The sequence below is a fragment of the Scyliorhinus canicula genome, unplaced genomic scaffold, assembly GCF_902713615.1.
Source record: "Scyliorhinus canicula unplaced genomic scaffold, sScyCan1.1, whole genome shotgun sequence".
NCBI classification, from domain to species: domain Eukaryota; kingdom Metazoa; phylum Chordata; class Chondrichthyes; order Carcharhiniformes; family Scyliorhinidae; genus Scyliorhinus; species Scyliorhinus canicula.
The window spans coordinates 75,709-147,797 of record NW_024055479.1 but is presented as its reverse complement, the minus strand read 5'-3'; the positions used below and the strand labels follow the sequence as shown (position 1 = coordinate 147,797).

The following is a 72,089-nucleotide window of genomic DNA, read 5'->3' as shown; positions in this document are numbered from 1 at the left end:
CATTTCATTTTTTTTTCATTTTCTCTGACCCCATGAGTTCTTTATAAATGTCCGAAACCCTTCTTCTCCCACCGATACTCTGGAAACTACCCTGTCCTGTATCCCTTTGGGTGGTAGGAGCGGGAAAGTTGAGACCTGTCTGCGTATTCCTGTGCCTTTCGGTACCTAAACTCATTCTCTCCCGTCAATTCAAATTTTTCCTCCAACTCCCTCAGGCTGGGAAAACTCTCCTGTATAAACAGATCTCCCATCCTCTCGTTCCCTGCTCTTTGCCATCTCCAAAACCATCCATCCAGCCTCCCTGGGGCAAACCGATGATTATTGCAGATTGGAGACCAGATGGATGCTCCCTCTGCTTCCACATGCTTCCTCCATTGCCCCCAGACTCTCAGGGCCGCCACCACCACAGGGCTGGTGGAGTGCCGTGCAGGCGGGAAGGGCAGAGGCGAAAGTCAGCATTAATTGTCCATTCTGAAAAGGCGCTCGTGAATCATCTTTATGAAAACTCGCACATCGGTTGGTTTTAATTGGGTTTGCCTTTCTATTGCAGCTTCGATTAAATTAAATGGCTTGCTCAGAAATTTCACAGTCACATGTAGGACAGACCGGTTAAAGAAAGAATATCAGGGCCGCACGGTAGAATGGTGGTTAGCATAAATGCTTCACAGCTCCAGGGTCCCAGGTTCGATTCCCGGCTGGGTCACTGTCTGTGCGGAGTCTGCACGTCCTCCCCGTGTGTGCGTGGGTTTCCTCCGGGTGCTTCGGTTTCCTCCCACAGTCCAAAGATGTGCGGGTTAGGTGGATTGGTCATGCTAAATTGCCCGTAGTGTCCAAAAAAAAAGTAAGGTTAAGGGGGGGGTGTTGTTGGGTTACGGGTATAGGGTGGGTTTGAGTGGGGTGATCATTGCTCGGCACAACATCGAGGGCCGAAGGGCCTTTCTGTGCTGTACTGTTCTATGTTCTATGTTCTATCTTGTCTCCCGAAGGGTGTTAATGAACCAGATGGGCGGTGACTAAATTTCGGTCGTTTTTAGATTGTCATTAATGATGCAAACAATAGACCTATACACGGACGACAGGATCGCAACACTGGCCGAGCTGACAGAGAAATTTCGGCTAGCTGGGGGGAACGAGCTGCGGTACCTCCAGCTCACAAACTTCCTACGAAAGGAGACAAGGACGTACCCACAACCGCCATGACAGACACTACTGGAAGACCTACTGGACGCAAGTATCCGAGAGAAAGGGAACTGTAGCGACTTGTATGACCGACTGGTAGAAAGGGACAACACCGTACTGGGCGCAACAAGAGGAAATGGGAGGACGACCTGGGATTGGAGATAGGGTAGGGACTCTGGAGCGAAGCACTACATAGGGTCAACTCGACCTCCACGTGCGCAAGGCTCAGCCTGACGCAACTAAAAGTGGTACATAGAGCCCACTTAACAAGAAACCGTATGAGCAGGTTCTTCCCGGAGGTGGAGGACAGATGCGAACGGTGCCAAAGAGGCCCGGCCAACCACGCCCACATGTTCTGGTCTTACCCCAGACTTGTGGAGCACTGGACAGCCTTCTTCGAGGCTATGTCCAAAGTGGTGGGGGTGAGGGTGGAGCCATGCCCAATAGTGGTGGTCTTCGGGGTTTCAGACCAGCCAGATCTATTCCTGGGGAGGAGGACGGACGCCCTTGCCTTTGCCTCCCTGATCGCCCGCCGTAGAATCCTGTTTGGCTGGCGGTCAGCAGCACCGCCCAGAGCTGCAGACTGGCTGTCCGACCTCTCGGAATCTCTCCAAATGGAGAAAATCAAATTCGCCATCCGAGGGTCAGACGACGGCTTCCACAGAACGTGGGAGCCATTCATGCAATTGTTCCGGGACCTGTTTGTGGCCAACGAACAAGAGGAAGAATAGTCGGGTGGCCAAGAATCAGGGGGAAAATGGATGGGAATCGGGGGAAGGTTGCCCGGGGGGGGGGGGGGGGCTACGGGTTCGTTATGGGGGTTTGATGGCTAGCTAAGGCCCAAAACCAAACTGTAAATAAATGCCTATAAACATGTGCCTCGGCCATATTGGGGAATGTAAAATATGAAATGAAAATCGCTTATTGTCACGAGTAGGCTTCAATGAAGTTACTGTGAAAAGCCCCTAGTCGCCACATTCCGGCGCCTGTCCGGGGAGGCTGGTACGGGAATCGAACCGTGCTGCTGGCCTGCTTGGTCTGCTTTAAAAGCCAGCGATTTAGCCTGGTGAGCTAAACCAGCCGGCTAAAGGGGAGCGGCCACAGCTATTATTACGAAGATGCTTACCTGTAAATATATATGTTAATTTTTCCGTGTTCTTTTTCTTTTTTTTCTCTCTCTAACAATTTGTAATTTGTTCAATATAAAACATGAAGACTGAATAAAAAACATTTTTTAAAAAATGATACAAACAATTTTATTTCCGATTTATTAAATTAGTGAATTGAAATGCCCCAAGTTGCCGTTGTGTAATTTGAATTTCTCTCTCCAGAGCCTTGATTCAGGCCTCTGGATTGCTAACCTAGTAATTATATGACTGCACTACCCGTTTTTATTAATTTAGGGGATGTGGGTGTCTCTGGCTGGGCCAGCATTAATTGCCCATCCCTATTTGCCATCCACTAGGTGTTGGTGAGTTACCTTCTTGAACCGCTGAAGTCCCTGAGGTGCAGTTACACCAACAATGCTGTTGGGGAAGAGGTTCGAGGATTTTGATCCAGGAATAGTGAAGAAACAGCGATGTATCCGAAACGAGCCTCTTATGGACTGCTGGATTTATGGACTGATCTGATCTAGAACATAGAACATAGAACAGTACAGCACAGAACAGGCCCTTCGGCCCTCGATGTTGTGCCGAGCAATGATCACCCTACTCACGCCCACGTATCCACCCTTTACCACTAACCCAACAACCCCCATTGACCTTATTTATTCGGACACTAAGGGCAATTTAGCCTGGCCAATCCACCTAACCTGTACTGAGGAGTACTGCACTCCAGTATGCTTCATCCAATGCCTGTGACTATGTATTTACATTGTGTATTTTATGCTTTCCATATTATGTATTTTCTTTTCATGTACGGAATGATCTGTCAGCACTGTACGCGGGACAATACTTTCCACTGTATCTCGGTAAACGTGGCAATCAACTAATCCAATCCAATGTTTCCAAGTTGAGATGGTGAGTGACATAGAGGAGAAACTCCAGATGGAGGGGTTCCCACGTCTCTGCTTCTGTTGTCCTTCTAGGTGGCAGTAGTCCTGGGTTTGGAAGGTGCTGCCTAAGAAACCATGGTAATTTCCAAAAATGCAGCTGGTAAATGGTACGCATGGCTTCCACTGTTCGTCGGTGGTGGATGGATTGAATATTTGTGCAAGGGCTTAAAATCGAGTGGATTGCTTTTTCCTGGATGGTGTCGAGCTTTTGGAGTGTTTTTGGACCTTCACTCATCCAGGAAAGTGGAGAGCATTGAATTGCACTCCTGATTTGTGCCTTGTAGATTGTGGACAGATTTTCGGGCGACAGGAAGTGAGTTCCTCTCCATCAGATTCCTAGCCTTGGACTTGCTCTGGTAGCCACAGTTTCTCATCAATGGTAGCCCCAGGGTATTGATTACGGGGGTGGCACCGATGGTAATGCCATTGAACGTCAAGGCCGATGGTTAGATCCTCTGTTGTATGAGATGGTCATTGCCTGTCACTTGTGTGGAGTGAGGTTTCCCACTTGTCAGCCCAAACCTGAGTATTGTCTGCATTTTCTGCTTCATTATCTGAGGAGTCACGAATGGTGCTGAATACTGTGATCATCCCCACTTCTGATCTTATGCTGGGAGGGAGGTCATTGATGAAATAGTGGAAGATTGTCTAGAACACTGCCCTGAGGAACTGCTGCAATAATGTTCAGGAGCTGGGATAAGTGATCTCCAGCAACCACAACCATCTTCCTTTGTGCCAGGTATAACTCCAACCAGAGGAGATTATTTTCCCCTGATTCAGATTGACCCCAGTTTTGCCAGCACTCCTTGATGCCATAATCGGTTAAATGCTGCCTTGATGTCAAGGGCAGTCACTTTCACCTTACCTCTGACATTCAGTTATTTTGCCCGTGTTTTAACAAAGGCTGTAATGAGGTCAGGAGCTGCGTGATCGTGGCGAAACTCAAACTGTGCCTCCATGAGCAGGTTATTGCTGAGCAAGTGCCGTTTGATAGCACTGTGGATGAGTCCTTCCATCGTTTTGCTGATGATGGAGAGTACACCGATAGGGCAGTAATTAGTTGGGTGGATTTGTCCTGTTTCTTGTATACAGGACACAACTGGGCAGTATTCCACATTGCCGGGTAGATGCCAGTGTTATAGCTGGGCTGGAGCACGTTAGCTGGGGCTGCGGCAAGTTCTGGAGCACAAGTCCTCAGTACTATTGCTGGAATATTGTCAGGGCCCATAGCCTTTGCAGTCAGTATCCAGTGCCTTCAGCCGTTTCTTGATATAATGTGGAGTGAGTTGTATTGGCTGAAGACTGGCATTTGTGATGCTGGGGAGCTCCGGATGAGACCGAGATGGATCATCCACACGGCACTTCTGGCTGAAGATTGCTGTGAATTCTTTGATCTTGTCTTTTGCACAGATGTGCTGGACTCGTCCACCATTGGGATTGGGGATATTTGTGGAGCCTCCTCCGCCAGTGAGTTGTTTAATTGTCCACCACCATTCACTGCTGAATTGTGACAAGACTCTCGGGGTTAGAGTTGATCCGTTGGTTCTCGAATTGCTTAGCCCTGTCTATTAATTATTCCTTATGCTGTTTGACACATAATTAGCCCTGTATTGTAGTAATTTTAGGTATGCCTGGTGTTGCTCCTGGCATGCTAGCCTGCACACTACTGAACCTGCGTTGATCCCCTGGCTTCAGTTTCAAAATCCTAGGGGTGCACATCACCAAAAATCTGTCCTTGTCCACTCACGTCAACGCTATCACCAAGAAATCACAACAGCGCCTATACTTCCTCAGGAAACTAAGGAAATTCGGCATGTCCACATTAACCCTTACCAACTTTTACAGATGCACTATAGAAAGCATCCTATCGGACTGCATCACAGCCTGGTATGGCAACTGCACGGCCCAGGAACGCAAGGAACTTCAGAGGGTCGTGAAATACCGCCCAGTCCATCACACAAACCTGCCTCCCATCCATGGACTCCATCTACACCTACCGCTGCCGGGGGAAAGCGGGCAGCATAATCAAGGATCCCTCCCACCCGGCTTACTCCATTTTCCAACTTCTTCCATCGGGCAGGAGAAACAGAAGTCTGAGAACACGCACAAACAGACTCAAAAACAGCTTCTTCCCCACTGTCACCAGACTCCTAAATGACCCTCTTATTAACTGACCTCATTAACACTACACACCGTATGCTTCATCCGATGCCAATGCGTATGTAGTTACATTGTATATCTTGTGTTGCCCTATTATGTATTTTCTTGTATTTTCTTGAATTTTGTTTAATTCCCTTTTCTTCCATGTACTGAATGATCTGTTGAGCTGCTTGCAGAAAAATACTTTTCACTGTACCTCGGTACACGTGACAATAAACAAATCCAATCAAATCCAATCCAATCGTGGTAATGGTAGAGTGGGAATATGCCGTACCATGAGGTTTCAGATTGTGGTTGAATACAAATCTGCTGCTGCTGATGGTCCACAGCACCTCATGGAGGCCCAGTCTTGAATTGCTAGATCTGTTTGAAGTCCATCCCACTTAGCACAGTGGTAATGCCACACACCACAAAGTCGGGTCTTAGACAAGGACTGTGCGGTGGTCACTTCTACCGATACTGTCATGGACAGATGCATCTCCAGCAGGCATATTGTTGAGGATGAGATCTTTGCAATTGCACAATTGATTCTATGTTGTTTTCTTCGTTAGTTCTGCAAAACCTTTGCATATATCTGCTTACAATGTAATATGTCCCTTTCCCTACCATTGCAGCAACCTGCCTATGTTCCTTTGAAATTCTACACTGCGATCATGACAGGCTGCATTACAAATTCTGTATCATCTGAACATTTAGAATATGCGCCCTGCACACCAAGGTCTTGACTGGAATACATATGAAATGAAATTCGCTTATTGTCACGAGTAGGCTTCAATGAAGTTACTGTGAAAAGCCCCTAGTCGCCACATTCCGGCGCCTGTCCGGGGAGGCTGGTACGGGAATCAAACCGTGCTGCTGGCCTGCTTGGTCTGCTTTAAAAGCCAGCGATTTAGCTGAGAGAGCTAAACCAGCCCCTGCTAGAGAGCTAAACCAGCCCCTGCTTGGGAAAGAATGAAACACTTGCTGCTCTTCGGAAAGTTTCACACTAACTTGACAAGTGCACTATAGAAAGCATCCTCTCTGGCTGCATCACAGTCTGGTATGGCAACTGCTCGGCCCAAGACCGCAAGAAACTTTAGAGAGTCGTGAACACAGCCCAGTCCATCACACGAACCCACATCCCATCCATTGACTCCATCTATACCTCCTACTGCCTTGGGAAAGTCGGCAGTATAATCAAAGACCCCTCCCACATGACTTACTCACTCTTCCAATTTCTTCCATCAGGCAGGAGATACAAAAGAGAACACGCACAAACAGATTCAAAAACAGCTTGGTTCCGCTGTTACCAGACTCCTGAACGTCCCTCTTACGGACTGACCTGATTAATACTACACTCCTCTATGCTTCACCAGATGCCAGTGTCTGCATTTACATTGCGTACCTTGTGTTGCCCTTTTAGGTATTTTCCTTTCATGTACAAATGTTCTGTTTGAACTGCACGCAGACAAATACTTTTCACTGTACACATTACAAAAACAAACAACTCCAATCCACGATATCCGTTTCCACGTCATTAATCCTGTGACCTTCACTCTGCTCCCCCATCCACCCCTCCGAAAGGTCTTAAAGTTACCGTGGGTGTGATTGAGTGAAGCGATAACTTAAAAATAAAACATAATCTAGACTGCGTCAGGTTCCAGGGTATTATAATTGGCAAAACTTTCAGAATCTTATCCATTATCGGCGAGGGCATGGTTTAGTGCAGAAATAACTGACACGTGGGAGGGACGGGTTTAGTTTTTTATTTCGTGCAGTAATAACAGGTACAGAATTTAGTGTCAAAAAACATGGAAATGAATACGAGCAATCAGGGACCCGATAAATATGAAATGATTCACGTCGGCACGGTAGCACAGTGGTTCGCATTGTTGCGTCACTGTGCAAGGTCCCAGGTTCGATTCCCGACTTGGGTCACTGTCTGTGTGGAGTCTGCACATTCTCCTCGTGTCTGTGTGGGTTTCCTCTGGGTGCTCTTTTCTCCCACAGTCCCTAAAGACATACTTGTTAGGTGCATTGGACATTTTGAATTCTCCCTCAGTGTACCCCAACGCCGGGGTTTGGCGACTAAGAGATATTCACAGTAACTTCATTGCAGTGTTAATGAAAATATACTTGTGACACTAATAAAGATTAGTATTATTATTATGTAAACAAAAGCATTATCTTACCTTGCCAATAAGTAAGATATGGTCTAATGCAATATAAGCGGACACGTTGGTAGAAACGGGGCATTGAGAAAAAACACGGTCACCGTGGAACACTAGAGAGAGAGACATGATGCATAGAGAACAGCGGCAAATCGTCCAATGAAATAATTCCTAAGTCAAGAGTCAGTATAATAGAAATTGAGACGTTCTCTACTGTCAAAGAATCAGAAGCAAGGCCAAGTCTTAATTAAAAAAATTGAAAATATTCCAGTGCACAAAAAACTAAGTCAGAGATTTGTGTCAAAGCTACAGAGTTAATTTGCGAACAACTGAGATAGAAGTAGAGTGATATAAACAGTTGAATGGTGTAATGTAATATACAGGACATAATCTAGTGTAATGAAGCAGCGGTGGGATTTCATGTAATGTGATCAGAGATAGAGTCTAATGCACCAGTAACTGGGCAGGGCCTCAAAAATGATAAATGCTGAGGAGCTAGTGCACTATTACGTACTGCAGGACCAAGACACACCTGCAAGACACACCTACAAAGATTTGCGTTCTGACACAGAATCAACAGGAAGAGAATAAGAACATTAGAACTAGGAGCAGGAGTAGGCCATCTGGCCCCTCGAGCCTGCTACACCATTCAATGAGATCATGGCTGATTTTTTGTGGACTCAGCTCCACTTTCCGGCCCGAACACCATAACCCTTAATCGCGTTATTCTTCAAAAGCTATCTATCTTTATCTTTAAAATATTCAATGAAGGAGCCTCAACTGCTTCACTGGGCAAGGAATTCCATAGGTTCACAACCCTTTGGGTGAAGAAGTTCCCCCTAAACTCAGTCCTAAATCTACTTCCCCTTATTTGGAGGCTATGCCCCCTAGTTCTGCTTTCACCCACCAGCGGAAACAACCTGTCCGCATCTATCCTATCTATTCCCTTAATAATTTTATATGTTACTATAAGACCCTACCTCATCCTTCTAAATTCCAACGAGTACAGTCCCAGTCTACTCAACCTCTCCTCGTAATCCAATCCCTTCAGCTCTGGGATTAAACTAGTGAATCTCCTCTTCACATCGTTCAGTGCCAGTATGTCCTTTCTCAAGTAAGGAGACCAACACTGAACACAATACTCCAGGTGTGGCCTCACTAACACCTTATACAATTGCAGCATAACCTCCCTAGTCTTAAACTCCATCCCTCCAGCAATGAAGGATAAAATTCAATTTGCCTTCTTAATCACCTGTTGCACCTGTAAACCAGCTTTCTGTGATTCATGCACTAGCACACCCAGGTCTCTCTGCACAGCAGCATGCTTTAATATTTTATCGTTTAAATAATAATCCCGTTTGCTGTTATTCCTACCAAAATGGATAACCTCACATTTGTCAACATTGTATTCCATCTGCCAGACCCGAGCCCATTCACTTAACCTACCCAAATCCCTCTGCAGACTTCCAGTATCCTCTGCCCTTTTCGCTTTACCACTAATCTTAGTGTCATCTGCAAACCTGGACACATTGCCCTTGGTCCCCAACTCCAAATCATCTATGCAAATTGTGAACAATTGTGGGCCCAACACGGAACCCTGAGGGACACCACTAGCTACTGATTGCCAACCAGAGAAACACCCATTAATCCCCACTCATTGCTTTCTATTAATTAACCAATCCTCTATCCATCCTACTACTTTACCCTTAATGCCATGCATATTTATCTTATGCAGCAACCTTTTGTGTGGCACCTTGTCAAGGGCTTTCTTGAAATCCAGATATACCACATCCATTGGCTCCCCGTTATCTACTGCACTGGTAATGTCCTCAAAAAATTCCACTAAATTAGTTAGGCACGACCTGCCCTTTATGCACCCATGCTGCGGCTGTCCAATGGGACAATTTCTATCCAGATGCCTCGCTATTTCTTCCTTGATGATCGATTCCAGCATCTTCCCTACTACCGAAGTTAACCTCACTGGCCTATAATTTCCCGCTCTCTGCCTACCTCCTTTTTTAAACAGTGGTGTCACGTTTGCTAATTTCCAATCCACCAGGACCACCCCAGAGTCTAGTGAATTTTGGTAAATCATCACTAGTGCATCTGCAATTTCCCTAGCCATCTCTTTTAGCACTCTGGGATGCATTCCATCAGGGCCAGGAGACTTGTCTACCTTTAGCCCCATTATCTTGCCCATCACTACCTCCTTAGTGATAACAATCCTCTCAAGGTCCTCACCTGTCATAGCCTCATTTCTATCAGTCACTGGCATGTTATTTGTGTCTTCCACTGTGAAGACCGACCCAAAAAACCTGTTCAGCTACTCAGCCATTTCCCCATCTCCCATTATTAAAATAGGAATCGACTCTCATATCATTCTAGACACAGCCGGGTCCACTAATAAAGCAATCAGCCTTGTGTGTAATAACTGAAACATACTTAACGGCATTAAAATCTAAGACCTGGCCTAGCTGATGTCAATTGGAGTCATAACTGATCCGGGTTCGTCCCCAATGCAAACAATGACAATCGGAGTAATTACAGAAAAGGCATACCAAAATTTACAGAGAGGCGTGTCCTCACGAAAAAAATAAGGTGACAGATGCTAGTGCAAATACACCAGAGAAGTGGCCCAATGTAATGCGAACTGATACGCGATCTAGTACAGTCATAATTGAACCAGGGCCTACTGTAATTAAAACCTGATCAAGTGAAATATGAAAATACACATTGTAAAGTTTAGCATTTACTGGCACAGAATCAATAGGAGTTAAAGCAATGACATGACGGCATGGGAGGTAAAAACGTGTTCAAACGACTTATGAAATGAGAAAAAAGCTCTGTGTAATACCAACATTGTTAGCAATACTTTCCCCAAAGTACTGGAGTGACCTGTGTTCAACAAAATTGGCTTTCCTCTCATTCAAATGTCTATAAAACCATTGTCGCTAATTGCTGAGGGACATCTTCTGCTGCAGGCCCCGGACTTCATCTAAAATCATTCATCAGTCTAAAGATTAAAGTCTAAGACTAAACATGTCAAAACTGCTGCCACACAGCACAAGGGACCTGGGTTCGATTCCGGGCTTGGATGAATGTCTGTGTGGAAGTTTGTACTTTCTCCTTCTGTCGCTTGGGTTTCCTCTGGGTGCTCAAGTTTCTTTCCAGAGTCCAAAGATGTGTAGGTTAGATGGATTTGCCGTGCTAAAATTGCCCCTTAGTATTCAGAGCTGTGCAGATTAGGTAGGGTTACGAGGTTTGGGTGGAGGAGTAGGTATAGGTGGTGTGCTCTTTCAGAAATTCGGTGCAGACTCGATGGATCGAATGGCCATTTTCTGCACTGAAGGGTTTCTATGGTTCTATAGATGCGAGGTCGTGCCATTGTGGTATTGTCGCTGGTCCAGAGAACCAGGTTAATGGTTTGGAGACTTAGGCTCGAATTCTACTGCAACAAATGGTGAAATGTGAATTGAATAAAAATCTGGAATTAAAAGCCTAATGATGACCAACCATGAAAACATTGTCGCTTAACATTCAAAAACGTTTGGTTCATTCATCTATTAAGGGAAGAAAATCTGTCGTCCTTCACTGGTACCGGCACGTGACACCAAAGCCTCAATAATATGCAGATGGACAATGAATACTGGCCCAAGAATTTTTAAATATCCACATAAATCGTGATAATTTGTAAATGAGAAGGTAGAAAGCTATTTAAGAAGAAACTGGCCGTGCATAAGGACAGAAAAGCATCTCCGGCATTCAAGTGGACGAGCAGATTCTTCTAAGTTGCTTGTGCCCCTCTTATGCCGAGTGAAAATTGTTGGAAGCAGCGCATGTAAATAGATCAAATTTTACAGAGATTATCAGTGCAACACAGAAACATGTTCGTGAGGAGACCGACGTTTCCCTTTTACATGTAGTTTCATTATGAAAACACCTTCCTGCAAGAATCAGAGGCGTGGTCGTCTCCAGTATAAACAGAGACAGAGTGCAGTGTAATATAAACAGAGACACGCATTGTGTAATATCAACAGGGATATTGCGGTTCTCTGTTCCCGCTACCATCGCAACCACGCCTGCGGGTTTTCCAGGCAGTGTGGTGTGACTTTGATGGGCAATTCCATTGATAAGCGGCAGGAAGATAGAATCTCACCACAGCCACAGAGAAACATGCGGCGGGGGGATTGGAGAATCCAGCCCACGGTCTGACGTTAAATGGACATGGCTGTGGTGGTTGGAGTTCAATCATCTCAGCTCCAGGATATCACTGGAGGAGGTCCTCAGAGTAGTGTCCCAGGCCCAACCTTCTTCAGCTGCATCATCAAGGATCTCCCTTCCATCATAAGGTCAGAAGTGGGGACGTTTGCGGAAGACTGCACAATGTTCAACATCATTCACGACTCTTCCGATAATGAAGCAGTCCATGTCCAAAATACAGAAAGCCCTGGACATTATTCAGGCTTGGGCTGACAGCATCATCTAGCATAGGACCTAGTGTAGTATGAAACGTTTGTTATATTGCAATATTACGCAGTATAGGCATGGCCATGCCCTGAATCTGTTTACAATTAAGTGTTTATAAAAATTAATTTACGGGATGTGGGCATCGCTGGTTAAGCCAGCATTTATTGCCCGTCCCTAGTTGCCCATCAGAAGGTGGTGGTGATTTGCCTTCCTAAACCGCTGCAGCCCCTGAGCTGTAGGCACACCCACTGTGCTGTTAGGGTAGAAAGTCGAGGATTTGCGCCAGTGCACAGTGAATTAATGACGATATATTTCCAACTCAGGATGGTGAATGACTTGGAGAGGATCCCTAGGTGGTGGAGTTCACAGATATCTGCTTCTCCTGTCCTCTCGATGGTAGTGGTCGTAGTTTTGGGCGGTGCTGTCTAAGGAACCATCGCACGTCCATGCAGTGCACCTTGTAGATAGCACACACCGCCACCACTGTTCGTTGGTGGTGGACGGTTTGAATGTTTGTGGAAGGGTGAGGAAAATCAAGCACACTGCTTTGGCCTGGATGGTCGAGATTCTTGATTGTTGTTGGAGCTGCTTCCGCCAGGCAAGTGGAGAGTATTCCATTACACACCTGATTTGTGCCTTGTAGATGGTGGACAGGTTTCGGGGGGCCCGGCGGCGTTACTCGCTGTAAGATTCCTCACCATTTACCTGTCCTCATAGCCAAAGGCCGAATGGCCTCCTCCTTCTTCTATTTTCTATGTATTAATATGGCCAGTCCAGTTCAGTTCCTGATCAATAGCAATCCCCAGGATATTGTTTGTGTGGAATTTAGCGATGGTAATACCATTGAATGTAAAGAAGTGATGGTTAGATTTATATTCCTGGTCATGTGTACCTAAGTACAGTGAAAAGTATTGTTCTGCCCATCGAACAGGCAGATCATTCAATGGATGCAAAATGATAAATGCACAATGTAAATACATGAACATAGACATCGGGGAAAGCAAAATGAACGTGGAGCTACAACAGCAGAGATCCACTCTTGTAGGAGATGGTCATTACCTGGCACTTGTGTGGCGCAAATGTAACTTGCCTCTTGTCAGCCCACGCCTGGATATTATCCAGGTCTTACTGCATTTGGACATGGACTGATTCATTATCTAAGGAGTCGTGAATGGTGCTGAACATTATTCATCATTCACAAACATCCCCACTTCTGACTTGATGATGGAAGCGAGAGCATTGTTGAGTCAACTGAAGATGGTTGGGCCTAGGACACGACCCCGAGGTACTCCTGCAGTGATGTTCTGGAACTGAGATGATTTACCTCCAACCACCACAACCATCTTCTTTTGTTGCAGGCATGACTACAACCAGCGGAGAGTTTCCCCCCTGATTCCTATTGCCATATTCGGTCAAATGCTGCTTTGATATCAAGGACAGTCACTCTGACCTCACCTCTGGCATTCAACTCTTTTGTCCATGGTTGAACCATAGCTTCAATGAGGTTAGGAGCTGAGGGACACTGGAATTCATACTGAGCGTCCGTGAGCCGGTTATTGCTGAGTAAGTGAAACTAAGGAAATTCGGCAACTCAGGAAACTAAGAAAATTCGGCATGTCCGCATTGGCTCTTACCAACTTTTATAGATGCACCATAGAAAGCATCCTATCTGGCTGCATCACAGCCTGGTATGGCAACTGCTCGGCCCAAAACCGCAAGAAACTTCAGAGAGTCGTGAACACCGCCCAGTCTATCACACAAACCTGCCTCCCATCCATTGACTCTGTCTACACCTCCCGCTGCCTTGGGAAAGCGGGCAGCATTATCAAAGACCCCTCCCACCCAGCGTACAACTTATTCCATCGGGCAGTAGATATAAAAGTCTGAGAACACGCACAAACAGATTCAAAAACAGCTTCTTCCCTGCTGTTGCCAGACTTCTCAACGGCCCACTTATGGACTGACCTGAATAATACTACACTCCTCTACGCTTCACCTCATGCCGGTGTCATTGTTTTTTATGATGTGGAGATGCCGGCGTTGGACTGGGGTGAGCACAGTAAGAAGTCTTACAACACCAGGTTAAAGTCCAACAGGTTTGTTTCAAACACGAGCTTTCGGAGCACGGCTCCTTCTTCAGGTGAATGGAAAGGCTTGTTCCAGAAATGTTTATATAGACACAGTCAGAGATGCCCCGGAATGCGAGCACCTGCAGGCAATCCAATCATCAAAGATGCAGAGAGAGAGGTAACTCCAGGTTAAAGAGGTGTGAATTGTCCCAAGCCAGTTCAGTCGGTAGGCCTCTGCAAGTCCAGGCTTGTTGGTGGGGGCCGAATGTAATGCGACATGAATCCCAGATCCCGGTTGAGTCCGCATTCATGCGTGCGGAACTTAGCTATAAGTTTTTGCTCAGCAATTTTGCGTTGTCGCGTCTCCTGAAGGCCTCCTTGTAGAATGCTGACCCGGAGATCAGAGGCTGAATGTAAGTTTTTGCTCAGCAATTTTGCGTTGTCGCGTCTCCTGAAGGCCTCCTTGTAGAATGCTGACCCGGAGATCAGAGGCTGAATGTAAGTTTTTGCTCAGCAATTTTGCGTTGTCGCGTCTCCTGAAGGCCTCCTTGTAGAATGCTGACCCGGAGATCAGAGGCTGAATGGCTGTGCCGACCATCAAACACCTATCTATCTATTGTGCGGGAAGGTAGCACAGTGGTTAGCACTGTTGCTTCACGGCACCAGGGTTCCTGATTCGGTCACTGTATGTGCGGAGTCTGCACGTTCTCTCCGTGTCTGCGTGGGTTTCCTCCGGTTGCTCCACTTTCCTCCCACAAGTCCTAAAAGATGTGCTCTTAGGTGAATTGGACATTCTAAATTCTCCCTCCGTGTACCCGAACAGGCGCTCGGAATATGGAGACTAGGGGCTTCTCACAGTAACTTCATAGCAGTGTTAATGTAAGCCTATTTTTGACAATAAAGATTGTTATGATTATTTTAATCCTATTTTCCAGCACTTGATCCTTAGCCATGTATGCTGTGTTGTTTCAAGGGTTCATCTAAATTTGTTTAAATATTGTGATGTTTCCGGCCTCCGCCATCCTTTCAGGCTGCAAGTTCCAGATTCCCACCACCCTCTGGGTGAACAAGATTGTCCTAAGACCCTCCTATGTCTCCTGCCACTTACCTTACATCTATAGCCCCGGTTACTGACCACTCTTCCAAGGGGGCAAGATTCCTCCTATCATAATTTTGTACACTTCAATCACGCTTTCCCTGCTCCAAGGAAAATAACATCAGCCTATCCAATCTATCTTGACAGATGAAGCGCTCCAGCCTAGGCGACATCCTGGTGAATCTCCTCTGTACCCTCTCTCGTGCAATCACATTTTTCCTATAGTGTGGTGACCAGTACTACACGTATTGTAACTGTGTCCTGAGGAGTGTTTTTCCCCGTTTCATCATAACCTCACTGCTCTTACCTGCTATGCATCTGCCAATGAAGGGAAGAATCCTATTTGTCTTCTTAACCATCACATCTTCCTGACTGCCGCCTTCAGAAATCTACGGAGGTGCAGTCCAGTGCCCCTCTGCTCCTCTATACGCCCTAAGGTTCCATGGTTCAAAACGTATCACATGCTTTGTTAATCCCTCCGAAATGCATCACCTCACACTCTTCAGGGTTTAATTTCATTTGCGACTGTTCAGCCCATCTAACCACCCCGTATACATCATGAGATATTTTAATGTTTACCTATTCACGACTTACCACACCACCAGTTTTCGTTTCATCTGTGAACTTACTGCTTAGAACACCGACATTCCAGGCTAGATCATTAATGAAATGAAATGAAAATGGAAATGAAAATCGCTTATTGTCATGAGTAGGCTTCAATGAAGTTACTGTCCAGATACCGGCGCCAGATACCTGCGCCTGTTCGGAGAGGCTGTTATGGGAATCGAACCATGCTGCTGGCCTGCCTTAGTCTGCTTTCAAAGCCAGCGATTCAGCCCGGTGTGCTAAACAGCACCTAATAGAGACGACAAACAACAAGGGACCCAGCGGCGACCCCTAAAGTACACCACTGGACATGGGGTACAGTAACAAAAACAACTTTCGACCATAGCCGTCTGCCTCCAGCCTCTCAATCAATTTTGCATCCAATTTGCCAAATTGCCCTGGATGCAATGTCCTCTTGTCTTCTTGATCACTTTTTCATACGGGATCTTGTCAAAAGCCTTACTGAAGTCTGCACAGGTTACATCGACTGCACTGCCCTTACCAGCACATCTCGTCACCTCCTCGAAACCTTTAATCAAATGTGTTATAAATGATGTCACCCTCACAAGGCCATGCGGACTATCCTTGATTATTGCTTGCCGCTCCAAGTGGAGATTAATTATGTCCCTCAGAATTTATTTCCCACTATTTCCCTGGTATTGATGTTGGACTCACGGGCCTCTATTTACCTGTTTGATTCCTACTGCCGTTCTTGAATAACCGTACCACATTAGGAGCTTCCTCCAGTCCACTGGCAGTCGGAATCCCATGTGGTTTTAGTTTTTGTACCAGTCTGCCGTGTGGGACCTTACCAAATGTCTTACTAAAATCCATATAACCTACATCCACAACCCTTCCCCCATCAATGTTCATTGTCACTAATTCAAAAAACCCAATTAAGTTGGTGAGACATGACCTTCCGCGTCCAAAACCATGCTTCCTGTCACTAACTAGTCTATTTTCCTCCAACTATGCATATCTCCTGTCCTTCAGAATTTTTTCCAAAAGCTTCCCACTCCGGATGTCAGGTTTACCTGTCCATACTTTTCTGGATTATCCATGCTTCCTTTCTTAAACAAGGGAACAACATTGGCTATTCTCTAGTCATCTGGATCCTCGCCTGTGGTCAATGGAAATGTGAAGATATCTGTTAAGGCCCCAGCTATTTCTCCCCTTGCCTCCGGCAGAAATTGGGATAGTTCTCATTCAGCCGTGGGGACTTGTCTCCCTTAATGCAATTTAAGATACTCAACACTTCCTCCTTTGATATATTGACGTTCTCAAGAGAGTTCACACACCTATCCCTGACCTCAACATCCGCCATGCCCTTCTCCCTGGTGAATACTGACACAAAGTACTTATTATGAAGTTCACCACTTCCTGTGGTTCCACGCATAACTTCCCTCCATTGTCCTCGAGTGGGTCTACTCATTCTCTTGGTCCTAATATATGCATTAAAAGTATTGGGATTCTTCTTGACCATGTTTGCTGAAGGCATTTCGCAGTCCCTTTTAGCCCTCCTATTTCCAATTTTTTTAGTTTCACTGTACTCTCCAAGGGCTTCGTCGTTGTTTCGATGCCTAGACCTAAGGCATGCTCCCTTTTTCCTTTTGCCTAAACTTACAATTTCCCTTGTGATCCATGGTTCCCGGATCCTGCCATTTATATCCTTCTTTCTGGGGATACACACACGCGCACGCGCATGCACAGGCTGACACACATGTACACGCATGTCTACACATATCCACTCATAGGCACACACGCACGGTCACGCCCACACACACGCAGACACGCTCATCCGCACACATACACATGCGCGCACACAGACCCATCTACACACATACCAATGCACACACATAAACCTATGCACGCATCAACACATGCACGTACAAACGCTCACACATAGGCACAAGCGCGCACACAAACACAGACTGAGCAACTTACCCACCTGGAAGTGGGAAGAAAATGTACTATTTCCAAATTTTCTGACAACGATCTGTGCAGAGTCGGTTTGAAGAAATTGAAGAATTTAATGTGTGTTATTTATCGGAGTGCGGCATCCATATCAAGGGTCACCAATGGAACTGTCACCAAAGCTAGAAAGGTTTTCCAGGAGGAGATCCCACAACGTCCCGTTAAATCGCCTGATATATAATCGGAAATAAATCCCAAAGTCATGATCTGTAACACCATTCTGGGTGATGATAATGAATTAAAAACTTTTACTTATCGTTCATGTTTAAGGTTGATTTGAAACATTGAAGGGAAGTATATTAGTAGAATGCACAATTATGGAAGAAACACATGTTCAAATTATTCCACGCGCTGTCTAAGAGAGACTTAGGAGGAAAAGACATCAGTCATTCTCTGGTTATCCCTTCCTCTCGAGGTTTTGTAGTGACGGAGATTGACAGATTGGATCGTTTAATTAGCAGCATTAAAAGTGTCCATTTACAAATACGGTAATTGAAGCATCAGATTGTAAATGCAGTTAAACACTGCTCGCAATTTATTAAAATTGAACTGTCGAGGTACAAGTTCGGGAGATGCATTGAAACTTTGGCAGCTGATTTTCGGAATGGTAGCACAAAATTCTTCACATACACACACACACCTTGAACAATGTAGTGGAGGTAAATACGCAGGCATCATTTATGAAAATGCTGAAAATTACTACGGTTGGATAAAAAATAAAGGGTGGACGGATGGGCGACTATTCCTGATGACATGTGGACGGTAAGAAGGTGGGAATGTAACTAGCTCCTTGGCATTACATGGAGTCTCCAACGGATGGCGGTGTTCGCGGTGTTCGTTTGAGTTTGGAACAAGCTGCAGATGGATTCGCGCTCCAATAACTCCATTTGATAAAAATCCTGAAATAACCGGATTCCAAAATATTTCCAAATCAATGTAGTGCTTAATTTGTAGTGCTATTGTGATTCTTTGAAGTATGATAAATGTGATATTGGAAATAGTTTTGATCAGTTGTTCATCCCAGTATCTACTTCCAATAATTCCAGAAATTTTCAACAAACCATGCATTTATTGTTGTTCGAAAGCCTGCGATTAGCCATCCAGCCTGAAAGCATTTCCCAGGACTTCTTCAGTCGCCCTATACTTTAAACTGCTTGAGGGTCATATCCAATTAGAGAATGTTTTGTGAGCTTCTGACGCTCAGACCTTTACAAACAGTGAGTTACAGATTCCCACCACCTTCTGGTTGAATACGTTTTCTCTCGAATTGCCTTTAGGCTGCCACCTTTAAACCTAAATCCATGGTCCCTTATACATCACTCGACGACGGAGTTCAGGCCATCCTATCGATTGTTTAAGCTCACAATTTAAGAAACTTGGGACTCCTTTCAGCTTCTTCGGTTCCATGCATCACGTGATCCGTTCCGTCCTGTTCAGGGACGAGCATTCAAACTTTAATTGCAATAGCAGGTGGTACTGAGAAACCGAGACAACATTTATTGTTTTCAGAATGAGAAGTGCGAAAGGCAGAAATAGAACTTGTGACACGGGGCAAGCGGGTTCAGCCTCTCCTGTGATCCTTGAGAATATTCCGACTGATTGACACAGTTGTTCACGCATTGCTCAAGGACAGAATGGATCTGTTTCTCGGATTGTTTGTGTTGAATTTGTTTCTCATTCGTATCCAAATAATTTACAACCAAAGGCGCACTGGTAAACTCTAGAACATTTCAGCAATGGTACGCGCGTCTGTGTTTACTTTGTGAGTTTGTGGATCTAGTTGTGTGTGTTTATTTATGTATGGACATATCACGAGGCTCAGTGAATTGTGTTCCAATGGGTTGTATATGAAACATACTTCATCACAATCTTGTAATTGCTTCATGATCTCATGGCTACGACGTTCTTTAGTGAGAGATCCGAGAGAGGCCTGTTCTAAATCTGGACTGAGCTGACTAAAAGAGTGAATAGTCACCTAAGCAAAGATCAACAGCCCAGTGGAGTCTGTATTAATTACTTTCTAGATGGAAAACGCTTTAACCAAGGTCGCCAAAGCCAACGTAACCACAATACACATACATCTACAATATGTGGGTGACGACAGTATCGTCTGCCCACCCGGACGGGATTTTAAACCACTCTCAACTACTAAATTCTGTGTACCCATCTTGTTCTTAAATGCTACCAAAATAAAACTCTTATATAAATCGACAGCTGCTCAGTCAAATATTTCATTCCCAATATACGTTGAAGAAGTAACTCTGGAATAACTCATAGAAGAATATCATAGAAACCCTGTAGTTCAGAAGGGCGCCATCGAACTCGGATCCCTTGCGCTGTGAGGCAACAGTGCTACCCATTGTGCCACCGTGCCACCAAACAACTGGCATACCAGAAGACCATAAGACCATAAGGCATAGGAGCAGAATTCGGCTACTTGGCTCATCGAGTCTGCTCCGCCATTCAATCATAGCTGATATTTTTCTCATCCCCATTGTCCTGCATTCTCCCCATAACCCCGATCCCCTTATTAATCAGGAACTTATCTATCTCTGTCTAAAAGACACTGAGTGAATTGGACTCCACAGCCTTCTGCGGCAAAGAGTTCCACAGATTCACCACCCTCTGGCTGAAGAAATTCCTCCTCCTTTCTGTTTTAAAGGATCGTCCCTTTAATCTGAGATGGTGTCCTCTGGTTCTAGTTTTTCCTACAAGTGGAAACATCCTCTCCACGTCCACTCTATCCAGGCCTCGCACTATCTTGTACGTTTCAATAAGATCCCTTCTAGACCTAAACTCCAACCAGTACAGACCCAGAATCCTCAAACGTTCCTCATACGACATGTTCTTAATTCCAGGGATCATTCTTGTGAACCTCCTTTGGACACTCTCCAAGGCCAGCAGATCCTTCCTTAGATATGGGGCCCAAAACTGCTCACAATACTCCAAATGGGTCTGACCAGAGCCTTATACAGCCTCAGAAGTACATCGCTGCTCTTGTATTCTAGCCCTCTTGACATGAATGCTACCATTGCATTTACCTTCCTAACTGCCGACTGAACCTGCAGATTAACCTTAAGAGAATCGTGAACAAGGGCTCCCAAGTCTCTTTGTGATTCTGCTTTCCGAAGCATTTCCCCATTTAGAAAATAGTCCATGCCCAGATTCCTCCTTTCAAAGTGCGTAACCTCACACTTTTCCACATTGTAGTTCATATGCCACTTCAATGCCTCCTCTCCTAGCTTGTCCAAGTCCTTCTGCAGCCCCTTTACTTCCTCAATACTACCTGTCTCTCTACAGATATTTGTATCATCTGCCAAATAAGCAACAGTGCATCCAGTTCCTTCTTCCAAATCATTAATGTATATTGTAAATGTTGTGGTCCCAGCAGACCCCTGAGGCACACCATTAGTCACCAGCTGCCATTCTGAAAAAGACCTCTTTATCCCCACTCTTTGCCTTCTGCCAGTCAGCCAATCCTTTACCCATGTCAGGAACTTACCCTAAACACCATGGGCTTTTACCTTATTTAACAGTCTCCGATGCGGCACCTTCTGGAAATTAAAAAAATTAAGTCCACTGATTGTCCTTTGTCTAACTTGCTTGTTGCCACTTCAAAGAACTCTAACAGTTTTGTCAGACACGGCCTCCCTTTGACAAAGCTGTGCTGAATCAGTCCTGTTTTACCATGCACTTCGAAGTGCTTTGCGAACTCATCTTTAATAACAGACGATAAAATATTACCAATGACGAATTCAGGCTAACCGGCCTTTAATTTCCCGTCTTCTGCCTCCCTCCCTTCTTAAACAGTGGTGTTAAATTAGCCACCTTCCAGTCCTCTGGGACCGTGCCCGCCGACAGCGATTCGTGAAGGATCATCACTAAATCCTCCAAGAGTTTCCTCAGCTATCTCTTTTAGGTACCAGGGGTGTAGTCCATCCGGTCCGGGTGACTTATCCACTTTCAGACCTTTCAGTTTCCCCAGCACCTTCTCCTTAGTAATGGTCACTGCACTCACCTCTGCCCCCTGGTTCTCCTGGAGCTCTGGCATTCCACTGGTGTCGACCATCGTGAATACTGATGCAAAGTAACTATTCAGTCCGTCTGCCATTTCTTTGCTTCCTATTATTACTTCTCCAGCCACATTTTCTTGTGCTCCAATGTCTATTTGTGCCACTCTCTTACCTTTTATATATTGAAAAAAATCTCTTCGTATCTTCCTTTATATTACGAGTTAGCTTGCACTCGTACTTCATCTTCTCCCCCATTATTGCTTTTTTAGTTGTCCTCTGCTCGCTTTTAAAGGTGTCCCAATCCTCTGGTTTCCCACTAATCCTCGCCACTTTGTATGCTTTTTCCTTAGCTTTATTAACTGTCACTGACATCCCTCGTCAGCCATGGATGCCTTGTTCTCCCCTTCGCATGTTTCCTCCTCCTTGGGATGAATTTCTGTTGTGCCTCCCTAATTACCCGGACCCCCCCCCCCCCCCCAAAAAAAAAAACTCCTGCCATTGCTGTTCCACTATCTTCCCTGCTAGGCTCCTTATCCAATCAACTCTGGCCAGCTCCACCCTCATGTATTTGTAGTTACCCTTATTTAATTGTAATACTGTTCCATCTGATTCCAGCTTCTCCCTGTCAAACTGCAGGGTAAATTCCATCATATTGTGGTCACTGCTCCCAAAGTGTTCCTTCACCTTAAGTTCCCTTATCAAGTCTGCCTCATTACACATCAACAAATCCAGAATTGCCTGTTCCCGGGTTGGCTCTGTCACAAACTGCTCCAAAAAACAATCGTAGACATTCCACAAATTCCATTTCTTGGGACCATTGCCAACCTGATTTTACCAGTCCACTTGCATATTGAAGTCCATCATTATTATTGTAATATTGCCTTTTTACATGCCTTTTCTGTCTTCTGATTTATTTCCTGTCCAACATCCTGACTACTGCTTGGGGGCCTGTACATAACTCCCATCAAAGTCTTTTTACCTTTGCGATTCCTCAACTCTACCCACAGAGAGTAGATGCCTTCTGATCCTATATCGCTCCTTGCTGTCGATTTAACTTCATTCCTTACTAACAATGCAACCCCGCCCCCTTTGACCATCTGCTTGACCTTTCGATAGGACATATAGCCTTGGATATTTAGATCCCAGCCCTGATCCCCTTGCAGCCACGTGTCTGTGATGCCCACAACATCGTACCGGCCAATTTCAATGTGCGCAACAAGCTAATTTACCTTGTTCCGTAAACTGCGCGCATTTATGTACAACATCCTCAATCCTGCATTGGCCTCTTCCCTTTTCAAACTCTCCTCAGTCACTCTACGCTGTACTGTGACCCTTTTTGATTTTTGACTCTGGCTTCTCTGCCTTACACTTTCCCCCTGACTGCTTTCTGATTCTGGCCCCGTCTTACTTCCCTCCGACTTCCTACATTGGATCCCATCCCCCTGCCACATTAGTTTAAACCCTCCATTGTCACCATTGTCGAAGATAAGAGACCCAATGCCCGATAGGTTTCACAAGTTCAACCTTCCACAAACTACAACAGCGATTGTTGAATACAAATACCTCCCCAAATCATCAAAAGTGCTGGTATACGAACGAATTTGACAAAATTCATACAAAAAACATACAAAGTGGCAAAGATTTGTGGAAGACGAGAGAACTGGGAATCTTTAGGGGGCAACAGAAAAAAGCTAGAAAGAAGAGTAAAATAGATTATGTGTGTAAACCTGCTCAGAATATAAAAACAGGTAGTAAAAGTTTCTACAAATAGATAAAACAAAAAAGAGTGGCTAAGGTAAATATTAGTCCTTTAGAGGATGAGAAGGGAGATTTAATAATGGGAGATGAGGAAATGGCTGAGGAACTGAACAGGGTTTTTGGGTCGGTCTTCACAGTGGAAGACACAAATAACATGCCAGTGACTGATATAAATGAGGCTATGACAGGTGAGGACCTTGAGAAGATTGTTATCACTAAGATTGTTATCACTAAGGAGGTAGTGATGGGCAACCTAATGGGGATAAAGGTAGACAAGTCTCCTGGCCCTGATGGAATGCATGCCAGAGTGCTAAAAGAGATGGCTAGGGAATTTGCAAATGCACTGGTGCTAATTTACCAAAATTCGCTAGACTCTGGGGTGGTCCCGGCGGATTGGAAATTAGCAGACGTGACACCACTGTTTAAAAAAGGAGGTAGGCAGAGAGCGGGAAATTATAGGCCAGCGAGGTTAACTTCGGTAGTAGGGAAGATTCTGGTATCTATCATCAAGGAAGAAATGGCGAGGCATCTGGATGGAAATTGTCCCATTGAAATGAAAAATGAAAATCGCTTATTGTCACGAGTAGGCTTCAATGAAGTTACTATGAAATGCCCCTAGGCGCCACATTCCGGCGCCTGTTCAGGGAGGCTGTTACGGGAATTGAACCGTGCTGACTCCTGCTTGGTTTGCTTTCAAAGGCAGCGATTTAGCCCTGAGCTAAACAGCCCCTGTTTGGGGAGACGCAGCATGGGTTCATAAAGGGCAGGTCGTGCGAAACTAATTTGGTGGAATGTTTTGAGGATATTGCCAGTGGGGTAGATAACGGGGATCCAATGGATGTGGTATATCTGGATTTCCAGAAAGCCTTTGACAAGGTGCCACACAAAAGGTTGCTGCATAAGATAAAGATGCATGGCATTGAGAGTAACATAGTAGCATGGATAGAGGATTGGTAAATTAATAGAAAGCAAAGAGTGGGGTTAAATGGGTGTTTCTCTGGTTGGCAATCAGTAGCTAGTGGTGTCCCTCAGGGATCCGTGTTGGGCCGACAATTGTTCACAATATACATAGATGATTTGGAGTTGGGGACCAAGGGCAATGTGTCCAGGTTTGCAGACGACAGTAAGATGAGTGGTAAAGCAAAAAGTGCAGAGGATACTGGAAGTCTTCAGAGGGATTTGGATAGGGGAAGAGAATGGGCTAGGGTCTGGCAGATGGAATACGATGTTGACAAATGTGAGGTTATCCATTTTGGTCGGAATAACAGCAAAAGGGATTATTATTTAAATGATAAAATATTTAAACATGCTGCTGTGCATAGAGACTTGGGTGTGCAGGTGCATGAGTCGCAAAACGTTCGTTTACAGGTGCAACAGGTGATTAAGATGGCAAATGGAATTTTGTCTTTCATTGCTAGAGGGATGGAGTTGAAGACTAGGGAGGTTATGCTGCAATTGTGTAAACGGTTAGCGAGGCCACACCTGGAGTATTGTGTTCAGTTTTGGTCTCCTTACCTGAGAAAGAACGTACTGGCGCTGGAGGGTGTGCAGAGGAGATTCACTAGGTTAATCCCAGAGCTGAAGGGGTTGGATTATGAGGAGAGGTTGAGCAGACTGGGACTATACTCGTTGGAATTTAGAAGGAAGACGTGAGATCTTACAGAAACATTTAACATCTTGAAGGGAATAGATAGGACAAATGCGGGCAGGTTGTTTCCACTGATGGGTGAAAGCAGAACTAGGGGGCATAGCCTCAAAATAAGGGGAAGTAGATTTAGGACTGAGTTTGGAGGGTTGTGAATCTATGGAATTCCTTGCCCGGTGAAGCAGTTGAGGCTCCTTCATTAAATGTTTATAAGATAAAGATAGATAGTTTTTTGAAGAATAAAGCGATTAAGGGTTACGGTGTTCGGGCCGGAAAGTGGAGCTGAGTCCACAAAAGATCAGCCATGATCTCTTTGAATGGCGGAGCTGGCTCGAGGGGCTAGATGGCCTACTCCTGCTCCTAGTTCTTATGTTCTTAAAACACACGTATACCCCATTGATATCTGGAATGTGTGAGGTTGAGTGTTTTGGGGTACAGGAAGATATCGACTGGATGATCAAATAGGTGGATGAGTGGCAAATGGAATTCAACCCTGAAAAGTGTGAGGGGATACTCTTTGGAAGGAGCAATTTAACAAGGATGTATACTATTAAATGTCTGACTCTGGGAAGTTCTGTAGAACAAAGGAGCCTTGGTGTGTTTGGCCTGAGATCTCTTTGGGCAGAAGGGCAAAGAAGACTGAGGGGCGAACAATTGAGGTGCACCAGATTATGAGGGGTACGGACGGGTGGTTAGGGAGCAGCTGTTTCCCTTAGTTGAGTGGTCAGTTACGAGGGGCACAAGTTCAAAGTCATGGTAAGCGGTTTTGGGCGGGGGGAGGGGGGGGGCGGTTTGAGGACAATCTTTTTTACGCGGAGTAGTGGCTGTCTGCAATGCACTGCCTGGGAGAGTGGTGGAAGTAGGATGCCTCACTTCCTGCCTGGATGAGTACTGACACGTCTTAACATTCAAGTCTGTGGGCGAAGTGCAATCAATTGGGATTAGCGAGGCAGGTCAGGGCCTTTCATGCGTCAGTGCAGACTGGATGGGCCTAACAGCCTCCTCTGCACTGTAGTAGTCTGTAATTCTTATTCTGTGATTCCGAATCAGTGAAACATAAAAGCGCGAGGGACTTCCCATTAACAGTGACTCAATCATACCCTCATATGCAATGTGAGAACACTCATGAGTTTCCTTCTTGAATCTCAATCGAGTGCATTTAACCAAGACTCCTGAGAAATCACTTTGATGGACTGGAAACTCCGTCCATCTGGCCGGAAAGCCTCCCCCCCGCTACGGTCTGTTCTGCCAACTCTCCAATGGCCCACCCTCCGAGGGAGGGCAAAGCCGAGACTGCCAAACTCTGCTAGAAATGCAGCCACATGAACCTTAATGACGGGGAGGAGATCGCTGATATCATTACGGCAAATTCTTCATCAAACCACATCAAGCTTCGTACCCTAAAGTCTTCATCAAGGGACAGACCGGCGGCAGAGAAGGAAAGGAAAGTTATAAAATCCAGCTGTCTGAGACTCTTTTGGGGCATCCTGCACCAGACTCTTTGTCAAAGCTGTATGATCGTTACAAATAGGGAGATAAGGCCACATGGCGTCCTGATGGAACCATCAATTCACGAGACACGTGCTTTCAGATGTAACAGTGGTTTTAATCTACTTACTTCAGAGCCAGCCTGTTACCTGTTGAACTCTCGATAAACTCAGGCTGGCTCTGGACACGGTTATTTATACAGCAGTCTAGGGGGAGGAGTCGTGGGCGGAGCCTAGGGTGGAGCCCTGTACAAACTCCTGAGCATTCCCAGAGCTACTTCCCCTAGTGGTCGGATAACGCTACTGCGCTAACAATAGTATTGGTAAATACAGTGTGAATTACAAAGTTACATTCACCACATTCACCCCCTGCAAAATCAAGTCCGGCGGAGGTGATGGTCTACAAAGTAAGTCTGTGCGGTGGTCGAACTGTCTGCTGTGATCTGCGGAGCGCCGGGGTTGCAGCCTCTTGCGGTGGCTGGATGGGTGTTGTGTGCTGGGGTACAGTGGCGGACTCCAGGGAGGGTTGTGTCCGAGCTTCATACTCTTCTGGTTCGACCGGGGACCGGGGGAGCTGGGGGCTGGCCGGTGCGGGTGCACGGAACTGGTGGAGCGAGCTCGTGGGCTCGGGAGCACGTGGGGGTGGCAGCATGGGGTGTAGGGTGAGGGGTCCTTCTGTGGGGGTAGATTGGGCGCTGGATCCGGTGGGTGCCAGATCCCGGAGGGATACTGTGTCCTGGCGGCCGTCAGGGAACTCGACGAAGGCGTACTGCGGGTTGGAGTGGAGCAGGCGCAGCTTCTCAACAAGGGGGTCGGTTTAGTGTGCCCTGACGTGTTTCCTCAGGAGTACCGGCCCGGTGTCGTCAGCCATGCTGGAAGTGAGACCCCCGTGGTAGTGCCCCTGGAGAAAATGAAGAGCCTCTCATGAGGGGTCTGATTGGTCACTGTGCATAGGAGGGACCTGATAGTGTGGAGCGCGTCTGGGAGGACATCCTGCCACTGAGAGACTTGGAGCTTTCGAGACCGGAGGGTCAGTAGGACGGTCTTCCAGACCATCGTGTTCTCCCTCACCATCTGCCCGTTCCCCCTGGGGTTGTAGCTGGTAGTCCTGCTCGAGGCAATGCCCTTGTCAAGCAGGTACTGACGCAGCTCGTCGCTCATGAAGGACGAACCCCGGTCGCTGTGTACGTAGAAGTGGACACCAAACAGTGTGAAGATACTATGTCGGGCCCTAATGACTGTGTGGGAGGTCATGTCGGGACACGGAGTAGCAAATGGGAAACGGGAGAACTCATCTACAACGTTTAGAAAGTAAACATTCTTGTTAGTTGAGGGGAGTTTCCCTTTGAAATCAATCGCGAAGCGTTCAAAGGGCCTAGAAGCCTTGACCAGGTGGGCCCTGTCTGGTCAAAAGAAGTGCAGTTTGCACTCCGCACAGATCGGGCAATCCCTGGTGACTGCTTTTACCTGCTCGTTGGAGAAAGGCACGTTTCGGGCTCTGATGTAGTGGGCGAGCCGGGTGACCCCCCCCCCCAGGTGGCAGAGGTCGTTGTGGATGACTTTCAGTTGGTCAATCTGCGTGCTAGCGCATGTCCCACGGGATAGAGCATCCAGAGGCTCGTTGAGCTTCCCGGGTCAATACTTAATATCGTAATTATAGGTGGAGATTTCAATCCTCCACCGAAGAATTTTATCATTTTTTATTTTGCCCCTTTGCGAGTTATCAAACATAAAGGCAACCGATCGATGGTCGGTGATGAGGGTGAACCTCCTACCTGCGAGGTAGTGTTACAGTCATTTGATCAATTTTTGAGCTCTCTTAGAAATTCGGCGAGTGATTCTGCAGGCCACTGGCGGCGAGTCGTCAACACATGGCGTGCGTAAACTTCGTTAATGTGCCTTACATACATCTTATCGAGTATCGCTAGCGCTGCAGTATATGAACCGGCCGAGATTAGATGCGTAGAGATTCTGTGGCTCACCCTCGCATGCAGTAGAGTTAACATCTGATCCTCTGTTGTTTCGGCTGAGCTCGCTTCTGCCAGGTACGCCTTAAAGCACCGCAGCCAGTGCGAGAAGATTTCTTTAGCCTCTGCATCCTATGGGTCGAGTTCTAGGCGTCAGGCTTGAGGGCTGATTCCATGATCGATCCTGACTGTTCTTAAGTAGATTAAATTGATGGAACCATCCATTCACGAGACACGTGCTTTCAGATATGAACAGTGGTTTTAATCTACTTACTTCAGAGCCACCCTCATACCCGTTGAACTCTCGATGAACTCAGGCTGGCTCTGGACACGGTTATTTATGCAGCAGTCTAGGGGGAGGAGTCGTGGGCGGAGCCTAGGGTGGAGCTCTGCACAAACTCCTGAGCATTGCCAGAGCTACTCCCCCTAGTGGTCGTATAACGCTACTGCGCTTACAATAGTACGTATTGGTGAATACAGTGTGAATTACTAAGTGACATTCACCACCCGTCCCGAGTCCCCCCCCCCCCCCCAAATTTTAATGTGATTATGGAATATGCTCAGTCTTAACTGCACGTTTGCATCTGTGGCAATATCGTAAGTCCCCGAGAGACCAAAACGCGCCCATGTCCCATGTTCATGAGTCAACAACCCTCCGGGCGACGGAATTACAACAATTCTCATCCCTTGGGCTGAACGCATTTAGGTTCGTCTCTAACATGGGAGAAACTGGTAATATTTAGGAACAGACCTGCTTTATTCAAAGTTTCCTGGCACGAAACAATAAATGTTGGATGCTTCTGCCCGGTTTCGAACCGGGGCCCTTTCGCGTGTGATAACCACCACACAACAGAAAGCGCTGGCAACGACGAGCAGTGTGCAATGTGCAACATCCCTCTGTTGCTGCAGTTTCTAATGGTGAGGCTGACAGGACATGTCATTTATTGCAAGAAGACAGCCGTTTCTTTAAAACCATGTCTCAACTGATAACACCATCAGATATCGAACTTTACTGACCTGAAGATAAGTTATGTTTTGCTTGAAGTGGAAGTTAAATTGGGACGGCGGGGCTTTCGTAAATAATCACAGCCGATACGAGAATTGCTGATGCCCTGCTCACTTTGCTCAGCATCAAGAAGCAGCTCTCCTACCTACTGAGTTAAAGCGGACGCCAAAATTCTGAACTCCGAACCAGCCAGTAGTTGAACCTGGAATCTCCTAATTCGTATTCAGACGCGTTATTGCATTAATTTTGCTATTCCTCGTCAATGAAAACCAGTTGCGGGATTGAGGTAATATTCAGCAATAAACTAGAACTGCGAGATCTTTCTACCTGGTTTCGCACCGGGAACTTTTCTCGTGTGAGTTGAATGTGCTAACCACTACACTACAGAAACCGCCGGCAATCAACGGAACAGTACAATGTACAACCTCACTGTGTTGCTGCAGATTCTGATGGTGAGGCTGAGAGGACACGTCAATTATTACAAGGGGACAGCTGTTCCTTTAAAAAACAGATGTTTCAACACATGAAACCATGAGATGTAAAAATTGTATCGAACTTAACATAAGTTACATTTTGCTTCACCTCGGTCATAAATTTGTGCTCTTTGTTCTCGAGGTCTGGTTCTCGTTTAGGGATTTTTCAATCAATGCCTATGGGAGTGGTCGTGGGTTTAAATCCAGGACAAGCCCTTTACTCCAGGTCAGAGATTATGAATTGTTTGCGATGCTGACGGCGGGGTTGATTTACATTGGCCCACTCTGAAAAAGATTTCTCAGGACTTGGAATATTTACGTCGTTTCTCTCCCCACAGATGATGCGAGAGAGAGAGAGAGAGAGAGAGAGAGACAGTGTCTGAGCTGGAGTGCGTTTGGATAAAATTGATGCTCCAGATCTGTGTTAACCACAGGGACGTGACCCATCTAATCCACAGAGCCAAAGTGGAGAATTGAACTGACTGGAGAGCTGGATCGTAACGCTGACCTCCCGGACCTCGGCGTCGTGAAATGTTCCAAAGAAGCTCAACAGACACTCGAGGAACAGCAGCGCATCTTTCCACTGGTCTCAATACAGCTTTCACACTCAGTGTGTGTTCAGCAGTTTCACACTGTAAATGCTGCACCCATTTTGTGTGTCCTTACATCGCAGATTTGGGTTTCAATCTTGTTTCCACTTGTTATTTGTGTCCGGGCGGTAGTTGTTGGTCAATCAGCCATCGATAGCTGCTCCAGACATATCTTTTGTTTTTTTGTTTCTTCCATTGCGCTAACAGAGAGCTGGCACAGACACGGCGGCCGGAATGGCCTCATACTGTCGTGTCATTATTCGCTGATTTGATGCTAACCTAACTCTGTGGCCAGGGACCCAAGGCCTCTTCTCATTTAATCTCTCCTGACTTGCCCCCTATTGAGCTCTTTCCAGTTGTTCTGTTTCCTCCCTCCGGTAATTCACTTGGTTATGACGTACCACATTTCTAACCTGTCCCGGTTTTTATGAAAGGTGATGGTGAAAGACGAACTTTGTTGTCCTGTCGACAAATGCCGCCTGACTACTTGAGATGTTGCAGTACTTTTGGCGTTCTCCGCAGATGTTAGATTGATTTTCGATGGCAATGACAGTACGGTTTGGGTCTTTTCGCGGGCCTTTTCGTTTGCGTCTGTCCTTTTGAGTACACATTACTTTCAGACATCCTTCAATGTGGCCTGTTGCATTTGCTGATCCCAATGCCATCTACTCTGCATTGGAGAGACTAAATGCCGACTGGGTGACCGCTTTGCAAAACACCTTCGATCCATCGACAAACTGGTGGCAGACTCTCCTGTCGCTTGCTATTTGAACTCACTGTCCTGCTCTCATGTCCACATGTCCGATCTTTGCCTGCTGCAATGTTCCCATGTAGCTCAGCACAACGCCGAGGAACAGCACCCCAACCTCCCAATAGGCACGGTACAGCCTGGCGGATTTTACAGTAGGCTCAACAACTTCGCACCGTGAAATCACTCTTCCCACTTCACCACATGTTTATTTCCATCAACTTATTTTGATTGCTTCCATTGATATGTCTTCCTCTCCCATTGTCTCCCTCTCCCCATTCCCCTAGCCAATCGCATCCCTCTTGGGAAATCCGCCCCTTGTTCCCCATTGTCCTCTGCCATTAACACAATCTAATCTTCTAGTCGCCTCTGTCAGCACCATTCTTAACACTGATTAGAAACATTTACATTCCCTTTTTCTTTCGGCCCAACACATTTTTGTTATTTTCCACCCATCGCTGGCCGTCTGTGGAGACACAATGCTTCACGCTCCCCCCACCCCCACTTCCCCCACACACTCCGCCAGTCTACACCTGACCAAAGATCCAGTTGTCCAGATTCGACAAAGAGTCACCCAGACTCGAAACGACACTTGCCATCTCTCTCCACAGAGGCTGTCAGACCTGATGAGGCTGTCCTGTGTTTTCTGTTTTTCTTTCCCATTGACGCATACGCAGTAAGTTGCTTTCATCGTACATTTAGACATGTTTGAAATGGTGATTAAATATGTTCATCTGCATCTGTAAACCCAAAAGATTCTGTGGTGGATGAACAAACTGCTAATATCCGAATCGTAGCAAAATAGGGAAGACTTTTCTTCCCCAGGCGTCTTGAATATTCAGTATTTCTGACTTTGTTGCAGGAATTTTAATATCTCATGAGAGACCAAATCTCATGTTCCTCGAAAGTGCGAGATTCAGGAAGAAAGTTATTTTGTGCAAACATTCGTCACACAAAATGAGAAGCATGCGATGTTTCTGCCCGGTTTCGAACTGGGGACCTTTCGCGTGTTAGGCGAATGTGATAACCACTACACTACAGAAACTGCTGAGAGCATCGCAATCAGTGGCCCTGTGCAATGTTGAACCTCAATGTACTGTTGCAGCTTCTAATGGTTCCGCTGAGAGGCCATGTAACTTATTGCAAGAAGCCGTTTCTTTAAAACTGATGTCTCAACTTATCAAAGATCAGATATTGAACTTTGCTGAACTGGAGATAAGTTTTGTTTTGCTTGAAGTTAAATTGAGAGGGCAGGGCTTTCAAAAGTAACCACAGCTGAAACGAGAATTGATGATGCCCTGCTCACTTTGCTCTGCATCGGGAACCAGCTGTCCAACCCACTGAACTAAAGGGGACGCCAAAACTGGAAACTCCGAGCCAGCCAGGAGTCGAACCTGGAATCTCCTAATTCGTAGTCGGACGCGTTATCCATTGCGCCACTGGCCCACAGCAGTTAGAGACTTTTGCTATTCCTCGATGATGAAGACCAGTTACGAGATCGAGGTAATATTGAGCAATATACTAAACTAGAAGCACCAGATGTTTCTGCCCGGTTTCGAACCGGGGACCATTCGCGTGTAAAGCGAATGTGATAACCACTACACTACAGAAACAGCTGGCAACACAGTCGCCAACGGACCTGTGTCACCTTCAACTCAACTGCCTTGTTGCAGCTTCGCATGGTTCGGCTGAGACGCCATGTCACTTCTTAGAAGAACAAGACTGTTTCTTAAAAACAGATATCTAAACTTACAAGCCAGAAAAGAACCTATATTGAACTGAAGCATTTATTCAGCAAATCGCTAACGGCGGAATGCTCTCTTCTATTATTAATGCAGCATCCTGAAATCCTACAGAAAAAAGCAACCGACTTTACACAATATTTGTTTCGTTATTCAATGCTTGAGTTGAGTTTAAGAATTGACAATTATGTGTTTCTTATATTTGACCTCATTGTGTTTTGGTGTGTAAAATGCTGCAGCCTAAATACCGTTCATGTAGAAGAAAGGCGGGGTAATTGTAAATCAACTTTGAGCCTGGATTCCCACACTGGCTTTTCCTGTTTCTCCATCAGGAAGACCGTTTTTTCTTTCTCAAAGCTGGTTCAGATAAGTCTCTGGCATTTCCTCTAAGTCAGTTACAGTATCGTTTGTGTCTGTCCTTTTGAGTACACATTACTATAAGACATCCTTCAATCTGGCCTGTTGCATTTGCTGATCCCAATGCCATCTACTCTGCATTGGAGAGACTAAATGCCGACTGGGTGACCACATTGCAAAACACCTTCGCTCCATCGACAAGCTGGTGGCAGACTCTCCTGTCGCTTGCTATTTGAACTCACTGCCCTGCTCTCATGTCCACATGTCCGATCTTGGCCTGCTGCAATATTCCCATGTAGCTGAGCACAACGCCGAGGAACAGCACCCCAACCTCCGAATAGGCACGGTACAGCCTTGCGGATTTTACAGTAGGCTCAACAACTTCGCACCGTGAAATCACTCTTCCCATTTACCGCATTTTTATTTCCATCAACTTATTTTCATTGCTTCCATTGATATGTCTTCTTCTCCCATTGTCTCCCCCTCCCCATTCCCCTAGCCAATCGCATCCCTCTTTGGAAATCCGCCCCTTGTTCCTCATTGTCCTCTCCCATTAACACATTCTAATCTTCTAATCGCCTCTGTCAGCACAGTTCTTAACACTGATTAGAAACATTTACATTCCCTTTTTCTTTCGGCCCAACACATTTTTCTTATTCTCCACCCATCGCTGGCCGTCTGTGGAGACACAATGCATCACGCTCCTCCCACCCCCACTTCCCCCACACACTCCGCCAGTCTCCACCTGACCAAAGATCCAGTTGTCCAGCTTCGACAAAGAGTCACCCAGACTCGAAACGACACTTGCCATCTCTCTCCACAGAGGCTGTCAGACCTGATGAGGCTGTCCTGTGTTTTCTGTTTTTCTTTCCCATTGACGCATTCGCAGTAAGTTGCTTTCATCGTACATTTAGACATGTTTGAAATGGTGATTAAATATGTTCATCTGCATCTGTAAACCCAAAAGATTCTGTGGTGGATGAACAAACTGCTAATATCCGAATCGTGGCAAAATAGGGAAGGCTTTTCTTCCCCAGGCGTTTTGAATATTCCGTATTTCTGACAATGTTGCAGGAATTTTAATATCTCATGAGAGACCAAATCTCATGTTCCTCGAACGTGCGAGATTGAGGAAGAAAGTTATTTTGTGCAAACATTCGTCACACAAAATGAGATGTTTCTGCCCGGTTTCGAACCGGGGACCTTTCGCGTGTTAGGCGAATGTGATAACCACTACACTACAGAAACCGCTGAGAGTATCACAATCCGTGGCCCTGTGCAATGTTGAACCTCAATGTACTGTTGCAGCTTCTAATGGTTCCGCTGAGAGGCCATGTAACTTATTGCAAGAAGCCGTTTCTTTAAAACTGATGTCTCAACTTATCAAAGATCAGATATTGAACTTTGCTGAACTGGAGATAAGTTATGTTTTGCTTGAAGTTAAATTAAGAGGGCAGGGCTTTCAAAAGTAACCACAGCTGAAACGAGAATTGATGATGCCCTGCTAACTTTGCTCTGCATCGGGAACCAGCGGTCCAAACCACTGAACGAAAGGGGACGCTGAAACTGGAAACTCCGAGCCAGCCAGGAGTCGAACCTGGAATCTCCTGATTCGTTGCCAGACGCGTTATCCATTGCGCCACTGGCCCACAGCTGTTACAGGCTTTTGCTATTCCTCGATGATGAAGACCAGTTACGAGATCGAGGTAATATTTGGCAACAGACTAAACTAGAAGCACCAGATGTTTCTGCCCGGTTTCGAACCGGGGACCATTCGCGTGTAAAGCGAATGTGATAACCACTACACTACAGAAACAGCTGGCAACACAGTCGCCAACGGACCTGTGTCACCTTCAACTCAACTGCCTTGTTGCAGCTTCGCATGGTTCGGCTGAGACGCCATGTCACTTCTTAGAAGAACAAGACTGTTTCTTAAAACAGATATCTAAACTTACAAGCCAGAAAAGAACCTATATTGAACTGAAGCATTTATTCAGCAAATCGCTAACGGCGGAATGCTCTCTTCTATTATTAATGCAGCATCCTGAAATCCTACAGAAAAAAGCAACCGACTTTACACAATATTTGTTTCGTTATTCAATGCTTGAGTTGAGTTTAAGAATTGACAATTATGTGTTTCTTATATTTGACCTCATTGTGTTTTGGTGTGTAAAATGCTGCAGCCTAAATACCGTTCATGTAGAAGAAAGGCGGGGTAATTGTAAATCAACTTTGAGCCTGGATTCCCACACTGGCTTTTCCTGTTTCTCCATCAGGAAGACCGTTTTTTCTTTCTCAAAGCTGGTTCAGATAAGTCTCTGGCATTTCCTCTAAGTCAGTTACAGTATCGTTTGTGTCTGTCCTTTTGAGTACACATTACTATAAGACATCCTTCAATCTGGCCTGTTGCATTTGCTGATCCCAATGCCATCTACTCTGCATTGGAGAGACTAAATGCCGACTGGGTGACCACATTGCAAAACACCTTCGCTCCATCGACAAGCTGGTGGCAGACTCTCCTGTCGCTTGCTATTTGAACTCACTGCCCTGCTCTCATGTCCACATGTCCGATCTTGGCCTGCTGCAATATTCCCATGTAGCTGAGCACAACGCCGAGGAACAGCACCCCAACCTCCGAATAGGCACGGTACAGCCTTGCGGATTTTACAGTAGGCTCAACAACTTCGCACCGTGAAATCACTCTTCCCATTTTACCGCATTTTTATTTCCATCAACTTATTTTCATTGCTTCCATTGATATGTCTTCTTCTCCCATTGTCTCCCCCTCCCCATTCCCCTAGCCAATCGCATCCCTCTTTGGAAATCCGCCCCTTGTTCCTCATTGTCCTCTCCCATTAACACATTCTAATCTTCTAATCGCCTCTGTCAGCACAGTTCTTAACACTGATTAGAAACATTTACATTCCCTTTTTCTTTCGGCCCAACACATTTTTCTTATTCTCCACCCATCGCTGGCCGTCTGTGGAGACACAATGCATCACGCTCCTCCCACCCCCACTTCCCCCACACACTCCGCCAGTCTCCACCTGACCAAAGATCCAGTTGTCCAGCTTCGACAAAGAGTCACCCAGACTCGAAACGACACTTGCCATCTCTCTCCACAGAGGCTGTCAGACCTGATGAGGCTGTCCTGTGTTTTCTGTTTTTCTTTCCCATTGACGCATTCGCAGTAAGTTGCTTTCATCGTACATTTAGACATGTTTGAAATGGTGATTAAATATGTTCATCTGCATCTGTAAACCCAAAAGATTCTGTGGTGGATGAACAAACTGCTAATATCCGAATCGTGGCAAAATAGGGAAGGCTTTTCTTCCCCAGGCGTTTTGAATATTCCGTATTTCTGACAATGTTGCAGGAATTTTAATATCTCATGAGAGACCAAATCTCATGTTCCTCGAACGTGCGAGATTGAGGAAGAAAGTTATTTTGTGCAAACATTCGTCACACAAAATGAGATGTTTCTGCCCGGTTTCGAACCGGGGACCTTTCGCGTGTTAGGCGAATGTGATAACCACTACACTACAGAAACCGCTGAGAGTATCACAATCCGTGGCCCTGTGCAATGTTGAACCTCAATGTACTGTTGCAGCTTCTAATGGTTCCGCTGAGAGGCCATGTAACTTATTGCAAGAAGCCGTTTCTTTAAAACTGATGTCTCAACTTATCAAAGATCAGATATTGAACTTTGCTGAACTGGAGATAAGTTATGTTTTGCTTGAAGTTAAATTAAGAGGGCAGGGCTTTCAAAAGTAACCACAGCTGAAACGAGAATTGATGATGCCCTGCTAACTTTGCTCTGCATCGGGAACCAGCGGTCCAAACCACTGAACGAAAGGGGACGCTGAAACTGGAAACTCCGAGCCAGCCAGGAGTCGAACCTGGAATCTCCTGATTCGTTGCCAGACGCGTTATCCATTGCGCCACTGGCCCACAGCTGTTACAGGCTTTTGCTATTCCTCGATGATGAAGACCAGTTACGAGATCGAGGTAATATTTGGCAACAGACTAAACTAGAAGCACCAGATGTTTCTGCCCGGTTTCGAACCGGGGACCATTCGCGTGTAAAGCGAATGTGATAACCACTACACTACAGAAACAGCTGGCAACACAGTCGCCAACGGACCTGTGTCACCTTCAACTCAACTGCCTTGTTGCAGCTTCGCATGGTTCGGCTGAGACGCCATGTCACTTCTTAGAAGAACAAGACTGTTTCTTAAAAACAGATATCTAAACTTACAAGCCAGAAAAGAACCTATATTGAACTGAAGCATTTATTCAGCAAATCGCTAACGGCGGAATGCTCTCTTCTATTATTAATGCAGCATCCTGAAATCCTACAGAAAAAAGCAACCGACTTTACACAATATTTGTTTCGTTATTCAATGCTTGAGTTGAGTTTAAGAATTGACAATTATGTGTTTCTTATATTTGACCTCATTGTGTTTTGGTGTGTAAAATGCTGCAGCCTAAATACCGTTCATGTAGAAGAAAGGCGGGGTAATTGTAAATCAACTTTGAGCCTGGATTCCCACACTGGCTTTTCCTGTTTCTCCATCAGGAAGACCGTTTTTTCTTTCTCAAAGCTGGTTCAGATAAGTCTCTGGCATTTCCTCTAAGTCAGTTACAGTATCGTTTGTGTCTGTCCTTTTGAGTACACATTACTATAAGACATCCTTCAATCTGGCCTGTTGCATTTGCTGATCCCAATGCCATCTACTCTGCATTGGAGAGACTAAATGCCGACTGGGTGACCACATTGCAAAACACCTTCGCTCCATCGACAAGCTGGTGGCAGACTCTCCTGTCGCTTGCTATTTGAACTCACTGCCCTGCTCTCATGTCCACATGTCCGATCTTGGCCTGCTGCAATATTCCCATGTAGCTGAGCACAACGCCGAGGAACAGCACCCCAACCTCCGAATAGGCACGGTACAGCCTTGCGGATTTTACAGTAGGCTCAACAACTTCGCACCGTGAAATCACTCTTCCCATTTTACCGCATTTTTATTTCCATCAACTTATTTTCATTGCTTCCATTGATATGTCTTCTTCTCCCATTGTCTCCCCCTCCCCATTCCCCTAGCCAATCGCATCCCTCTTTGGAAATCCGCCCCTTGTTCCTCATTGTCCTCTCCCATTAACACATTCTAATCTTCTAATCGCCTCTGTCAGCACAGTTCTTAACACTGATTAGAAACATTTACATTCCCTTTTTCTTTCGGCCCAACACATTTTTCTTATTCTCCACCCATCGCTGGCCGTCTGTGGAGACACAATGCATTACGCTCCTCCCACCCCCACTTCCCCCACACACTCCGCCAGTCTCCACCTGACCAAAGATCCAGTTGTCCAGCTTCGACAAAGAGTCACCCAGACTCGAAACGACACTTGCCATCTCTCTCCACAGAGGCTGTCAGACCTGATGAGGCTGTCCTGTGTTTTCTGTTTTTCTTTCCCATTGACGCATACGCAGTAAGTTGCTTTCATCGTACATTTAGACATGTTTGAAATGGTGATTAAATATGTTCATCTGCATCTGTAAACCCAAAAGATTCTGTGGTGGATGAACAAACTGCTAATATCCGAATCGTGGCAAAATAGGGAAGGCTTTTCTTCCCCAGGCGTTTTGAATATTCCGTATTTCTGACTTTGTTGCAGGAATTTTAATATCTCATGAGAGACCAAATCTCATGTTCCTCGAACGTGCGAGATTGAGGAAGAAAGTTATTTTGTGCAAACATTCGTCACACAAAATGAGCAGCATGCGATGTTTCTGCCCGGTTTCGAACCGGGGACCTTTCGCGTGTTAGGCGAACGTGATAACCACTACACTACAGAAACTGCTGGAAGCATCGCAATCAGTGGCCCTGTGCAATGTTGAACCTCAATGTACTGTTGCAGCTTTTAACGGTTCTGCTGAGAGGCCATGTAACTTATTGCAAGAAGCCGTTTCTTTAAAACTGATGTCTCAACTTATCAAAGATCAGATATTGAACTTTGCTGAACTGGAGATAAGTTATGTTTTGCTTGAAGTTAAATTGAGAGGGCAGGGCTTTCAAAAGACCACAGCTGAAACGAGAATTGATGATGCCCTGCTAACTTTGCTCTGCATCGGGAACCAGCTGTCCAACCCACTGAACTAAAGGGGACGCCAAAACTGGAATCTCCGAGCCAGCCAGGAGTCGAACCTGGAATCTCCTGATTCGTAGTCAGACGCGTTATCCATTGCGCCACTGGCCCACAGCAGTTATAGACTTTTGCTATTCCTCGATGATGAAGACCAGTTACGAGATCGAGGTAATATTTAGCAACAGACTAAACTGGAAGCACCAGATGTTTCTGCCCGGTTTCGAACCGGGGACCATTCGCGTGTAAAGCGAATGTGATAACCACTACACTACAGAAACAACTGGCAACACAGTCGCCAACGGACCTGTGTCACCTTCAACTCAACTGCCTTGTTGCAGCTTCGCATGGTTCGGCTGAGACGCCATGTCACTTCTTACAAGAACAAGACTGTTTCTTAAAAATAGATATCTAAACTTACAAGCCAGAAGAAGAACCTATATTGAACTGAAGCATTTGTTCAGCAAATCTCTAACGGCGGAATGCTCTCTTCTATTATTAATGCAGCATTCTGAAATCCTACAGAAAAAAGCAACCGACTTTACACAATATTTGTTTCGTTATTCAATGCTTGAGTTGAGTTTAAGAATTGATAATTATGTGTTTCTTATATTTGACCTCATTGTGTTTTGGTGTGTAAAATGCTGCAGCCTAAATACCGTTCATGTAGAAGAAAGGCGGGGTAATTGTAAATCAACTTTGAGCCTGGATTCCCACACTGGCTTTTCCTGTTTCTCCATCAGGAAGACCGTTTTTTCTTTCTCAAAGCTGGTTCAGATAAGTCTCTGGCATTTCCTCTAAGTCAGTTACAGTATCGTTTGTGTCTGTCCTTTTGAGTACACATTACTATAAGACATCCTTCAATCTGGCCTGTTGCATTTGCTGATCCCAATGCCATCTACTCTGCATTGGAGAGACTAAATGCCGACTGGATGACCGCTTTTCAAAACACCTTCGCTCCATCGACAAGCTGGTGGCAGACTCTCCTGTCGCTTGCTATTTGAACTCACTGTCCTGCTCTCATGTCCACATGTCCGATCTTGGCCTGCAGCAATGTTCCCATGTAGCTCAGCACAACGCCGAGGAACAGCACCCATCCTCCGAATAGACACGGTACAGCCTTGCGGATTTTACAGTACGTTCAACAAATTCGCACCGTCAAATCACTCATCCCACTTCACCACATGTTTCTTTCCATCAACTTATTTTCATTGCTTCCATTGATATGTCTTCCTCTCCCATTGTCTCCCCCTCCCATTCCCCTAGCCAATCGCATCCCTCTTGGGAAATCCGCCCATTGTTCCTCATTGTCATCTCCAATTAACACATTCTAATCTTCTAACAGCCTCTGTCAGCACAGTTCTTAACACTGATTAGAAACATTTTCATTCCCTTTTTCTTTCAACCCAACATATTTTTGTTATTCTCCACCCATCGTTGGCCGTCTGTCGAGGCCCAATGCTTCACGCTACCCCCCCCCCCCTTCCTCTTCCCCCACACACTCCGCCAGTCCACACCTGACCAAAGATCCAGTTGTCCAGCTTCAACAAAGAGTCACCCAGACTCGAAACGACACTTGCCATCTCTCTCCACAGAGGCTGTCAGACCTGATGAGATTGTCCTGTGTTTTCTGTTTTTCTTTCCCATTGACACATTCACAGTAAGTTGCTTTTATCGTACATTTAGACATGTTTGAAATGGTGATTAAATATGTTCATCTGCATCTGTAAACTCAATAGATTCTGTGGCGGATGAACAAACTGCTAATATCCGAATCGTGGCAAAATAGGCTTTTCTTCCCCCAGCGTATTGAAAATTCAGTATTTCTGACTCTGTTGGAGGAATTTTAATATCTCATGCGAGACCAAATCTCATGTTCCTCGAACGTGCGAGATTGAGGAAGAAATGTATTTTGTGCAAACATTCGTCACACAAACGCACTGGATGTTTCTACCCGGTCTTGAACCGGGGACCTTTCGCGTGTTAGGCGAATGTGATAACCACTACACTACAGAAACTACTGGGAGGCTCGCAATCAGTGGCCCTGTGCAATGTTGAACCTCAATGTACTGTTGCAGCTTCTAACGGTTCAGCTGAGAGGCCATTATAAAATGAAATGAAAATGAAAATCGCTTATTGTCACGAGTAGGCGTCAATGAAGTTACTGTGAAAAGCCCCTAGTCGCCACATTCCGGCGCGGCTGGTACGGGAATCGAACCGTGCTGCTGGCCTGCTTGGTCTGCTTTATAAGCCAGCGATTTAGCCTTGTGAGCTAAACCAGCCCATTACACTTATTGGAAGAAGCCGTTTCTTTAAAACTGACGTCTCAACTTATCAAAGGATCAGATATTGAACTTTGCTGAACTGGAGATAATTTATGTTTTTCTTGAAGTTAAATTGAGAGGGCAGGGCTTTCATAAGTAACCACAGCTGAAACGAGAATTGATGATGCCCTGCTCACTTTGCTCTGCATCGGGAACCCACTGAACTAAAGGTGACGAGAAAACTAGGAACTGCGAGCCAGCCAGGAGTCGAACTGGCTGGCTCCTGATTTTCCTGATTCGTAGTCAGACGCGTTATCTATTGCGCCACTGGCCCACAGCCCTTATTATTTACGAAACTGTCTTTGTGTTGACTTGTACAAGAACAGAGACAGCGATATAACTGCAATATATAGACCTGACTGCTTTTGGAAATTATTCCCGCAAGCAATGACACCAAATAAAGCTGTCCAGTAAATACTCGCTGAGGTTATTTTACGGGGCGTTATGTTATATCCAACGCTGTGCCTCACTGCACAGTAATAGACCGCCCCGTACTCCACACTGAGGGCGCTCATATTGAGGTAATGTTCTGTTCAGACTTGTCAGCAGCCGCCAGATATCGTCCTGAAACTGCATCTTTCTTCAGAGTTAATACATCGCTAATAATCCAGATTGGTGGCTACGTCTCTTTCTGCCGATATCATTGGATGTAGCGAGTGTCCTTTCTGAATATTGACAATGTAATTGCACCGAATTCCCTTCTGACACAGGTTTTGTCACCGGTGACTGAGTTACTGGATCTGCGCATTCTCCGCCTGCGATAGTGGAGGAATTAAATATCAAGAGTTTAAACATAAATGGCCTAAATTTGTTTGTAAATGTGTCAGTTTGTGGAACCTGCACTCTACCCACCAGATTGACATGTCTGATCATTAATTATTGCAATCTTTTATCAGCTAATCTGGCATGGTGAAAATTACCCAGTACTTACCGCCCAACAGCGCCGCCAGTCTTAGCAGAAACATGTCTGGCTGAATCTCTGTGAGTGAATGGGAATGGGATGAGTCAGAGATTGAGAGGAGAGAGGGAACCCGGGCTCTGTTCAGTTCATTGTTCCAGCCACACATTGCAGGGGGCCAGGCCCATTGTGACATCACCCAGGCTACCAAACCCATTATGACATCACCTAGTCTCCTAAACCTATCGGCTTTGACAGTGCCATCGCATGACGTCATCACGCCCCTGCTTGAACATGGCGCCCTCTGCTGCCGGCTTTATCTCATTGCTGTTAGAATGCACCCATTGGTGCCCAGAAACGCAAATTGGAGCTTTTTAGACTCAGGTTTTAGTGCTGTTGGTGTTTATGTCAGATGATACAAAATGTCAAGTGAATGTCAAATCTGTAGAATTCTTTGTTGGCCGGCTCTGGCCAAATCCTGTGCAGGACAAAGTATAAAGAAGTATAAACATTGTTAAGAAGTGGGAGAAAGTGCGGACGTTATAGATCACAATAGCAGGTATAGCAAATCTTTGCACAAGGCTAGCGAAGCTTGCCTTCATTTGTTTTTGACAAAGAAATTGGAAGCGACCTCAATTGATGTGATTAAATGATGTATTTTTGGTAGTATAGATGGCAACTAATTGTTTCCAAAAGCAGCAGACAAAATCATCCCGATTTCGTGGAAAATTGGATAGTGAGAGGTGAATTTTATTTATTACGTTACGATATGTTAACATCCGTAATTCCACGCATGAAATGACGAAGAAAGAAGATTCAACGGCAACTTTCAAAAGAGAATTGTAATAACGTGAGAAGGGAAAGCAGCATGGGTAATGTGGGGTGTAAAAGGCGATTGGGACATAATTTCCAAATAAACACAGGTAAACTGAATCTTCATTCCGTTCCCTAAATCTCTATGATTCTGGGCCGTTCACGTCACTCCCACACTGTTTGTTCTCAATCACTTGAGCAGTGAGCAGGTGCAGGATGGTCACAGATTCTGCAGGTTCAACCGTCGCTATTTCCGCTCCAGCACTTGTGACGGCAGCTGGTAACAGCCGCAGTTTGATCAGTTTAGAGTCTGTGGTGTCCCCGGCCACAGCTTCCGTTTGCTGCCCTCGATCTGAACCGATTGTTCTGTTGGAGACATCGCTGCCTCTGGCCCCTTCCTATCACTGGTTCTGTAAACAATACAGTTGTGCAGGAATCTGTATGTCTGCGTCAGAAGATAATTTCCTGCATTGAATAACCACGGAACAACAGAACTGATGATCTAAAGCACAGCCGTAAATGCTGTGTCTGTTTTTATTATATAAATACATAAAGTAGATGGAATGAGGAAGGAACTAAGAAGTAAATATAATGAGTCAAAGAGTAGAAAGTTAGGGGCCTCACAGCTCTAGGGTCCCACGTTCGGGTCCCGGCTGGGTCACTGTCTGTGTGGAGTCTGCACGCGGGTTAGGTGGATTGGCCATGCTAAATTGCCCGTAGTGTAAGGTTACGGGTTACGTGGGTTTAAGTAGGGTGATACTCGGCACAACATGAAGGGCCTGTTCTGTACTGTTCTATGTTCTAAAGTGTTCAAATGCAGAAATTTGGCAACACGTTACTGATTACATTAAAGAGTTAAAGGATCCAGCTTCTATCAACAGCGATGCAGATATTAGAACAGATACAGACAGTATAACTATGTGCAGATCACTGTTGGGAATGCTGTTCAAACATATGGATCGGTTCCGTGGCTCTTATTTCATTTGGTATTAACTTCACAGAGTGTGGGAGGGATTGCGAAAAGTGAAGCAGGGATGAGAGACAATAATCCTTGGAGCAAGTGTACGAGAAACGGTGCCAAAACAGAATCTATCAGTCAGCTTCAGGAAGAAGTGGATAAACATATGACCAGTAAATAGAAATTTAAAAATAATGAAATGTATTGAAACAAACAGTGGATAATTCTTTCAGCGAGACAGTACGTAAGTAATGGACCGAATTTCCTCTCTTTGGGCTGTGAAACACGATGACGTTTAGATAATCAATGGCTCTGTTCAGTTAGAAAGCCAATAGGGCACTGACTATATGAATCATGTTAGCCTGGTGTTACACACAGGAAGCAGAGAGGTTCGCAATCAGTGACGGTTCACGCGCTCTATGAATTGAGAAACAACCAATCGCTCAGTGCCACCGTGTGTAACGTCAAATAAAGACATCCCATAATAGTCCAATCGGCGAGGATCAGTCTCACATTCAGGGGGAGAATGTAAAGCTCTCTCCACTCCTCACCCGCACAGCATTGAGTCCCGGACTCGGCAGCAAGTCCCAGTCTGGAAATCAGACCCGGATTGATCCGCGTTTTGTCCACTTTCATCAACATGACCAGAAACCCCAGGAAAGAGCTCTTTCCAGCTGGAGCGTTGATGCTGCTGATATTGGGTGAGTTTATTTTCTTATCTGATGCATTTTGTTAACAATCTCATAATACCGTGTGCTTATGAGGATTTTATTTTGTTCCCAGCCGTTCGGAGTGAGGATCAGAGCTCCCACGCTGAGCAGGTGATGTCCCGGGAAGGGGATCGGGCTGAACTGAACTGTCGGATCTCCATTGGTACAGGCGATTCCGTAGCCTGGTACAGACAGACACTGACAGAGGCTCCCATATTTATCGCCTCCATTTACCAGGGGACTGAGACCAAAGGACGCTACACCCTGTCCTTTGACAGAGCAAAGAAGTCCAATACCATCTGTATAGATGTCAGCGCGGTCCAGGACTCCGGAATGTATCTCTGTGCGAAGCAGACACAGTGAGACACAGAGCGGATCCGGCTGTACAATATCTTGTTCACTGCCGTGTCTCTGCTGCCCCGTTTACATTTCCACAAACCAGACCCTTTAGAGATGCCGGTGATGATCAGAATGATTACTTTCCCATATTTAAACTCAATATGGATAGAGTTACAATATCCAATAGCTTCTATGTCAGTTGCAGAATGTCTCAACATATTTTTTGGTTGTTCCACAAATGCATGCGGAACAATGAACTTTCTGAGATACCAGGTAGACCGACATGCGAGAGAAAGTTAGATAAACAAGTATGCAGCTAAACAGATTGATAGTAGTTAGATAGATGAATAGGTATATAGATAAACAGATAGATTAGTTTATTCTGCCTATGTACTCAAGTACTTTAGTTAATGATCCTGTATGTATCATAGCATTCATGTTATTCTTGTTTAAACAGCTGTTCCTTGTCACCTCGGAGACATTTCACATATCGATGTATCGGGTAACAGAAGGAACGACCATCTCGCTTTATCACAATGTTACTCTCACTACAAATGACTTTGTATTCTGGTACCGGCAGTTCTCCAATCAGGCTCTCAAGTATCTGGTCTCCACATTCAGAGATGGAAGAGTTGAGGGAAGGTTTAAATGTCTGTGGACAGTGAGAATGTTTTAACAAGGTTAACAGTGTTAACAAGGTTGAGCTGTCAGACGCTGCAGTGTATTACAGTGCAGTGAGACACTGTAAAATTAAGAGATGAGGAGCCTGTACAAGAACGCACTCGACATGAGGACCGTGGAGACAACCAGCCCGTGTGCAGTGGAAATGAGAGTGATCCAAACAAAATGTTTTTCATCCGTGTGATTTAATGGAATTAAAAATATGTGTTATTTCCAATGATATGACTTGCAGATTAACCCACAGAACAATATCAATCACTTTTTGATACAGTGGCTTATTTACATTTTTTGACATCTTTGATGATTAGGGAGCTTTCAAGACTTCCATTCTTTCCAAATGAACATCCAAACTTAACAGTTTAATGAGTTTTTTCAGTTCATTTATTTATGTAAATGAACACAGACTTTGGCAATAAGGAAAGCACGTCAGAAAGCTGAGACAAGTGATCTCGGTCAATAATAAACAGACAATATAGCAAAAGAAAAACAACGAACAAGGCATCAGATACAGCACCAAAGCAATAATAACACTCTGATGATAATAATTCACCAATATCCTGCAGCAATATTCGGGAATACATTAAGAATCATTGTTTCACAATCATAATTCCACCAGTTAACGTTGCGAGATCTTCTCTTTGGTTTAAGCCTGTAGGGCTGTCAGTTAGTTCACCGCTGTTACAGGTGGCAGCTGGGATTACAGGAAATAACTGTGACGCTTCACCACAACCACATTTCGGGCAAGAATAAAAATGTGAAATACGGATTCTGAGGCACTGAAGCACGTCTTCTGGGCCGGAAGTTCTGCGTTTCAATACCACTCCAGGGCTTTATGGCTGCAGAGGTTGTGCTCCTTGCCTGGCCACACACGATGATTATCAGCTTGCCAGTTCTTCCAATATGACTAATGATAGGTGGTAAGAGCTGGAGAGTTTCCTGGTCAGCCATGCTGCAAGAGGCAATAGAAACTACTGCAGCACTTTGTCAGGAAAAGTCATGGGCCAATGTGAGGGAAGTCCAGGGTCATCCAGCGCCACCTGAGGTCTGGTACCTGGGAGATGCGTAGGATGGCACAGGAGACTGGGAGTGAACTCTGTCCATTATTGTAGTCCAAAGTCACTGGGTAGTCTGAATGTGACGGCACATGTTACTGCCCAATATAGATCCTCAATTTATTGTAAAGAGAGAGATAAAGAGCGAGAAACAGAAAAAGGGCGCCCATCGTTCCATTACAACATGTTCTGGTTGTTATTTGCCACGAGTTCAAATTATCCGGAAAATCTGGGGCTCACTTTGGCAATAAGGAAGGCCCTTTACTCAAGGATCGGAATGACAACTCTTACTGACAGAGAATTAAACATTTCCACCGTCCTCTATGTTCAGCATGATTTCGAACATCGCAACAGTGATTACACTGGGAATGTGCTTCCTGTGGTTGCAGGGTTTTACAGATATCCGGAGTCTATAACATTTTCTTTTGTCTGTTTTCATTCGATATTTGGTTCTTGTGGTTAAATTCATTGTCCACCTGTTTCTGCGGAGATCAGTAAAGTGTATTTCATAATTTCCATTCCTTTACTTGAATCTGCCGTTCCGGGATTGCTTTGATGGTTTGTGGTCAGCTCCTGCGATTTCCCGAATTCCCTCCAAACTCTGTTTTAAGATTCATTCCGCTTAACAGGACCCCCGGCAGTCTGTCAGGAACAAGAGTCCGGGATCATACTGAGGAGCCCCTGATGGAAACCTGCCTGGTGTTCAGGGAGAGCGAGTGGCCGCACGCCCGGTGGGGCTGCCCACTTACCTATCAGACATTAGTCGGACCCTATAAAAGCTTGTAATCAGCTCGCTGCACATCTCATGTTTCTCATCATAAAGATAAAGGTACCTACCAATTACCAGCACAAGTGCTTAGCTGCAACCCCCATTTGTCAGGCGACGCTCTGTTGTTAGCCCCCTCGTCTCTGAATCAAAAACTGCAGGCTTCTGCTCCCTGTACAGAGACGTGAGCCCAATGATCTATGCTGGTGCCTTTGTGCAGTTTTCAGGTAGCAGTGCATCGCTCTCGGATGAGATGTTCAATCGAGGGTGCTGTCTTTCCTCTAAGATACCTTACAACACCAGGTTAAAGACCAACATGTTTGTTTCAAACACTAGCTTTCGGAGCACTGCTCCTTCCTCAGGTGAATGAAGAGAGCTCCAGCTCTCCAGTCAGTTCAATTCTCCACTTTGGCTCTGTACATTAGATGGGTCACGTCCCTGTTAAGTTAACGCAGATCTGGAGCACCAATTCTATCCAAACGCACTCCAGCTCAGACACTATCTCTCTGAACAAATTTCCACTCCGACATCAACTCACCAAAGACTCTGGTACTTAGGTGCTCGCTGCCCAGCAATTTGGTTTCATTCAACCTGGATCGAATATAAAGCAAAATACTGCCGAAGCAAGACATATAAAATAAAAACAGAAACTGCTGAATAAAGACGATCATCATCTGTGCGGAGAGAAACGACGGAAACATCCCGAGTCCTGAGAAATCTTTTTCAGAGTGGGCCAATTAAATCAACCCCGCCGTCAGAATCGCAAACAATTCATACTGTATTGTTGCAGCGTCTCATGGTTCGTCTGAGAGGCCATGTCACTTCTTACAAGAACAAGTCTGTTTCTTTCAAACAGATGTCTAAACTTACAAGCCAGAAGAATTTGTTCAGCAAATCTCTAACGGCGAAATGCTCTCTTCTATAATTAACGCAGCATACTTAAATCCTACAGAAAAAAGCAACCAACATTACATAATATTTGTTTCGTTATTCAATGCTTAAGTTGAGTTTAAGAATTCAGAATTATGGGTTTCTTATATTTGACCTCGTCGTGTTTTGGTGTGTAACATGCTGCAGCCTAAATACCCTTCATGTATGAGAAAGGAGGGGTGACAGCAAATCCGCACTGAGCCTGGATTCCCACAGTGGCTTTTCCAGTTTCTCCGTCAGGAAGACCGTTTCTTCTTTCCCAAAGCTGGTGCAGTTAACTCTCTGGCATTTCCTCTAAGTCAGTTACAGTATCGTTTGTGTCTGTCCTTTTGAGTACACATTACTATAAGACATCCTTCAATCTGGCCTGTTGCATTTGCTGATCCCAATGCAATCTACTCTGCATTGCAGAGACTAAATGCCGACTGGGTGACCGCTTTGCAAAACACCTTCGCTCCATCGACAAGCTGGTGGCAGACTCTCCTGTCGCTTGCTATTTGAACTCACTGTCCTGCTCTCATGTCCACATGTCCGATCTTGGCCTGCTGCAATGTTCCCATGTAGCTCAGCACAACGCCGAGGAACAGCACCCCAACCTCCGAATAGGCACGGTACAGCCTTGCGGATTTTACAGTACGCTCAACAACTTCGCACCGTGAAATCACTCTTTCCACTTCACCACATGTTTATTTCCATCAACTTATTTTAATTGTTTCCATTGATATGTCTTCCTCTCCCATTGTCCACCATCCCTTCCATCTTGGGAAATCCGCCCCTTGTTTCTCATTGTCCTCTGCCATTAACACATTCTAATATTCTAATCGCCTCTATCAGCACCGTTCTTAACTTTGATTAGAAACATTTACATTCCCTTTATCTTTCGTTCCAACAGATTTTTGTTATTCTCCGCCCATCGCTGGCCGTCTGTCGAGGCCCAATGCTTCACGCTCTCCCCACCCTCACTTCCCCCACACACACCGCCAGTCTAAACCTGGCCAAGATCCAGTTGTCCAGCTTCGACAAAGAGTCACCCATAATCGAAACGACACTTGCCATCTCTCTCCACAGAGGCTGTCAGACCTGATGAGACTGTCCTGTATTTTCTGTTTTTGTTTCCCATTGACGCATACGCAGTAAGTTGCTTTTCTCGTACATTTAGACATGTTTGAAATGCTGATTAAATATGTTCATCTGCATCTGTAAACCCAATAGATTCTGTGGTGGATGAACAAACTGCTAATATCCGAACTGTGCCAAAGGTCCCCTTTCTTCCCCCGGCGTCTTTAAAATTCAATACTTCTGACTTTGTTGCAGGAATTGTAATACCTTATGCGAGACCAAATCTCATGTTCCTCGAACGTGCGAGATTGAGGAACAAACGTATTTTGTGCAAACATTCGTCACACTAAATGAGAAGCACGGGATGTTTCTGCCCGGTTCCGAAAAGAGGACCTTTCGCGTGTTAGGCGAATGTGATAACCACTACAATACAGAAAAACCTGGCAACGCAAACGCCAACGGAACCGTGCCACGTTCAACTCAACTGCCTTGTTGCAGCTTCTGATGGTGTAGCTGAAAGACATTGTCACGTCTTACAAGAACACGTCTGTTTCTTTAAAACAGGTGTCTAAACTTACAAGCCAGAAGAAGAAGAACCTATATTGAACTGAAGCGTTTGTTCAGCTAATCTCTAACGGCGAAATACTCTCTTGTATTATTAATGCAGCATTCTTAAATCCGACAGAAAAAAACAACCGACTTTAAACAATATTTGTTTCCTTATTCAATGCTTGAGTTGAGTTTAAGAATTGATAATTATCGGTTTTGAGTGACGAATGTTTGCACAACATACGATTGTTCCTCAATCTCGCACGTTCGAGGAACATGAGATTTGGTCTCGCATAAGGTATTACAATTCCTGCAACAAAGTCAGAAATGTTGAATTTTCTAGACGCCAGGCGAAGAAAAGCCTTTCCTATTTTGCCACAATTCGGATATTAACATTTTGATCATCCACCACAGAATCAATTGGAGTTCCAAAGCTTGGAGCTGCTGTGGGCCAGTGGTGCAATGGATAACGCGATGGTGTTTCCAGTTTAGTCTGTCGCAAAATACTACCTCAATCTCGTAACTGGTCTTCATCATCGAGGAATAACAACAACCTATAACTGCTGTGGGCCAGTGGCGCAATGGATAACGCGTCTGACTACGAATCAGGAGATTCCAGGTTCGACTCCTGGCTGGCTCGCAGTTCCAAGTTTTGGCGTCCCCTTTAGTTCAGTGGGTTGGACAGCTAGTTCTCGATTGATGGCCAGCGGTTTCTGTAGTGTAGTGGTTTTCACATTCGTCTCACACGCGAAAGGTCCCCGGGCAGAAACATCGAACGTTTAGCATTTTGTGTGAGAAAAGTTCGCACAATTATTGGTCACAAAATAATTCTGTTCCTGAATGTTGCCGGAATCTCGTGTGTTCCAGGACTATGAGATTTCGTCGAACATGAACCACTAAACTGAATTGAACATTAAGGCCCAAGCACTGAATTTTCGGCAGGCAATGAGAGGTGAAGAATTTTCATATCTTGGCACAGCTCGGATATTAGCAGCTAGTTCATCCACAACAGAATTTCAGCGATTTACAAATGAACATATTTAATCACCATCTCAAACATGCAACTTACTGCGGATGCTTCAAACGGAAACAAAAACAGAAAATACTGGACAGTCTCAGCAGGTCTGACAGCCTCTGGGGAGCGAAATGGCAGCTGTCGTTTCCAGTCAAGTGGACTCTTTGTCAAAGCTGGAGAACTGGAACTGGAGATTCAGACGATTGTGGGTGGGGGATGGGGGTGGGGGTGGTGGAGTGCTGTATTGGGCCTCGATAGAGGGCTAGCAATAGGTGGGAAATGACGAAAATGTCTCGGACAGAAAGAAAAAGGGAATGTAAATGAGGCTAATCAAGGCTAAGAAATGTGCTGATGGCGCATCAAGCAGTCAGAATGTGTTAATGGCAGAACAAAGGTAAGCAATGTGTCAGAGAACAATTACAAACAGGGATCAGATTGCTGAAGTAGGATGGTATGGGCTGGGGGGAGGGGGGCAATACTTAGGGTAAAATATATCAATGGTAGGAATGATAAGTTGATGGAAAAAACATGTGGTGGAGGGGGAAGTGAGAGTTCACAGTCTGAAGTTGTTGAACTGATAAAATGAAAGGGACAAAGAGCTGTCTGAGTCCACCAGAATTAGTCAATAGAAATGTGAATGCCCACACATAGACAAGTTTCTCGGGAACTTATTGGTTCCATGCAGTTTGAGCTCAACTTCTCAAAGCAAACACAATGTGAATGAATCTCGCCGTCTACGCCGCAAAGAAATGAAGAAAACATGCGGTTTGACCAACGGAAAACCTCATCGAAGGGCTCGCCCGGGATTAGAACCCGGGACCTCGCGCAAATTCCGATAGCGATACACCCAAAGCGAGAATCATACCCCTAGACCAACGAGCCCCGCGAAAAGAGCCAAAGCATACTGTCATTGCCATCGAAAATCAATCTAATATCTGCGGAGAACGCCAAAAGTACTGCAACATCTCAGGGAGTCAGGCGGCATTTGTCGACAGGACAACAAAGTTCGTCTTTCACCATCACCTTTCATTAAAACCGGGACAGGTTAGAAATCAGAAGGGGGTTCAGTGCAGATTGCGAATATACAGACCGGACGATGTACCACATGCTATGGTATCAGCAAAAGCCGGCACAGCCTCCGAGATTGGTCATCATTAACATATTGACGATGAAGAAAGAGGAGATCTCAGGACGATATCTGGCGGCTGCCAACATGTCTAAAAAGAATGGTTACCTCAATATAAACGCGCTCAGTGTGGAGGACGGGGCGGTCTGTTACTGTGCAATGAGCACAGTGTCACAAAGCAGCGACAACCACGTACGAAAGCCTCAGAGAGTATTTTCAATTCCAGTAAATTTGCGTTCCTGCCCTTGTACCGGAGGATGGTTTGATCAGGATTCAGAAAAATACTCAGGTCTATTTCTCCACAATTGCATTGCCGTCTCTGTCCTTGTATAGGTCAATAGAGGAGCCGTTTCGGATTCGTGAGATTAATCAGCATGTCGCGATGCACAGTAAATTTAAGCTTGGAATATCCACTTTCGAGCAGCAGTAATGAAAGTTCTCAGATGTGGGGATAATAAAATCTTCCAGGACCGTTAACTTAGGTCGACCTTATGCCAACGAGTCTGAGCCCCTAGTAGTCTTCAGTAGAACATCGACTTTCCGATCGAAAATACATCAAATCTATGTTGACACTTCCTGCTTTCTGTTATGGAGGTTCCCAGATAAGGGACGTGTTTCAAAGAAAGTGTGGTGCTGTCCAAGTGAGTTCTGTAAAATCCACGGGCCTGTGATGATTCCACGTCTCACAAATGTCCATGCCCGCGGGACCATGTGACGCTCCTTCCAGATACTTTCCGCACTGCCTCAGGGGACCAATATTACCAGCATTCTCATTCGGTCCCTGGCAATCAGAGGATTGGCCGTCACTGTTGAAATGCACAGAGTTGGGATCCTGTTGTCGTCTCCTTGGCGCAATCGGTTAGCGCGTTCGGCTGTTAAGCGAAAGATTGGTGGTTCGATCCCACCCAGAGACGAATTGTTGTTCCACTCCTGGATGATACGTTTTTAGGGGCTGTTTAGGACAGGGCTAAATCGCTGGCTTTGAAAGCAGACCAAGCAGGCCAGCAGCACGGTTCGATTCACGTAACAGCCTCCCCGAACGGAATGTGACGACGAGGGGATTTTCACAGTAACTTCATTTGAAGCCCACTCGTGACAATAAGCGATTTTCCTGTTCTGATAACACGTGCCGTGCACTGGCTGCGGCATGGTGTTGCCTCTATCGCTGTAATATCCTTCATGGCGCCGAGTTGGGGAATAGCTCAACGATGCTGTGTCTCCCTCGATAACTCAGGAGATTGTGACGCCTCCTCACGGACCTGCTAACAGACGAATGTTGAACAGGAGTTGGCTATTCATCCCCTTGAGCCTTCTCCAACATTTAATAAGTTTGTGACAGATGCGAACATGACCTCAGAATCACATTTCACTTACCCCAGATAACCTTTGATTACCTTTTCAGTTGAGAATCCAACCACATCTGTCTTAAAATCTTCTTTGGGCCTATCTCAGCGGTCTCTGGAGAAGAATCCCTCAGAAAAAAAGCCCAAAGATCTACGTAACCGGGCCGGGTCGAGCAGTATCTCTGGCCATGATGTGGAGATGCCGGCGCTGGACTGGGGTGAGCACAGTAAGAAGTCTTACAACACCAGGTTAAATGATTCTGTTTTGTGATTCACCTGAGGAAGGAGCTGCGCTCCGAAAGCTCGTGTTTGAAACAAACCTGTTGTACTTTAACCTGATGTTGTAAGACTTCTTACTGTATCTCTGGCAGCAGCGCACCCCTTTCCGATGAACTTAATGCATTCTATGCTCGGTTTGAGCAGGTAACCAACAATCCGCTGTCAAGTGCCCCAGCAGCCCTTAATTCACCCATACCCACCATCACAGTTTCCGAAGACAGATCGGCCTTCCTGAAAGTGAACCCATGGAAGGCGACGGGCCCAGGCGGGATCCCTGGTCGTGCACTCAGAGCCTGCACATACCAGTTGGCAGAGGTAGTCACAGACATCTTTAACCTATCCCTACTCCAATCCGAGGTCCCCACCTGCTTCAAGAAGGCCACCATCACACAGGTACCAAAGAAGAACGAGGCAACATGCCTCAATGACTACCCTCCGGCGGCCCTGACGTCAGTTGTAATGAAGTGCTTTGAGAGGCTGATCATGAAGCGCATCACCTCCATACTCCTGGAATGCCTTGACCCACTTCAATTCGCATACCGTCGCAACCGGTCCACATCAGACGGCATTTCCCTGGCCCTACACTCATCCCTAGAGCATCTTGAAAACAAGGACTCCTACATCAGACTCCTATTTATTGACTACAGCTCAGCCTTCAACACCATAATCCCAGCCAAGCTCATATCAAAGCTCCAAAACCTAGGAGTTGGCTCTCCACTCTGCAACTGGATCCTTGACTTTCTGACCAACAGACCACAATTAGTAAGAATGAACACCAACACCTCCTCCACAATAGCCCTCAATACCAGTGCCCCACAAGGCTGCGTACTTAGCCCCCTACTCTACTCCCTGTACACATACGACTGCATGGCAAAACTTGGTTCCAACTCCATCTAGAAGTTGGCTGACGATATGACCAGAGTGGGCCGGGTCATGAATAACAACGAGTCCGAAAACAGGAGGGAGATAGAGAACCTAGTGGAGTGGTGTAACGACAACAATCTCTCCCTCAATGCCAGCAAAACTAAAGAGCTGGTCATCGACTTCAGGAAGCAAAGTACTGTACACACCCCTGTCAGCATCAACGTGGACGAGGTGGAGATGGTGAGCAGTTTCAAATTCCTAGGGGTGCACATCACCAAAAATCTGTCCTGGTCCACTCACGTCAGCGCTATCAGTAAGAAAGCACAACAGCGCCTACACTTCCTCAGGAAACTAAGGAAATTCGGCATGTCCACATTAACCCTTACCAACGTTTACAGATGCACTATAGAAAGCATCCTATCGGGCTGCATCACAGCCTGGTATGGCAACTGCTCGGCCCAGGACCGCAAGGAACTTCAGAGAGTCGTGAATAGCGCCCAGTCCATCAGACAAACCTGCCTCCCATCCATGGACTCTATGTACACCTCCCGCTGCGGGGGAAAGCGGGCAGCATAATCAAGGATCGCTCCCACCCGGCTTACTCACTTTTCCAACTTCTTCCATCGGGCAGGAGATACAGAAGTCTGAGAACACGCACGAACAGACTCAAAAACAGCTTCTTCCCCACTGTCACCAGACTCCTAAATGACTCTCTTATTGACTGACCTCATTAACACTACACCCTGTGTGCTTCAACCGATGCCAATGCTTATGTAGTTACATTGTATATCTTCTGTTGCCCTATTATGTAGTCCCGAGTATTTTCTTGAATTTTGTTTCATTCCCTTTTCTTCCATGTACAGAATGATCTGTTGAGCTGCTTGCAGAAAAATACTTTTCACTGTACCTCGGTACACGTGACAATAAACAAATCCAATCCAATAACCCGTCTTGCTCCATTTTCACATTATAATAAATGGCGATGGTCTTTCTGACCGCCCTCTCGCATCCACCTTGAGAGATGAATACCACCGCACCCCACCCCCCCCCCCCCCCCCCCGCACCCCCAACACACACACACACACACATACCCCTACCCCTCTCGGTGTCGGTTTGTTTCTGGGACCCACTGCCTTTCTGCTATAATGTGATTGACGGCACAGACACATATAGGGATCTCTATATTTGTGTGCTGGTATTTCTCTATATATGTGTCATATTGCGATCACTTCTACATTTGCTGCTACGCAGATTCTCTCCAATCAGACGGAATATGAACCGTGCAGGCTGCCCGGATGCTGACTGTGTATCAGGATCGTCAGTATCGATTGTACTGCTGTGTGGCGTCAGTATCCTCTTCAACCCTCATTTCAGCGTCCAGATGTTCCACTGGGTCTTGGTGGCTCCAGTCTGATGGAAACGAACAGAAAACAATAATAATCTCAAAATTCAGAATCAGCCTCATATTGACCAACGTAACGGTCACCTGCACCATACTCTATTATTTAATTAACATTAATACCTGGTTACTCAGTAAGGGGAGAATGGGGGTTTTGCAGTGAAGGAAATACTGAGTAGCGAGATCATAACGAAGAGGGTGACGAGGCGGTTCCCCGCGATCGTTCCTGAATCAATCGCTCTTCAGCGCAGGCAATAATCTGTCAGAGCAGCAATCCAGATTCAGGTCCCACTGCATTGCTGATCCAACCAATGACAGGAATCGAGCAGCGGCAGCAATGTCTAGAATATCCCAATGGTGTTGGAGCGAGGCCATCAAATGGAAGCTGTGACCGAGGCACCGCAGACTCAAAGTTGAAAATTGTGCGGCGGGTATCAGCTGCAGTCACAAGTGATGGAGCGGAAATAGCGACAGTTGAGCATCCAGCAGCCCGTGACCATCCTGCACCTGCTCAACTCACTGAGAACAATATCGTGTCGGAGGGGTGGGGGCATTTTGAACTGACGCTACCTGCGCCTATTTGAAATAACTTTTTAAATTGCCCTTTTCACCCTGCATTTAAATCCCGCGGGGTTTTCCGTTCTCAAGTCTGACAATACTTTTTGAAATGTTCTATTGATTCTTCTTCTCTCATCAATTGTTGCGCCAGACTCCAAATGATAACAACTCACAGTGCAATCATCATCATTTACTTGCATAAGGTGCGGTGGCCAAGAGGAAAGGCGTTGGTTTCGTAAACCAAAAATCGCGGGTTCGAATCCCGTCCGTGCCTCGGTGCTGATCCATTCAAAGTCCTCGGTAACGTTTCATTGTCTCGCAAACACTTGCAGCATGAAATATCATTCACCTATTTTCTTCATAGGACATTTCACCTTCAGCTAATGAAAATAATTCCAGACAATTTGGTCTCTGAAAAAAGCGATGTTCAGAGCAGTTCCCCTTTTGTACCTTCTTCGTCAGAACCAAAATAAAGAAAACTAGTCTGTTGAGCCCTGCTATTATTCTGAGTTCGAACCTCCGCATGTCCACCGAAAGTCTTGGCATTCTTTCGACTTCGTCCTAAGGTGTGAACCGAGAACTCCAGGGATGATTTGCACAGATTAAGCATCGTTTTTTGATTAGAAACACCTATAGTGACAAAGATAGTGTATAAACAGCTGAAATTTAGATTTCTATCTAGGTTTCCCGCCCTGATATGCATTGCAGTCAACACTGAATCCACTCAACAGCCGAATTCTAACACGGAGTAAACCGAATCCGGCAGCAGAGGGCGCCAAATTCAAGCACGGGCGTCAGAAACTCACCTGATGGTGTCGGCCAAGCCGATAAGATGGGAGGCGAGTGATAGATAGAACAGTACAGCACAGAACAGACCCTTCGGCCCTCAATGTTGTACCGAGCAAAGATCACCCTATACCCGTAACCCAACAACCCCCCCTTAACCTTACTTTTTCTAGGACACTACGGGCAATTCAGCGTGGCCAATCCACCTAACCCGCACATCTTTGGACTGGTGGAGGAAATCGGAGCACCCGGAGGAAACCCACGCACACAGGGGGAGGACGTGCAGACTCCACACAGACAGTGACCCAGCCGGGAATCGAACCTGGGACCCTGGAGCTGTGAAGCATTTGTGCTAACCACCATGCTACCCTGCTGCCCATGATGTCACAATAGACCCTCTCCCTGCACTGCACGAAGTTCCCTCTCTCCGACACAATCCCTGACTCAGTCCAGTCCAGTTCACTGGGAGAGATTCAGTCAGACATGTTAGTGATAATACTGGCGGCGCTTTGGCACAGTAAGTAGTTATAGCGTTAATTAAACCAGATTAGCATATTAATACACATAGGCTAGAGTATAATTAACGATCGGGAATGTCTATGAAGTGCCTGCATCAGAGGTCCCAGAAAATGCCGCAGATACAAGCAAATTTGTATCAACTCTGTTTAAACTCAGGGCGGCACGGTGGCGCAATGGTTGGCACTGCTGCCTCATTGCACTGAGGACACGGGTTCGATCCCGGTCCCAGATCACTGTCCGTGTGGTGTTTGAACATTCTCACTCCCACAACCTAGATGTACAGGCTAAGTGGGCTAGCCACGCTAAAAAGCACCTCTTAATTGAAAAAACTCTAACTTTATAAAGGAACAACAATCTGTTCATTTCATTCCTTTACTTTCGCAGGCCGGCAATGTTCAATCCAGTAGCCCAGTCAGCAGTGACAATAACAGTCTCAGAAGGGGCTTCGGTGAAGTTAAATTGCCAATATAAAGGCCCCAACATGTACAAAATGCAATGATATCAGGAGAAACCGGCACAGCCACCGTGATGGATTATCACCAACACCTTAGTAATGAAGAAAGATGTGGGTTCAGGACAATATCTGGCGGTTGCTGACAAATCTAAACAGAACGGTTACCTCAGTATAAGCGCATTCGATGTGGAGGATGGGGAGGTCTATTACTGCGCACTGAGAAACAGCGTTCGAGAAAACCTAAAGCCCCGTACACAACCCTGAGTGAGTGTTTACAGCATCACTGAGGTTCCTTTCCGAGAAGGAATTGATCCCAGGCTCAGGCAAGCAATCAGGTCTATTTGCCGGACATGTCTCTGTCCTTGCGTAGATCAAGAGAGGAATAGTTTGGGAAATCTTGAGAGGTATGGTTGAAAATATCAGCCATGATTGAATGGCAGAGCGGACTCGATGGGCCAAGTGACCTAATTCTGCTCCTATGTCTAATAGTCTTATGGTCTTATTATGGACTATCATACCGCAAATTGTATTGTAACTTTAAAACCAGAATATCTACCTACCGGCAGAGGGTGGCACTCAACTGAGGAGATGGACGAAAATCATGGCGTGCTCTTGCAGAAAGTCCAAGGACAAAGACTCCTCGTTACCTGTTCTTTTAACGCAAAGCAGAATGGATCAATACGTGCTGCGGTACAAAATGTACAAGGGACTTAATGGGCGGCACTGTGGCTCAGTGGGTGCTCTGCTGCCTCATGCTCCTAGGACCCGCGTTCGATTCCCGGCTTGGTTCTCCATCTGTGCGGAGTCTTCACGTCCTCCCCGTGTCTACGTGGGTTTCCTCCGGGTGCTCCGGTTTCCTCCCACAAGTCCCGGAAAGACGTGCTGTTAGGTGAATTGGACATTCTGAATTCTCCCTCTGTGTACCTGAACAAGGGCCGGAGTGTGGTGACTCGGGAATTTTCACAGTAACTTCATTGCAGTGTTAATGTAAGCCTACTTATGACACTAGTGAAGATTATTATTACGACAATGTACTCTTAATGTATAATAACCGCCGAGCAACATGAGAATTACTATCAGCTGGGACATGGGAAGCACATGGTGCCAGGTTTAGACTTTAATAGAAATCAATTTTTCGATCGAAAATACCTGAAATTTCTGTTGACACGACATGTCTTCTGTTCGATTCCCACGCAGATCAGGGACATACTTCGCCCATTTATGTTATGAAGAGACGTTGCATAGTTTTGGGTGTACAAGATTAGGAGGGGCATGGCAGGGTGGATAGGGAGCAGTTCCCCTTCGTTGAAGGGTCAGTTACGGGGGGACACAAGTTCAAGGTGAGGGGCAGGAGGTTATGGTGGATTTGAGGAAAATCCTATTTAGCCAGAGGATGGTGACTGTCTGGAGTAAACTACGTGGGAGGGTGGTAGAGGCTGTGTGCTTCACATCCATTAAATAGTACCTGGCTGAACACATGGCACGTCTTCACATTCAGGGCTATGAACACGTGTTGACAAATGAGGTCCTGTAGTTAGTCCTGTATTTTTCACATGTTGGTTCAGACTCGATTTACCGGAAGTCCTCATCTGAATTGCTTGGTTCTGTGCATCTGTGATTCTGAGTGCTATAACATTCCTGGCGCTATAATAATTCCGCGAGTGACAAACTTCCAGGATTTCTACGTACATATTTATGTCCAGGTATTGGCTGCCCAATTTTATTGGCCTTGTCTTTCACTGGCGTGTCACTGGCAATCAGAGGAATGCATTTCTCTGCTGCAATAAAGCAAGATGTGATAATGTTGGGATAACAAGTACCGTGAGCCGGCTGCGGTATTGGGATCGCCGCACCATTGAAGTATACGGCCTGCTGGTGTGGTGGGTCAGCTCAACAATACTGTGTCTCCCTCAGTAACAAACACTGACTCGGGAAAATGCAGGGCCGTTGCATTGCCATATGAACATCCGACTGGGGAGCAGGGAGTTGGCCAATCGGCCACTCGGGTCTACTCCACAATTCAATGAGATCATGACTAAGGTGACCATGGCCTCAGCTCCACATTCCGTGAAACCCAAGGGCGCTGGCAAGAGGCATGATCAGTAAGTTCACAGATTCCGAGAAAACCTTTGTGGTAAATAATGGAGAGGAAAACCTTAAAACAGCGGCAAATGGACTCTGGAAAGTGTGAGGCGATGCATTTTGGGAAGACTAAAAGGGCAAGGGAATATACAATGAAAGGTAGGACGCTCGGAATTACAGTAACCAGAGGGACCTGGGGTGCGAATCCACAGACCACGGAAGGTAGCAGGACAGGTAAATAAGGTGGTTAAAAAGGCTTATGAAAGGCTTGCGTTTATTTGCCGTTGACTATATGAGCGGGGGGTGGGGGCGGTTATGATGGAGCTGTAGAAATGCTTGTTAGACCACGGCTGGAGGACTATGTGCAGTTCTGGTCGCCACACTTTAGCAAGGATTTGATTGCACGAGGGAGGGTGCAGTGGACATTCACCAGGATGTTGCCTGGGCTGGAGTTTTTCAGCTATGAAGACAGGCTGATTAGGTTGGGGTGGTTTTCCTTAGAGCACAGAAGGCTAAAGGGCGACCTGATTGAGATACATTAAATCCACCTGATCCACCCATTCTGCATATTTTTGGATTGTGGGAGGAAACCAGAGCACCCGGAGGAAACCATCGCAGATACGGGGAGAACGTGCAAAAGCCATGAACTCGCCCAAGGCGAGGATTGAATCCGGGTCCCTGGCGCTGTGAGCCAATAGTGCCAGCCACTGTGTGACCCCAAATAACCGAACTGTTTGACCAAGCTTTTGACCATTCGACCTAAATGTTCCTCTGAAACTCCTTGGGACAAGTAATGATTTGAAAAGCTCGACATGTGCATAAATTGCAGCTTTTGTTGTAGTTTAATGAGACTTGATAGTTTACTGAGTGAGTGAGTCTGCACACCAAGATATGAACTCGAAGCAGGAGTTAAGGAATGGCAGATCGATTCATCAACCTTATATCTATTAAGAAGCGAGCTGCAATTGTCAACTGGAATAACTGTGTAAGTGGACCTCACTATTGATGTTTTTGTGTGTTGTGGTTTGTTACAATATTTCTCATTCTCACTATGAAAACTGAACTCTCGATGAAGGCGGTATGCAGTAACTCTCGCTGTGCAGTAGCTGGAACTGCCAGTGTGGGTTTTTTGTACGGGGTCCACCATACCTCTGTAGCAGTGTGGGCTGCATGGCACAGAAATACACGGCGCTGTCAGAGATCATTGTGTTACTGATCGTTAGCTCGGTAGTCTTGTTCGTTTTATCAAACGTAGAAGAAAACCGATCATCGAGGTCGGTGTTTCTTTGTACATTCAGCCCAATAAGACGAAACATGTACATTGGAGCTTTCCCGGGCTGCTGACTGTACCAGTACACATAAGTGTTGGAATCGTTTCTTCTCAAGGTGCAGGCTATTGTGACATGACTTTCCTCTTGAACCATTATTTCAGGGTGCTTTTGCTCCACGGTATCTTGGTGGCTCCATTCTAACAGAAATAACAGCGATAATGACAATCAGAGTCAGCTTCATATTGAGTAATACAACTATCAGCAAATTTATCACTGTCATTTTACCAACAATAACATCTGGGTTACAGCAGTCAGGAAGAGAATGGAGTGTTGCTGGGAAGGAAATACTGACTGAGAAGTGAGATAACGATGAGGAGCGAAGCGAGATGGCTCCTCATGATCCTCCTTGAGTTTGTAACTCTACAATGAGATAAATCTTGTGTCAGAGACAGAAATACAGATCCCCGTTACACTGCACTGCTGATCCGACCAATGAGAGGAATGGACCAGCAGGAGCAATCTCTCCAGTAACACAATTGGGTCAGAGCGGGAGTAGCAACCGGAAGCTGTGGGCGGGGATACCGCAGTCTCAATATTGAGTGAAGTGTGCGGTGACTCTCGGAACTGGTGGAGCGGAAATAGCGACGGTTGAATCTTCACTACACCGTAACCACCCTGCACCTGCTGCTCACTGTGCAAGGCACTGAGAAGAAATAGATCGGGAGGGAGATGACGGACTAGAATCTAGAAACTTTGAGTCAAGGATGAGGTCACACGATCTATACTGCCGAGACACTTTGAAAGAGTTACTTATTCTTCTTTCAAAAACAGCATTCTCTACATGCTCCGGTAAATCCCTCTACATTTACGTCTAAAGTTATTGTTGAATCTTCTTGCTTTATTTACACACCTCTTCTACAGCTTAGCAGATCGCAGTGTAGATAATGAATGGACTTTTCCTCAGCTTTATTTCTCCTCGATATTTGTATTATCCAAGTATCTGATCGTGGAAACAGCTCCAAGCGATCTTCATTAACAGACCATTTACATTTCAGCAACTTAGTTTAGTCTCTCCTTTACCTTCTTTGACCTAAAGAGAGGCGGCCTCATGGCGCCATCGGCAGTTTCCCTGCCTTAGGCTCCTTAGTCGTAGAGCTTTACGGCAAATAAATGCTCTTTGGCCGCATCGTGTTTGCCCCGGCCATCAAGCACCTATCTAGTCTACAGCAATTTCCTAACACTTGGTCCGTAGCCTTGCATGCTATTGTGTTTCAAGTCCTCATCTGAACGCTCCTTAACTATTGTGAATGTTCCCGCCTCGACCACCCTGTGACAGGCAATGAGTTCCAGGATCTCACCACACTCAAATTCCCTCTAAATCGTCTGCCCCTTACCTTAAATCTATGCCCCCTGGTTGTTGACGCCTCTACTGAACATAGAACATAGAACGATACAGCGCAGTACAGGCCCTTCGGCCCTCGATGTTGCACCGACATGGAAAAAAAAAACTAAAGGCCATCTAACCTACACTATGCCCTTATCATCCATATGCTTATCCAATAAATTTTTAAATGCCCTCAATGTTGGCGAGTTCACTACTGTTGCAGGTAGGGCATTCCACGGCCTCACCACTCTTTGCGTAAAAAACCCACCTCTGACCTCTGTCCTATATCTATTACCCCTCAATTTAAGGCTATGTCCCCTTGTGCTAGCCACCTCCATCCGCGGGAGAAGGCTCTCGCTGTCCACCCTATCTAACCCTCTGATCATTTTGTATGCCTCTATTAAGTCACCTCTTAACCTTCTTCTCTCTAACGAAAACAACCTCAAGTCCATCAGCCTTTCCTCATAAGATTTTCCCTCCATACCAGGCAACATCCTGGTAAATCTCCTCTGCACCCGTTCCAAAGCTTCCACGTCCTTCCTATAATGAGGCGACCAGAACTGTACGCAATACTCCAAATGCGGCCGTACCAGAGTTTGGTACAGCTGCATCATGACCTCATGGCTCCGGAACTCAATCCCTCTACCAATAAAGGCCAACACACCATAGGCCTTCTTCACAACTCTATCAACCTGGGTGGCAACTTTCAGGGATCTATGTACATGGACACCGAGATCCCTCTGCTCATCCACACTACCAAGAATTTTACCATTAGCCAAATATTCCGCATTCCTGTTATTCTTTCCAAAGTGAATCACCTCACACTTCTCCACATTAAACTCCATTTGCCACCTCTCAGCCCAGCTCTGCAGCTTATCTATGTCCCTCTGTAAACTGCAACATCCTTCCGCACTGTCTACAACTCCACCGACTTTAGTGTCGTCTGCAAATTTACTCACCCATCCTTCTGCGCCCTCCTCTAGGTCATTTATAAAAATGACAAACAGCAACGGCCCCAGAACAGATCCTTGTGGTACGCCACTCATAACTGAACTCCATTCTGAACATTTCCCATCAACTACCACTCTCTGTCTTCTTTCAACTAGCCAATTTCTGATCCACATCTCTAAATCACCCTCAATCCCCAGCCTCCGTATTTTCTGCAATAGCCGACCGTGGGGAACCTTATCAAACGCTTTACTGAAATCCATATACACCACATCAACTGCTCTACCCTCGTCTACTTGTTCAGTCACCTTCTCAAAGAACTCGATAAGGTTTGTGAGGCATGACCTACCCTTCACAAAACCATGCTGACTATCCCTAATCATATTATTCCTATCTAGATGATTATAAATCGTATCTTTTATAATCCTCTCCAAGACTTTACCCACCACAGACGTTAGGCTCACCGGCCTATAGTTACCGGGGTTATCTCTACTCCCCTTCTTGAACAAAGGGACCACATTTGCTATCCTCCAGTCCTCTGGCACTATTCCTGTAGCCAATGATGACCTAAAAATCAAAGCCAAAAGGTTTCTTCCTTTCTATGTTCCTCAAAATTTTGAACACCTCGATCAGGTCTTCCTCGGCCTTCTCTGTTTTCAGGACAATAATCCCAGCCTATCTAGCCTCTCTTCATAGCTGAGACACACCTGCCCAGAAAACCTCCTGATTAATCTCCTCTGCAGCCTCTCTGGTGAAATCACACCCTTCCCATAATGTGGCAACCAGAACTGCACACTCCTGCCGCGGGCTAACCAGCGTTTTATGCAGCTCCATAATAACCGACCTACTATTATATTCCATGCCTCAGCTAATGAAGGCAGGTATCCCGTATGTCTTCTTAATCACTCTACTTGTCCTGTTACCTTTGGGGATCTATGGACATAAACACCAATGTTGCCCTTGCCTCTGTACGTCGTGGCGTCCTGCCGTTCATTTTGTATTTTCTTGCACTGTTGATCCTCCGAAAATGCATCACCTCACCCTTTTCAGGGTTAAATTGCATTTGCCACTGTTCTGCCCATCTGGCCAGTCTGTATATCTCAACCTGCAATCTGCACCTTTCCTCCTCTCTATTTAGCACACCGCCGATTTTCATGTCACCAGCGAACGACAGTTGGAGATAGCTCAGGGAACTGGAAAGCCAAAACGGTCTGGATTCCTGCTCCAGCTCTGGGGTGGTTGCGACCTGCCTCCCAAAGGCCAAGCATGATGATTAGAAAAACACGTGAGACCAAAATCAGAGGTATCCTCAGTGATGTCATAATGGGCCTGGCTCCCTGCAGTGTGTGGGTGGAACAATGAGCTGAACAGAGCCCAAGTTCCCGCTCTCCTCTCAATCTCTAACTCATTCCATTCCCATTCACTGAGAGATTCAATTAATATGTGTCTAATATAACTGGGTTCTTGCACATTAAGTACTGGACGACGCTCATCAAGCCAGTTTAACAGATTGATGGAAATTTACACAGCCTCATAACGTTAGATAGAGGTTTACCTCCATCCTGTTTATGCTTCTGCTCCTTTGATGCTCTACATTTACAGTCGGACTATTTGAAGGTCCAATGACACTGTCCCCGGTGACAGTAGTTGTGTTTGAAGGGGCGTCAGTGAAGTTAGATTGGAATATGTTACAATTATATAGAACGTTGGTTCGGCCATATTTCGAATACTGTGTCCAATTCTGGTCACCGCACTACCAGAGGAACGTGGAGGCTTTGGAGAGAGTACAGGAAAAAGTTTACCAGGACGTTGCCTGGAATGGAGGGTATTAGCTATGAGGAGAGGTTGAATACACTGGGATTGTTCTCCCTTGAGAGACGGATGCTGAGGGGCGATCTGATAGAAGTTTATAAAATTATTAGGGATATAAATGGGGTGAACAGTTAGAGGATTTTTCCCAGGGCGGAAATTTCAATTACAAGGGGGCACAAGTTCAAGGTGAGGGGCGGGGGGGGGGGGGGGGAGTGATTCAGTGGGGATGTGCGGGGGAAATTTGTTTTACACAGAGGGTGGTGGTAGCCTGGAATGAACTGCCAAGTGAGGTGGTTGAGGCAGATACGTTAGCGACCTTTAAGGCTTATCTGGATAGGGACCTGAACAGACGGGGTATAGAAGGGTACAGGCGGTTGGTCTAGATCGGACATGTGGTCGGCGCAGGTTTGGAGGGCCGAAGGGCCTGTTACTGTGCTGTATTGTTCTTTGTTCTTTAATATACAACCCAGGTATAGCGAACATCCACTGATAAGGACATAAGCCGGCACAATCTCCAAACTGAATTACTAATGATGTAGTAAGATTGTAAAAAGATGGATTCTGAAGACAATGCTTGACTGTTGCTCGTAATGTAAGCAAACTGACTGTGGAGGTCTCTTACTGTGCAGTGAAACGCAGCATAACATAAAAACCAAGAACCCACTCAAAACTCCTCTGCGAGTATTTGTGTCGTCTTCTTTAGCGCCTTGATCAGCCTGATTAATTTCATCCCAGGTCCACAGAGAACAAACATTGTCAGGTTTGTGTAACGAACAGTTCCGTTGTTTTATTTGCCCTTCTTCAAATCAACTGATCTGAGAAATCTTGCGACGCAGCTCAATGTGTCGGCCGATACCTCCTCAGTAAATATCTCGCAGCTTATCCGGAATACTGACCTGCCTACATAGGCAGAGAAAGCTTTTGCACATGGAGTGATTATAACTGAACATTACTGACTGTTTTTCCAGGGCTTTCAACTCGGCCGGATCCCGGGAGACGTACTGTGCATCACTCGTCCCTGTAACAAAACGTAGAATGTGTCTCTATTGGAAGTTGATTTAACACAAGAAATAGATAACGACCTTTGAATAGTAACTCACCAAAGGGCAGAATGATTATTATCGTAAAGCACCATGGCATCCGTGCTCTCTGGCTAATACTTCTGCAGACAAAAACAGCATTTAAATGGATTATGGCCCTTCTTTTCTTATATGAAAATGTAAACGCAAATTATGAACAGGCCTCACTCATTGCGGCATATCAGGGAAGAGTGTTACTAAAATCCCTGCTCTCTGATAACTGCACAGGTTACACACTTTCTGAATCACCACGGCAGGTTTTTGTACGGCGCTGAATGGTCTTCCGTTCACTGTGCCTCACTGCGCAGAGATAGGTGGCGGTGTCTGTTACTCGAGCGTCACTAACATTCAGAACACCGTGTTTCTCTGTAAAACTGAACCGAGATGTTATCCTGCCCTGATCGCTGGTACCGCTCGCCAGGTGCAGCATGGTGCCATCCGGGGATTGTCTGTACCATTGTAGGATCTGTCCTGCTACTGTGATGGAACAGTCCAAGGATGCAACATCTCCCTCGGTAATCACCATTGACTCGGGGGACTGTGATACCTCTTCGCTGCCAGCGACATCTGAGAAACATGCACATGTACAATAATTGTGATTAATTTAATATCACACAGACCGCGAGAATATGATATAGCACAATCAAATACAACATGGCATAACAATATATACAATAAAACAAACTGTATGTTACTACAACGTGACATATCTGATGTGTGAAATATTCCTGCCAGACATCGTGATCACACTCACACGGAGAGAAGAGTAAGAAATTCAGGGAGATAATCACTAAAGTGAAGCTCAGCTTCATGTTGGATCCTATCGATCTGTGTTCAGGAGCTCTCGGTAGTTTTCAGGACCAGAGACAATGCTGCAGAGGCAGCGCTGTTGTATATCAAACTGAGTCCAACACCAACTGCACCGTGCCCGCCCGAACCAGGTCTCTGGGGCTTGTGATCACAAAGTGAAGCTGTGAGGGAGCTTCAGCATTGGGTGGGGTGTGGGTCGGAGAATGCGCATGCGGCAGAGCATCGCCTCTGTGGGGTCAGACTGAGGACACGTGTGACGTCACCCTGCAGATTTAGTGACGTCAGTCTGTAAACTGAGTGACGTCAGTGGGACTGGTTGAAGGGTCAGAAACATCTTTCCCGGAGTTGATCTGAACATCCAGCCCTGAGTTCCAGAGAATTAACAGCTGATCAGAAAGAGCAAAGACGGGTTACCCTGGAGACTGGTTTGATGACGGATTTGTCGGTCGAATCGGATTCTGCAGTTTATTTCTACTGCCGCTGCTGGAAACAGGTGGGTGACAGTTTGATTCGAGATTAATGTGGTTTCCACCCGGTTGTGGGTTTGAGCGGCTGACATTGCCATTGCTCAATGTGGCTGCATCTGCCCGAGATTCTGTCGAAATCCGAACAGACTGAGCGTTAAGAAACAATGCAAAGTACGGGAGTGGGACTGTTGTCCACCATAAACTCAGTCTGTGAGTCCTGGTCCTGATTAACTCTTCAGAGCCACTTTCTCCACCCAGAGATACAGAGAGAAGTTTGGCTGCCTGAGCGGTGCTGTTGCTGTTTTTTTTTTTGCCTCACTGCTTGTCTGCTGACATGAGTAACACAGCACAGGTGAAATCCAGGAACTCCCTCCCGAACACGGCATGGACTGCAGCAATTTAAGAAGGCAGCATCAAAGGTGAAAGTAAAAATAGCAACTTCTTCTTTTGTCTCAACATCTGAGGACAGTAGCCGAGAAACAGAATTTCCATCACTCAGATCAGAAATACATGTTCAAACAGGAATTAATCATGTGTTTAAAATTCCGATTGAAACCATGATTTGCAAATGCGATGAAATGTGTTTGTTCCACAATTACGTTCCGAAATGCCCCGCCCGCACCAGCCCCATACAACCCAGATACTGCGTGGCCGCAATGTCGCTGTCTTATCTGTAAAAGTTGAAATTCGAAGCAACAACTTCTATTCCGCACCATCAAGAAACGGTTGTCTTCCTCAGGATTTTCTCACTTTACTTTCTTGCGTCTCCAATTGTGGTTTAACACCTCTTGTTGGGGAACTGTCTGTCAATGAATGAATGGGTTACAGTCAGTGCCTTCGAAGAAGAATCGCTGCACAGATCCAGACGGGGTTAGGAATGGGTTTGCTGGTTATTGTAGGACGTAAACACAGGTTTCTGAATTGTGTCAGAAAACATTAAACAGACATTCGAAAGGAGAATGAACATTGGGAGGGGGGGGGGGGGGGGGGGGACTCAATTCTTGGGGTTTGTTATAAAGTGAGCAACCACTACCTTGCGAAATGTGCTCATTATCTACAAATTGTCTGTCAACCAATGAAATAAACCAGCCATATAGACCCTGTGTACCGACTTTGATCAAACAGACATAGAAGGGGAGAACGAATATGGAAAAAGTTCACACAATAATTCAGACAGAAATAGAAAGATCATAAAAAGACTAATGGTGAGTTAACAAACCGTAAATTAAGTTGTGAAATTCATTTTAGTCGAAACGCTTGTTCTCAGTGAGAGTTGTGTTTGTTTTTGATGGTTTGGCAATGACACTGTGGACCTCACAGGCTGAGTAATTGTGTCTGTCTATCGATGTGAGAGCGCCCTCTGCCGAGAAATGACTGGGACTCCCAGTGTGAGTGTTTGTACCGGATCCGCTGTATCTCTGCATCAATGTGGGCTCCATGGCGCAGAAATACACGGCACTGTCGGAGAGATCAGCCACGGCGATATTTAAAGGTACCGTTTGGTTTTCTTTGTGCAAAGCAGCCGAAAACCTGGCTGGGAAATCTGGAGACTGATCTGAACTGCCCGAACTATAGATTCTCATTACATTCCTCGGAGGATTCCCGGGATACTGAGTGTACCAGAATAGAGTTTCCAAAACAGCTATGGAATATCTACAGTCCAGTTTAATGCTCTCTCCTTCCAGAACCGTTATCTCATATCGATCCTGGGACACTGAGTCTTCACCATTTGTTACTGGAACAAAACACAAAACGTATTCAATGTCTGGGAGTAAAGCTGGCACACGGAACACACGGTGAACATTCGAACATCGACTCACCGGGCAACATGACCATTATTATCAGCAACCAACATGGGGAACACATGGTGTCTGGATTAGAGTTCAACTGAAATAAATCAGATTTTGAATATGTTCTGGTATTAAAGCGGAAATTCAGATGAATGAATGCTGCACTTGCTGGGAAAAGGAGGAGCGTTTCCGACAGACATGATTGGTTAAACTGTCGAAACTGATTACAGTTGGGTACCAATCAGCGTTCGTTCTGGAATAATGATATCTTCTAACTGCCCCTTTCTCCCAGACTTTCTCTGTCCCCCCACCTCTGTCTTTCTCCCCATCACACGAACCTGCCTCCCAACCATTGACTCCATTTACACCTCCCGCTGCCTGGGGAAAGTGGGCAGCATAATCAAAGACCCCTCCCACCCTGCTTACTCACTTTTCCAACTTCTTCCATCGGGTAGGAGATGCAGAAGTCTGAGAACACGCACGAGCAGACTCAAAAACAGCTTCTTCCCCACTGTCACCAGACTCCTAAATGACATTCTTATGGACTGACCTCATTAACACTACACCATGTATGCTTCACCCGATGCCGGTGCTTATGTAGTTACATTGTATAACTTGTGTTGCCCTATTATGTATTTTCCTTTCTTCCCTTTTCTTCCCATGTGCTGAATGATCTGTTGAGCTGCTTGCAGAAAAATACTTTTCACTGTACCTCGGTACACGTGACAATAAACAAATCCAATCCAATCCAATCCAAGGTCTGCTCGCTCTGTCGCTCGGTCTTTATGCCTGTTTCCCCTTTCTCTGTTTTTGACCCTCACTCTCACACCTTCTCCGCGTGTTTCTCTTTCTCTCGTTTCCCTGAAGTTCAGACCACAGAATATCCAATTCGTCCACCTTTGCACGGAAATCACCAAAATGTTCAATTAATAGGAGCAGCTACAACAGGTAAAATATAATATCCACAGCTGATGGGTAGGATTAAAATGGAAACACTTACATGTAGATCAGAACATTGATATTTGTGTGAGTCAGGCTTCATAGTGACATCTTTTTACGTGTTGGTATTTTCGTGCCGGGATCTCATCGTGACCTTTGTGGTTCCATATTGTTTAAAACTAGTTTGTTCAACCAATGTGCCTGATATATTACACTAAACAATGGGAATCGCCAGGATTTAAAATACAGTTTGAATTATCTCCGTGTATAAGTTTATCTTCATTGAAATAAATCGGAATAATAGCAATATAAACCAAAAGTAATGCCACATCACCACGCAACTGGCAGTACGGTAGCACAAGTGGATAGCACTGTGGCTTCACAGCGCCAGGAAC

The 72,089-nt window shown here is 45.7% G+C and overlaps 13 non-coding genes across 13 annotated transcripts; 2 read left to right on the top strand and 11 right to left on the bottom strand.

Annotated features, from left to right (window-relative positions):
- Window positions 1-32,416: 32,416 nt before the first annotated feature.
- trnav-aac lies at window positions 32,417-32,489 on the bottom strand. Its single transcript has one exon. It is a non-coding gene; the product is annotated as a tRNA-Val (tRNA).
- Window positions 32,490-32,817: 328 nt separating this feature from the next.
- On the bottom strand, window positions 32,818-32,890 carry trnar-acg. The gene has a single exon. It is a non-coding gene; the product is annotated as a tRNA-Arg (tRNA).
- Window positions 32,891-32,984: 94 nt separating this feature from the next.
- Window positions 32,985-33,057, bottom strand: trnav-uac. Its single transcript has one exon. It is a non-coding gene; the product is annotated as a tRNA-Val (tRNA).
- A 1,661-nt stretch (window positions 33,058-34,718) lies between these two features.
- On the bottom strand, window positions 34,719-34,791 carry trnav-aac. The gene has a single exon. It is a non-coding gene; the product is annotated as a tRNA-Val (tRNA).
- A 495-nt stretch (window positions 34,792-35,286) lies between these two features.
- trnav-uac lies at window positions 35,287-35,359 on the bottom strand. Its single transcript has one exon. It is a non-coding gene; the product is annotated as a tRNA-Val (tRNA).
- A 1,661-nt stretch (window positions 35,360-37,020) lies between these two features.
- trnav-aac lies at window positions 37,021-37,093 on the bottom strand. The gene has a single exon. It is a non-coding gene; the product is annotated as a tRNA-Val (tRNA).
- Window positions 37,094-37,588: 495 nt separating this feature from the next.
- Window positions 37,589-37,661, bottom strand: trnav-uac. The gene has a single exon. It is a non-coding gene; the product is annotated as a tRNA-Val (tRNA).
- A 1,671-nt stretch (window positions 37,662-39,332) lies between these two features.
- Window positions 39,333-39,405, bottom strand: trnav-aac. Its single transcript has one exon. It is a non-coding gene; the product is annotated as a tRNA-Val (tRNA).
- A 326-nt stretch (window positions 39,406-39,731) lies between these two features.
- trnar-acg lies at window positions 39,732-39,804 on the bottom strand. The gene has a single exon. It is a non-coding gene; the product is annotated as a tRNA-Arg (tRNA).
- Window positions 39,805-39,898: 94 nt separating this feature from the next.
- On the bottom strand, window positions 39,899-39,971 carry trnav-uac. Its single transcript has one exon. It is a non-coding gene; the product is annotated as a tRNA-Val (tRNA).
- Window positions 39,972-41,635: 1,664 nt separating this feature from the next.
- trnav-aac lies at window positions 41,636-41,708 on the bottom strand. Its single transcript has one exon. It is a non-coding gene; the product is annotated as a tRNA-Val (tRNA).
- Window positions 41,709-51,336: 9,628 nt separating this feature from the next.
- On the top strand, window positions 51,337-51,409 carry trnar-acg. The gene has a single exon. It is a non-coding gene; the product is annotated as a tRNA-Arg (tRNA).
- A 6,146-nt stretch (window positions 51,410-57,555) lies between these two features.
- trnat-cgu lies at window positions 57,556-57,627 on the top strand. Its single transcript has one exon. It is a non-coding gene; the product is annotated as a tRNA-Thr (tRNA).
- Window positions 57,628-72,089: the final 14,462 nt, after the last annotated feature.